This window comes from Dipodomys spectabilis, unplaced genomic scaffold (assembly GCF_019054845.1).
Source record: "Dipodomys spectabilis isolate Male_0828 unplaced genomic scaffold, ASM1905484v1 ptg000044l, whole genome shotgun sequence".
Taxonomy (NCBI): domain Eukaryota; kingdom Metazoa; phylum Chordata; class Mammalia; order Rodentia; family Heteromyidae; genus Dipodomys; species Dipodomys spectabilis.
In genome coordinates, this window is record NW_024870721.1 from 170384 (window position 1) to 242472 (window position 72089).

Consider the following 72089-nt stretch of genomic DNA (forward strand, 5'->3'; position numbering starts at 1 on the left):
CGACTCCGACCAGCTGCCTCTCACAGTCGCCCAGAGGAGATGGCACACCCATGGCCGGCTTGCGTCCCTGAATTGGTCGCCACCCCTGGTCCTAAGATTCTGGGCCCATGTGCACCTGGAGCATCCGCCTACAGCTTCTCCCATTAGTACACATATGTGGTGGCTCTGAGGGCCCACAGCCTGGAAACACTCTGGCCAACCAACCACTGACCCGGACCTGCACCTCCTGACTCCCCTTTCCTGTCTCCTCCTCGAGTCCACCCTCCCCCACCCCACAGTCTGCCATGGCCTTCTCACAAACGTGCCCCAGGGGTCAGGAGTAGGGGTGTGTGTTGACCTGGGGATCCCACCCCCATCCCTAGTGGCCATGTCCCAGGAAACAGGGAGATGCAGGAATGGGTGAGGAGGGGTGCCACAAAGCACCTGGCCTGGAGCAGTGGGAGCCACACAGCCACACATCTACATCCTTCCTCTCTCTGGTGGGAACCTGGTGGCTTTAATCAGAGGTGGGGAATAGCATCTCCACACCTGCCTTTTGGAGTCTTTTTCTTTTTTCTGGGGGTGGTGGGTGTTGGATGCAGAAGATAGGCCCTCCTTGCTGTGTGAGCCCTTGTCTTCTGTGCTCGGTCACCCTTTCACCTGAAGAGGGTCCCAGAAGAGCACTAGGTATGTGAGGACACTTGGAGTCATACAGAAGATGAATATCTGAGAGGTATATACCCACTCCGACTCACATACACCCAGCCTGTCTGCCCTACCCCCCATCCCAGCTGTCAACAGTACTCACAGTGTGATCACATTTCCCAGCTCTCCCAGCATCTGCTGGTGCTCCCTTTCCATCTGGTCTCCTCGTCCCCCCAAGAATCCACCAAGTCACCCAGAAGCATCTAGGCTGGAAGTAGGGAGTCCATCCATGTATGTATCCTTTAAGACCCCATCCGTTTCCCCAACACTGTCCCAAACACAGGTCAGACAACCATCTGCGGCACCATGACCCTCTGCTTGTTTTCACCCCAGGCTCTGAGAAGCCACCTATCTCTGGACACCTTCACCAAGTGTCCTGGCCTAGGGTTTTTGTGAATGGGGAGTCAAGGCTGGTTGTTCCCAAGGGCAAGTGTCTGGCCATGGAGAAAGGGATAGGCAGGGTTGTTCTGCATTATTAGAGTGGTGCTCCCTTTGGTTGGATCCCCTCTTCTGACCAGGCATCCCCAGTGCTCAAGCTTGTACCTTGTCCAAAAGGAGGAACCAACAAACTCAGGAGAGTCACTGCTCTGAGTCTGTGTGTGTGTGTGTGTGTGCATGACAGAGAGAGAAGGAGCATGAGAGAGAGAGAGATGGGGGAGGTAGAGAGACAGTCAGACAGACAGTCAGACAGACAGACAGACAGACAGACAGATCATCTTTCTCCTTATACAGCCTGACTGTGCTCAGGTGAGTGATCCGTTGGCAAATTACAGGTGCTGCATGGACTAATCTTCTGTCACAGTTCTGGATTTGTGTGTGTGTGTGTGTGTGTGTGTGTGTGTGTTTCTGTGTGTGTGTTGGGAGAACAGGGAGATGAGAACAATGAAAATATATTTAAGGCACCATGTCTACAAAGAGCAAAATCCTTTTATTTGTGTATGTGTGTGTGTGTGTGTGTGTGTGTGTGTGTGTGTGTGTGTGTATGTGTGTGTTTCTGTGTGTGTGTTGGGAGAACAGGGAGATGAGTACAATGAAAATATATTTAAGGCACCATGTCCACAAAGAGCAAAAGCCTTTTATTTGTGTGTATGTGTGTGTGTGTGTGTTGTTCTTTTTTCATCAATGCCAAGTAAGAGTCTAGCGATAATTTGATTTCTCTTTCACCGTTTCATGGCTCCTTTGGGGAAGGTTTCAGTACACATTCTTTTCCACTTCTTTCTTCTCCCTTTCCTGTAGCCCACAGTAGCTGCTGGGCCTGTATGGGTCTTCCCTAAGAGGCCTGTGTGAACTACAAACCAGAGTGGACACCTGTTCTTCTGTCTTCAGCCAGAAGGCTCATGAGGCAACTGTGACCACAGCCGTACTCTTCCAGCCAGACAGTCTGCTCTAGTGTGTATAGTTGGAGCTAATTCAAGGGTTGGAAATGTGTCTGCCAAACGTAATTAGGGAACAGATTGGGGGGAGGGGAGAATAGGGCAGGGGCTGTGAGGCTAGGAGGGTATGGGAAGTGGTGAATGTTGTGAAATGTTAGATGGTTCACCACGACTGAGACTGAGAGGGAAACTTACCCAGGGCATTGACTGTGTCCATTGGCATCTGGGCAGGGTATTCTAGGCCCCCTCTGGTGGCATGGATTCCCTCCAGGGGCAATGTACTGGTGGACAGTCCTCCTTGGAGTCCTGCAGACTCCAGTCTGTGTCTGGCTTGGGCCATTTCCAGCTGGGCAGTGGTAAGCAAGTGTGCTCCCCCTGCTGGAGCCAGCTTGCTAACTGCCCTGGCAGTTAGCTTGGGCTCTCTGAATGCCACTTTCTTTTTTTTTATTGTGAAAATACTGTACAGAGGGGTTACAATTACATTGGCAAGATAGCGAGTACATTTCTTATCAAGCATTGTAGCCTCCTCCTTTGTTTACCCTTCCCATCCCTTCCCAGCCTCCCCCCACACCCCCACCTAATCCTCTCCCCCCACCAAAGTTGTAAAGTTCATTTTCAACATGACCACTTGTACTTCTCATTGTTGCAACGGGTCCACCTATATCCTTATTTAAACGACTTGTTTTTCCCCTTACCCTCCACAAATTATACCGACATCAAATATAGTGAAAGCAGGGATTATACTGTGAGGGAGGGACATACAAAGCAACAAAGAAATAATCTTATAAATGCTTTAGAAACAAATGCATGAATGAAAAAAAAAACATTTAAATACATATCTTAGGGTTCATTTTCCTAACATCACCTTATCTGACCTTTTCTGGTTGACTCATATATATACTAGATATTGCAAATAAGGGAAACCATGGCGATGTCCACTCTCCCCACTTCTCTTCAACCTAGTATTAGAATGCCTAGCTACAGCAATAAGACAAGATGCAGACATAAAGGGGATCCAAATAGGGAAATAAGAAATAAAACTCTCCCAGTTTGCAGATGACATGATCTTGTATTTGATGAATGCCACTTTCTATAACCTGCTGTAGGCTGTCTAGAAGAAAAAGCAGACCACTGAATTTAGAACCCTTGAAGTTTGATTGGGACAACTGAAATGCAATGTTTTCCAGGTTTTTTTCTTGAAGCTGGCAATTTCCACTAACGCCTGGGATGATGGGTCAAATTAGACAGACGATTTCAGCCTCCAAAAAATGACGTTCAAAGCAGCACAGGAAGAGTTCCCAAGCCAGATGGTCTCCTGTAATGAACGTCATGCCTTGACAGACGTTCTTCGGCAGTTGTTGATTCTCCTCCAGCTCTCTCTAGGGTGACCACCACAGCCAAAAATGTCGTGGGGTGCAGAGATTGTGACCTCACCATCCTTAGCCTGCCAGCTGTGAGCAGAGACGATTCCCAGCACCTGCACTGGACTCTGGGAGATTCAGAAACCAGGGATACCTCGAGGAGATTTTCTCTGCCACATGAAACTTGGGGGCCGGATGTGGTAATCCTGACTGGCCCCAGGGGGAGGAGAGGAGGCCCCTTGGGTCAGGCATTCAGCTAACAGCAACCTCATTCACACCTACATGGGAAATTGAGTGCCACAGAGCTGGTCAGCTGCTGGACAGAGATCTTTGAGAAGATAGGCATCCCAGAGGCCCTGGAATGTAGTGAGTACATACATGGTGGCTTACATCTTCAGAGCCAAACAGTTAAGTGTGGTGGAACCAGGAGGGGGTAAGAGGGAGGAGGGAGAACTGTTGGAGAGCTACATCAGGCTTTGTCCCCACTCCCCCACAGAGGATTCTTACCTGGATCCGATGGGACTGTTCTGTAGTATTGTAATAGACAGATGCTCATTTATTTATCCAACAAACCATTACAGTGTGCACCAGGCTCTGGGGGGTCACAGACAATAAAAAGTTCCAGAACTGGTTCCACAGACCTTGAAGAAACCTTGGATTGATCTGGATGCCAGCGCTTCAAGCCTGTCATCCTATTTAGGAGGCTGAGATGAGAGGATTGAGGCTTTTGGCCCGGGCAGGAAAGCCTGTAAGACTCTTGTCTTCAATTAATGACCAAAAACAAAACGTCAGAAGTGGATGTGTGGCTCAAGCCGTACACTGCTAGCCTTGAATAAAAAGGCTTAGGGACAGCACATATGCTCCCAGTACAAGGCCCAGGACTAACACAAAGAAAGTAGAGAGAGACAGGAGGGAAGGACAAGGAGAAAAAGAGGAAAGAAAGGAAGAAGGGAGAACATGCAAGCCTTGGTTTGGAGTCGCTGGGTCAAGGGAGCTAACTATTCACAATCTCTGTGGGGACAGTTTCATAACTGTAGGACCAAGCCACTGACCCCTCAGCACCTTCATGCCATCCAGGATCTGTGTGGTCACCGACTACAGAGGGAACCAGCCTCGGGTAGAACCTAGGGCTCAGAGTGGGTCACCAGGTTTCAATTATGCCCAGCCTCATCGAGTTTATTTTCTGGTCAGATAAAAAGAAAGTTTCCAAGGGCTAGGGTGGTGAGAGTTTCAACGTGGGGGTGGGGGCAAGGGATAAGCAGGAATTTCAAGAGGGAGGATGGACCCAGGTCAGGTGTGTCAGAAAATTGGAGCCATGACCTCACCTGACAACATAGACTACCAGCATTTGATCCAGACACGCTTCTATTAAATGTCCTTGCATCTTGGTCTCATCATTGACAACCTGGCTGTCGTTCACTGCAGGATGCCTCTGCAATACATCCTTGGGGACTAGGACTGTCCAGGTCTCAAACTGATGATACCACCCCCGGTGTTCATTCCTCCACCAAAGACTGAGGTAAGCATGCCACTGCCACAGGACAGCTTGGGAATGAGGGCAGGAAATGGATCTCTTGACTGGCTCAGTCTTTAGATGGCAGATCTGGGATTCAGAGAGGGCAGGCTGAAGGTGGGGCAGAGCTGGGTAGAGGCTGGTGGGAAAACCAGAGGCACTGGGCACTGAGCAGGGCGGTTTCTTTGATCATACTCACAACATAGGAACATTTCTGGCATAGAGCAGCCCTTTTCGCCTCCCCAAGAGAGACCTAGATCTCCCCAGTCTCCATCCCTTGACCAGGAATCCATTTAGTTCCCATATCATGTGGTTGGATAACTAGACCTTACCTCACTGCCAAGTGTTCAGGCAGGACAGTGAGAGATCCTGAGTCTTTGATAAGGTCAGGGGATCTTCAGTATGAGATTGTACTTGAATGTCCCAACTTGGTGCATGGTCAGTCCCATCTAAGTTTGCCATGATGTAGGACATAGAATCTAGAGAATCAGAGCTGGATGGGGTCTGTTCTGGGAGTCCTGAGTATTATGTGTTAACTTTGAGCTCCCATATGACAACCTGCTTCCCTTTCTTGGTTGGGTCTATGCTAGAAAAAGCTTGAAACTAGGGCATGGATCTTATCTTTTATGCTCCAAGATAGCACTCTACCATTTGAATCACAGCTCCACTTCCAGCGTTTTGCGGTGTTTAATTGGAGATAAAGAGTTCTCACGGGCTTTGCTGCTAAGTGGCATCCAACTTCAGTCCTCAGATTTCAGTCTCCTGAGGGGAGAGGATGACTGGAATGGAAAAGTTTGTTTGGCTGGGAGCCAGTAGCTAATGGCTTTTATCCTAGGTACTCAGGAGGTGAGATCTGAGGATCATGGGTCAAAGCCAGCCTGGTTATGAAAGACCTTGAGACTCTTATCTCCGAGGAATTGCCAGAAAACCAGAAGCAATTCTGTGGCTCAAGCAATTGAGTGCTTGATTAAGCTAAAGAGCTCAGGGCAAGCACCAAAGCCCAGAGTTCAAGCCCCTTAACCAACAACAAAAAAAAAAAAGAGGTGATTAAGTTTTCCGCATAGCAGTGTGTATGGTAGGAAATGCCATACTGGTCTATGAGTCATTCCAGATATGTGAGAGGCTCAATGTTTTGTCTACCGTGGGTTTGATGTCGGTACTGCCACCTTCTCAGGGGTGGGATGTGATCCTAATTGAGGGAGTTCATGTTTCTGTTCTCAGGGACTGCTGAATCCTTGGGCTATCCGTGTGTGTGTGTGTGTGTGTGTGTGTGTGTGTGTGCCTGTGTCTTTATCTGTGTGTGTTTGGAGGTAGAAGAACTGGGCCTTGAACTCAAGGCCTAAATGCTGTCCCTGAGATATCTTGCTCAAACTAGAGCTCTGACACTTGAGCCACAGCTCCACCTGTGGTTATTTGGTGGTAGATAAGAGCCTCACAAACTTTCCTGAGTGGCTGGCTTCGAACAGTGATCCTCAGATTTCAACCTCCTGAATAACTAGGATGACAGACAGGAGCCACGCATGATGACACTGTGTGTGTGTGTGTGTGTGTGTGTGTGTGTGCGAGAGAGAGAGAGAGAGAGAGAGAGAGAGAGAGAGAGAGAGAGAGAATCTTTCTCCTTGTACAGTCTGACTGTCCTCAGGTGAGTGATGAGTTGGCAAATTGTAGGTGCTACATGGAAGAGTCATCTGTCACCATTCTGGAGGGGTGTGTGTGTGTGTGTGTGTGTGTGTGTGTGTGTGTGTGTGTGTGTGTGTTGGGAGAGCAGGGAGATGAGAACAATGAAAATATATATAAGTCACCATGTCTAAAAACAGAAAAAGCATTTTATTTCTCTCTGTGTGTGTGTGTGCATTTGTTGTTGTTTTTCTTCATCAATACCAAGTACAAGCCCAGCCACAATTTTTGTCTTCTCCTTCACAGTTCCATGGAAGATTTCAGTAGACATTACTTTCCTCCCCGTTCCACCTCTCTCTTCGCCCTTTCCTGTAGCCCACAGTAGCTGCTGAGCCTGAGTGGGCCTCCCCTAGAAGAACTGTGTGAACCCTGGACTTGAGTGGAAGCCTGTCCTTCTATCCCCTGCCAGAAGTTTGGTGAGGCAAATGAGATCACAGCCACATTCTTCCAGCCAGACACTCTGCTCTTGTGTGTTTAGTTGGAGGTAATTCAAGGGTTGCGAATGTGTTTGCCCAACATAATTAGGGAACGAGATGAGGGAAATGATAAGGCAGGGGCTGTGAGGCAATGAGGTTTTGGGGACTGGTGTATGGTGTGACATGGCAGATGGTTCACCATGACAGTGGATGAGGGGAACCATATCTATGGTATTAACGGTCTCTGTGGGCATCCTGGCACAGGGATGCAGGTCCTCACTGGTGGTGAGGATACCCTCCTGGGGTAGTGCCAGTGTCAGTTCTCCCTGGAGTCCTGCAGAATCCAATCTGTGTTCCCGCCTGGGCTGTTTCCAGCTGGGCAGTGGTAGGCAAGACCATTCCCTCTGCTGGAGCCCGCTCGGTATCAAGAGGTGGCAGTTACCTAGGGCTCGCTGAATGCCAGTTTCTGTAAACTGCTATAGGCTGTGTGGAAGGAAAAGGGGACCACTGACTTTGGAAACCTTTAAGTTTGATTAGGACAAATTAAATACCACATTTTCCAGGTTTTTTTTTAAATTTAAGCTGGCAATTTCCACTAATGCCTGGGATTATGGATCAAAGTAGATGGATGATTTCAGCCATCAAACAATGATGTTCAAAGCGGCACAGGCAGAGTTCCCAAGCCAGATTGTCTCCTGCTTTGAACGTTGTGCCTTGACTGCCTTTCCCTGGCAGCTGTTGCATCTCTCTAGGGTGACGACCCCACTCGAGGACATTGTGGGGAGCAGAGATTGTGACCCTGCCATCCCCAGCATGCCAGCAAAAACCAGAGATTATTCCCAGCACCTGTACTGGACTCTGGGAGATTCAGAGAACCCAGGCTGCCTCAAGAATCCTTCCTCTGCAACATGAAATTTAGGGGCCAGATGTGGTGGACGATCCCGGCTGGCCCCAGAGGGAGGACAGGAGTCCCCTTGAGCCAGGCATTCAGCTCACAGCAAACTCATTCACACCTCCATGGGGAATTGAGTGCCACAGAGCTGGTCAGCTACTGGACAGAGATCTTTGAGAAGATAGGCATCCCAGAGGCCCTGGAATGTAGCGAGTACATAGTGGCTCACACCCTCAGAGCCAAAACAGTTAAGTGTTGTGGCACCAGGAGTGGGTAAGAGGGAGGAGGGAGAACTGTTGGAGAGCTACATCAGGCTTTGTCCCCACTCCCCCACAGAGGATTCTTACCTGGATCAGATGGGAATTTTCTGTAGTATTGTCATAGAGAGATGGTCATTTATTTAACCAACAAACCAATACAGTGTGCACCAGGCTCTTGGGGGTCATAGACAACGAAAAGTTCCAGGACTGGTTCCACAGCCCATGAAGAAACCTTGGATTGATCTGGATGCCAGTGCTTCAAGCCTGTCATCCTAGTTACTTAGGAGGCTGAGATGAGAGGATTGAGGCTTTTGGCCCGGGCAGGAAAGCCTGTAAGACTCTTGCCTTCAATTAACGACCAAAAAAAAACCACCTGAAGTGGATGTGTGGCTCAAAACATAGACTGCTAGCCTTGAGTGAAAAGGCTTAGGGACAGCACCTAGGAGCCTAGTACAAGGCCCAGAACTGACACAAAGAAAGTAAAGTGAGAGAGGAGAGAAGGACAGAGGGAGAAAAAGAGGAAGGAAGTAACAAGGGAGAACATGCAAGCCTTGGTTTGGAGTCCCTGGATAAAGGGAGCCAATTATTTACAATCTCTGTGAGGACAGTTTCAGAGCCTAAAGCCAGTGTGTAGGACCAAGCCACTGAACCCTCAGAAACTTCATGCCATCCAGGAGCTGTGTGGTCACCGACTACAGAGGGAACCAGCCTCGAGTAGAACCTAGGGCTCAGAGTGGGTCACCAGGTTTCAATTATGCCCAGCCTCATCGAGTTTATTTTCTGATCAGATAAGAAGAAAGTTTCCAAGGTCTAGGGAGGTATTGGAGTGAGAGAGTTTCATGGGGGGGGGGGTCAAATTATAAGTAGGAATCTGAAGAGGGAGAATGATCCTAGGTCACGTGTGTCAAGATATTTGAGACATGACCTCGCCTGACAACATAGACTAACAGCCTTTGATCCAGCCACACTGCAAATATAAGTCCTGGTGCCTTGGATTCATAATTGACAACCTGGCTGAGGTTCACTGCACAAATCCTGTGCAGTACTTCCTTGGGGTCTAGGACTTTCCAGGGCTCAGTCTGACAATACCACTCCTGGTGTTCATTCCTTCTCCAAAGACTGAGGTAACCATGTCACTGCCAAAGGACAGCCTGGGAATGAGGGCAGGAAGTGTGTCTCTTGGCTGGCTCACTCTTTAGTATACATGGCAGATCTGGGATTCAGAGAGGGCAGGATGAAGGTGGGGCAGAGCTGGGTAGAGGCTGGTGGGAAAATCAGGGGCACTGTGGTCTGAGCAGGGTTGTTTCTTTGATAATACTCACAACATAGGAACATTTCTGGGATAGAGCAGCCCTTTTCACCTCCCCAAGAGGGACCTAGATCCCCCCAGTCTCAGTCCCTTGACCAGGAATCCATTTAGTTCCCATATCATGTGGTTGGATAACTAGACCTTACCTCACTGCCCAGTGTTCAGGCAGGACAGTGAGAGATCCTGAGTCTTTGATAAGGTCAGGGGATCTTCAGTATGAGATTGTACTTGAATGTCCCAACTTGGTGCATGTTCAGTCCCATCTAAGTCTGCCATGATGTAGGACATAGAATCTAGAGAATCAAAGCTGGATAGGGTCTGTTCTGGGAGTCCTGAATATTATGTGTTAGCTTTGAGCTCCCGTGTGCCCACTTGCTTCCGTTTTGTGGGTGGGTCTATGCTAGAAAACCGTTGAAACTAGGGCGTGGATCTTGTCTTTTATGCTCCAAGATACCACACTACCATTTGAATCACAGCTCCACTTCCAGCTTTTTGGAGTGTTTAATTGGAAATAAAGAATTCTCACGGGCTTTGCTGCTAAGGGGCATCCAACTGCAGTCTTCAGATTTCAGTCTCCTGAGGGGAGAGGATGACAGGAATGGAAAAGTTTGTTTGGCTGGGTGCCAGTAGCTCATGGCATTTATCCTAGGTACTCAGGAGGTGAGATCTGAGGATCACGGGTCAAAGCTAGCCTGGTCAGGAAAGACCCTGTGTCTCTTACCTAAAAGGAATTGCCAGAAAACCAGAAGCTGTGCTGTGGCTCAAGCAATTGAGTGCTTGCCTTAAGCTGAAAAGCTCAGCGACAGCACCCAGGCCCAGAGTTCAAGCCCCACAACATAATAAAGAAAGAAAGTAAGACATCTTTGCCTGCAAATGATGGTGGAGGTGTGGGGGTGTGGGGAGGGTGCTGTGTTTGGGAGACCAAGTGCTGGCCTCACTGTACAGATATTTGTAAGAACTCCCCAAATTTGCTCCAGTTTGAAGCCACAGCTTCAAGAGGACGTGTCCTGTGACAAGCAGGGAGTGGGTGAAGGGGTGCAGGTGTGAGATTGTTGTGTCTTAATTTTCTCCATTGAAGGATAGATTTGGATCCTGGGTATCAAAATCTGAAGTGAAGGTTTGCAAAAAGTTTGTGGCCTGACGACATGGGTTTCCTCTGTGTATATGAAGGTGGCTGAAGCAGGAAGCTACGCGTGGCTCACAACTCTCATCCTAGGTACTCAGAAGGCTGAGATGTGAGAACCTTGGTTACAAGTCAGCTTGGGCAGAATAGTTTGTGAGACTTGATGATAGACCACTAGAGAACAGGAAGTGTTGCTTTGGCTCAGGTGGGAGAGTGATCAACTTCACCTGAATTGCTGAGGGACAGCACATTGGCCCAGAGTTCAAACCCCTTGACCAACAACAAAAAAAGAGGTGACTAAGTTTTCCACATAGCAGTGTGTATGATAGGAAATGCCATGATGGTCTATGAGACATTCCAGATATGTGTGAGGCTCAATGGTTTGTCTACCGTGGGTCTGATGTCGGTACTGCCACCTTCCAGGGCATGGAATCTGATCCTAATTGAGGGAGTTCATGTTTCTGTTCTCAGGGACTGCTAAATCCTTGGGCTATCCTTTGTGTGTGTGTGTGTGTGTGTGTGTGTGTGTGTGTGTGTGTGTGTGTGACTGTCAGACTGTCTGTGTCTGTGTGTGTTTGGAGGTACAAGAACTGGGCCTTGAATTCAAGGCCTAGGTGCTGTCCCTGAGATATCTTGCTCAAAGCTAGAGCTCTAACACTTGAGCCATAGCTCCACCTGTGGCTATTTGGTGGTTCAGTGTAGATAGCAGCCTCACAAACTTTCCTGAGTGGCTGGCTTTGAACAGTGATCCTCAGACCTCAGCCTCCTGAATAACTAGGATGACAGGAGCCACCCATGATGGCTGTGTGTGTGTGTGTGTGTGTGTGTGTGTGTGTGTGTGTGTGTGTGTAGAAGTTGGTTGTTACAAGGAGTGCTGGACTCTTTGCTAACTTCTAACCGCTGTCTTGGGGGGTGCATGGACTTTGTGTCTGAGGTCTGGGGGCTTGGAAGGTTGAGACGTTTGAAGGGGACTCAGCACCTTTAAATTATAAGAGCAAGGGATCTTTGTATACCCGGAACTGTCTACTAACTTGGGCCTGGTTGGTGGCAGAGGGAGCACGGGAGGACCTGGGGGTGAGGCCCGTAGGGGTTGGCTCCCCAGGGGACAGAGAGTGTGGTCAGCTCTTATTAAGATTGTGAGCCCTGTTACTATGGACCTTATTGGCATGGGTCAGACTCTGGGTCATCTCATCATGACGTCTGATGGGCAAGGCCAACCCTACCTTAAATCTTGACCAGTGATCTTCAGATCTCAGCCTCCTGAGTAGGTAGGGTTATAGGCATGAGCCTCTGGCACCGGGCCTCAGATTCTTTTTGGTATATGAGGGTTTGAAATGAAGAACTTAGGCTTTCCAATCAGGTTTTCTTCCATGGGAGCCAAGCCTTTCTGTCTGGGGCATCTCTGAGGTAGAGACTCCATATATGCTCAGGCTTGGCTGGATCATGGTCCTCCTGTGACAGGCAGGTGTCACCATGCCTGGTCCTCTGTAGTTGGGATGGTAGATATGTAGCACCATGTTCAGTCATCAGTTTAGATTACTGTCCCAAACTCTTAGTCCACAGCAGCCGATTTTTGACCACAGTTGAAGCTCGGGGTTCGGCCTGGAACCATTGGTCCTCAGTCTCCTCACAGGACAGTTGTGAGGAAACAAGGGATCAATACAAGGGGAACTCTGAGGCAGAGCCAGGCATAGAGGCAACGATCATCAGATAAGTTTCTTGGCAATTCTGTGAGCATATAACAACAAGATACCTGGAAAGGACTCAGAAGGGGCCTGTTATTTATAATGCAACAGGTATGGGATTATGAAGCAAAACATGGCTCTCCTCATCCTTACCCTATCCCCATGAGGAAGGGGATCCTTCACTGTTCAGCTTTGCAGCTGGGGAAAACGAGGCACAGAAAAGCTGGGTGACCTACTCATGATCCCCAGGTGACAGGAAGCTTGGCCTGACTTCTCGGCCATGCTCCTTAGGACAATGGGTGCTATTCAGTCCATTTCTTGTGGTGGGAAGTCCACTTATTGTCAGTCATGGGGCTTGAACTCTGTTTACAAGCTGCTCAGATCAAGTTTAGGGCTCAACCAGTTGAGCCATAACACCACTTCTGGTTTTCTGGTGGTTCTTTGGAGATAATCGTCTTACAGACATTCCTGCCTGGGCCAGCTCTGAACCATGATCCTCATATCTCAATGTGTAGTTACCATTGTAGGCCTGTGCCACTGGCAGCCTGCTTAAGTGTAAGTCTCTCTCTCTCTCTCTCTCTCTCTCTCTCTCTCTCTCTCTCTCTCTCTCTCTCTCTCTCTCTCTGTCTCTATCTCAGTAACTTGTTGAATTTGTCGTGGAGGAGTTGGCTCAGTGTCCCCATGTGGCTGGGACCCAATGTGACCCTCTCATTCTGGAGGTAGGCTGTGTGTCAGGGTCATTCTCGCTTGGACTGTGGAACTAGCTCCCTTTGGTAAGCCCCTCTGTGCCTGGGGTAGACCATGATGGTTACTCATTGTCAGTCTGTCCAGTGAGTCCTTCCCCACTACCCTCTGCTAAGACAGGTAAAGGAAAGTGGATGAACAGACATCTCATTGTCCAACTGCACAGCACTATCCCAAGCCTCTGATCCTCACTGCCACCTATCTGGTCAGACCCTGATTAGAAGAAACTGAATTCACTCTATGTCTACTTCACGTTGCTGCAGTGTGTCATTTTGGGGAATAGAGTCAATGTGCAGAGGAAAGACCCCAGGTCCAGCACCTCTTGGGGGACATTTGTTCTGTGACAGCGCAAAGTCTTTGCTGTGGAAAAGGAGGAAGCCAGCATCAGACTGAGCCAGAACAATGCTCAAAGGTAGGTAGTCTGTTGAAGAATCAAACACATCCAGGTCTGCTTCCCACTCACAACAAGGAGGGTGCAATGCAGGTAGCCCAGCACTGGCCCTAGAGAGCTATCAATGGATGGTGGTGGTCAGGTGCCAGTGGCTCTCACCTGTCATCCTGGCTATTCGGGAGGCTGAGTTCTGATGGTCTTAACTCAGAGCCAGCCCAAGTGGTAGAGTCTGTGAGATTTTTTTTTTTTGGTCCAGTCATGGGTCCTGAACTCTGGGCCTAGGCACTGTCCCTCAGCTCTTCAGCTCAAGGCTAGCACTCTGCCACTTGAGCCACAGTGCCACTTCTGGCTTTTTTTCTTTTTCCTTATGTGGTGCTGAGGAATCGAACCCAGGACCTCAGGCATGCAAGGCAAGCACTCTGCCACTGAGCTACCTTCCCAGCAGCAAGTCTGAGATTCATATCTGCCATAAACAAACTCCCTCCCCCCCTGAAAAATGCCAGTTTTGCTGCTGTGGCTCAAGTGATATAGCCTCAACCTTGAGTAAAAGAAGCCCAGGGATGACACCGAGTCCCTGAATCCAAGACCTGGGACTCACAAAAAATAAAATAAATGAATAGTGGGCACTTGTTATCTTACTACTAAAAAGGATGGATGCATTCTTCTTTCTGGTACTTGTAGCCAAAGGTAAGGGGCTTCCCTCGATGTTTCTCTCAAGCTCTCCTTCTCTCTATTATCACCCTGTCTTCAGTTGCAGGATAGAATTCAGATCATCCCACTTGATGTAACCTTAAGTACCCTCCCCTCTCCACTTTTCTTGGGGTGGGGATCCTGGATGTACTCACCACTAGGTGAAAGAAGCACCAGAGAGTTGGAGGTAGGTATCCCTGAAACTCATACTCTCTCTCTCTCTCTCTCTCTCTCTCTCTCTCTCTCTCACACACACACACACACACACACACTCACTTAGGCCAACTCTGACTGGCGATTTCCAAAGATACTTTATCTCCTTGGATTAACTGACCTAGGAGAGGAACTTGATCCAATATAAGTGACTATTTTAAAAAGGGCTTGCTAGTTGACACGAGATAAACAGAAGCTCAAAGGAAAGGTTCTGGAGCCTGTCTGGCTCAGGCTCACACTTGACATCCTGGCTCCTTGGTAGGCAGAGATCTGAGGATCAAAGATCGAAGCCAGCCATAAGCTGGAAGGCTGATAAGACTCTTCTCTGCATGGAACCACCAAAAATCCAGATGTGGAGCAGTGGCTCAAATGGTAGAGTAGCAGCCTTGATTGAGCATGAAAACTCAGAAAGACAGCTCCCAGATCCTCAGTTCAAGCCCACGCAAGAAATGGCACCATTTGTTGCCCCCAGACTGCCTGGGCCTCAAGTGCCCTCTCACAGAGTGTGATACCGCACTGGTTCCTGGGTAGTGTATCAGAGCCTTCAGAAATTGGGTGGTGAAAGCTAGGCCTTCGCCTTTGTGCACTCTCAACCCACACCTGCTGGAAGGCAGAGCATGACAAGGCCAACAGCCTGCAGATTGGAGAAGATCCGCCTCTGCCAGGGTGATTGGAGCGGGCTTCTTAGAGGCAGCAGTTGAAAGGAGATCTTGCTTAACAAGGAGGATATGACAGGAAGCATAAAGAGAAGAGATCCCATAGATAAAGGACAACATAGCGGAGCGTGTTCTTTTCCAGTCAGGGCTGCTGGTTAGAAACTCAGTAAAGCTGGGCAAGACTGCCTGAGACAGGCCCCAGGGGTCACAGAAGAACAGCCATCCAATGTTGAGATTTTGTCTTAGCAGTAGTGGACTCACCTAGCACACAGGAAACCCTGGGTTCGAGTCCTAGGTCCCACATACACAGAAAAAGCCAGAAGTGTTACTGTGGCTTGTGTGGAAGAGTGCTCACATCAAGCAAAAGAAGCTCAGGGATAGCGCCTGGACACCAAGTTCAAGCCCCAGCATTGTCAATGTAAAACTGCACTCCAAGGGACCTGCGTGACAGGTGGATGGCTGTGCCCTGTAGCTCTTAGCAGATCCATCCACGCTTTGTGTCTCCTTCTTTGACAAAGAGGATCTGGACACTCCTTCTGCCTTAGGCACCCCTGGACCCAGTTATCAGCAACCTTCCAACGTCTTCCACTGGGACATGGAGCAGCTTGCCCCAGAAATTCTCAGGTACCAGTTGGATGTGGCGGGGGATACAGGGCAGGCCTAAGAAGTCCTAGTGGGTCTGATATGCTCCAGACAACCAGGCCATCCAGCGGAAGTGGATGGGAGCTTAGAAAGGGGTAGTGATGTGAAGGGGCCCTTTAATGCCCATGGCCCTCCCCAGATTCTGAGCCTCCCTTTGCTGTCCCTGAGGGAGGTAGAGGAGGGTCTAGGTGGTAGTCTCTAGAGGAAGACTAGTTGGAAATTGTAAAGAATGAGACACCATAGGCCATGCACTGATGGCTCACGCCTGTCATCCTGGCTACTCGGGAGGCTGAGATCCAGAGGGTCTTGTTTCCCAGCACAAGGAGGAAATTCCTTTGAGATTCTCATCTCCAATCTCCAACCAGAAGTGGTGCCATGGCTCAAGTGGTAGAGCACTGCCTTGAGCAAATTCATCATCAGAGACAGTACCCAAGCCCTGAGTTCAAGCCCCTCACCCAAAAAAACAAGAAAGAAAGACAACTCTTGATTGCCAGAAATGGTGAAGGAGTTGGGTTGCTATGGTTCGGACACCAGTTTCTGGCCTCAGTGTACAGCCATTTCTAAGAACTTCCCAAATTTGCCCGAGTGTAAAGTTACATCAGGCTGGGTGTTGTCTTGCCAAGAACTCCAGAGGTTGTTGCCTATCTTAGGCAGGGAGTGGGCGAATGGGAGTAGGGTTGGAGGGTACTGTCGATTATATTCTCTCCAACCAAGGAAGAATGGCTTTGGATACTGGTGTCAAAGTCTGAACGCGAAGGGTTGCATGTGCTTTATGGCCTGACAATTTGGATTTCCCCTGGTTGTAAGAAGGTGGCTGAAACTGGGCAATGCCTGTGTCTCACCACTGTCATCCTAGCTACTCAGGATGCTGAGATCTGAAGATCACTGTTCAAAGCCAGCTTGGGTAGGAAACTCTGTGAGACGTTAACTCAAGGGAAGCACCAGAAAACTGGAAGTGGTGCTGTGGCTCTAGTGGTAGAGCGCACACCTTCAGCTGAAGAGCTGAGGGATAGCAGGCAGGCCCAAAGTTCAAACCCCATGACTTACAACCAAAATGCTGTGGCTGAGTTTTCTTCATAGTGCTGTGTACAGTAGGAAATGCCATGCTGTTTTATGAGCCATTCCAGATGTGTGAGAGGCGCTGAGTTTTGTCAACATTTGGTCTGATGATGATAGTGTCATATTCTTGGAGTTTGGGATGTTCAGTTGCTCAGGGACTGCTGAGACCTTGGGCTACCCGTGTGTGTGTGTGTGTGTGTGTGTGTGTGTGTGTGTGTTTCTGTGTGTGTGTCTTTTTCCCTCATCATTCTCTGCCCACTTCCTGGTTGCTTGTCTGCCTCTTCCTGACCTTGGATGGTGCCCTTCCTCAATAGCAACCTTGTCTTTAGTCCCCTATCATGGTTTACAATGAGTCCCAAATTGCCAGAGACCTGCATATTCCAGCTTTTCCTTGGGACCCAAGTCTGGCTGTCCATATCTTTGTCCTCATCCAGGGGATTCTGGGTCCTCAGGGTAGGCTGGCATATGTTCTTTCCTGCCTCTGGGGTCCAGGGTGCCTCATGCTCTGTCCTGTTTTTTCTCAGCTGGGCCCCTGGCTGCATTTCCCACTCCCAGCATGCTGGTAGTGGTGTGGGGGAAGGGTGGTTGCAAGTGGCTCTGGCCAACTCGACCTTGATAGCTGACTAAAGGCTTCCCAAACAAGGATAACCTGGGGCTACATGAGAGGTGAGGCCAAGGTGGCTTGGATGTATTGTTCAATGTCTAGGAAATGTCAACATACCTTATCGTAGGCAAATCTATCTTCTGGCAACAGCTGGGCCTCTCAGGTCCTTCTAGACAATTCTGGATTCGCAGAATACAGAGGCATATACTTTAGATTCCAGGCCCAGGGAACTGGGGGATGAGAGACTGGTATAGTACCTCAATGTTCTGGGGCATTAGTTTTGACCTGGATGAGCTGAGCTACAACTGGGGGGCAGTCCTGAGTCATAGTCACAGTAAACTCTCAAGCCAGATCAAGTGGTTTCTCCCTAAGTCCTTCTTGGGCTGAGGGGTTTGGGCCATGTCATTAAGTTCCATGGAACCTGCCCCTTGATCTCAACATGGGGCTACAGGATCAAGGGAAGGACACTAGGGTTCCTCCTTGGTTGTCGGCCCATGATTGCAGACCTTCATCTGTCCCCCTTTCCCAAGCACTGGTGAGGAAAGCAGGGCACCGAGCCCTCGAACTCCTGGGATAGTGACTGCTACAAGCATCAGCCAGTTGGCTGTGGATTCCTGAGCCTACAAAATTTTCATGAGCCTAACTCAACACCTGCCCAAGGTCTGACTGACAAATTTGCACTCTTGTGATACTTGTGTGACTAGACATTATCTGGTATGACATCTTACAGCCCCTGCCCCTCCTGGCCCCAAACTGTGGTCTGAGACAGTGACTTACTGCTCTGATCCACATTGCACCCATGACAGATGCCATTCTGATGAACTTCATGCCCCACGGCTTGATACTTCTCTGAATCTGTGGCCTGCTCTGTAGGCAATGGCCTCCAAACAGGCTTCTATCAAGACTTGTAGGACACCTAGACATTAGGTGTCTGCAAAGAACTCTGCCTAGAGCTACAGAGTAAGGTCTAAGCAGGCCAGGTGTTGGTCATGGGGCTTGAACTCTGGGCCTGGGCTCTGTCCCCCAGCTCTTCACCTTACCACTTGAGCCACAGAGCAACTTCCGGTTTTCTGTAGGTTCCTTGGAGATCTGAGTCTCCCAGACTTTCCTGCCTTGGCTGGCTTTGAATAGTAATCCTCACATCTCAGCCTCCTGAGGAGCTAGGAGGACAGGCTGAGCCACCTGTGCCTCGATGATCTGGCCTTACACCACAGTGGACTAGGAGCTCCTGAAATCTTTTCTTTAATTTTCCTGTGCTAGTATTGGGGCTTGAACTCAGGGTCTGGGCTCTGGTCTCTAAACTTTTTCCTGCAAGGTTACCACTTTACCACTTGAGCCACAGCTCCATTTCTGGATTTTGGTAGTTAATTGGCAAGAAAAGTCTCATTAACTTTCCTCTCCTGAGCTGGCTTGACCCTCGATCTATATCTGAGTCTCCTGAGTAGCTAGGATTTACAGGGGTTGAGCCACTGGTGGCATTGGGCTAGAAGCTTTTCTAAAGCAAGAGTTTTTCTCTGCGTTTGCCCTGACTCCTCCATGCAAAGGAGGCCTGAGGGTCAGGAGTTGTGAAAACAGGTTTCAAGCCAGAGGAAATGGCTTTGGGTCCCTGGCGAAAAGAAAAGCTAATCTTCCCCCTGGGCACTATTCTGGGACCCCACCCTCTGCCCTGTGACTCAAGTCAACGCTGACCCAGCCTTGAATATCCTGCCAGACTTTTCTGAAGCCATAAAACCTTCATACCATTCACACCACCTGCACTACAGCACACCTCAGGACCTTTGCCCATGCTATACTTTCTTCCAGAGGCTCTCTGTCTTGTACCCACATATGCGAACTACTGTGGAATTTTGGCACTGGGTATAAAACTTCCTGGAGAAAGTCTTTCCTTCCCTTCTCCATCTTTATTTTTTTTTTAATATTGAGTTGCTAGAAATGGAATTTGTGTAGGCTGACTGGCAAATGCTCTATATTGGTGTGTGTGTGTGTGTGTGTGTATGTGTGTGTGTGTGTGTGTGTGTGTGTGTGTGTGTGTGTGTGTGTGTGTGCCAGTCCTGGGGTTTGAGTTCAGGGCCTGGATGTTATCCTATCCCTGAGGTTTTGTGCTCCAGGAAAGTACTCTACTACTTGATCCACAGCTCAACTTCTGTCTTTTGGGGTGTTTACTTGGAGAAAAGTGTCTCATATTGACTTTCCTGCTCACAATTGGGATCTTGAGATCTTATCCTCCTGAGTAGATTACAGGGGTGAGCCTCCAGCACCTGCCCTCTATCCTACCTCTTACCTATAACCTTGGCCCTCCTCTGAGTTCAAGAATAATATATCTCACCAGGCTCAATTTTTTTTTGCCAGACTTGGGCTTGAACTGAAAGCTCATACTTAGGAGATACTCTAAACATGTGAAGACTGAGACAAATGCTTCCATTTAATTATGTATCATATTTCAACACTTAATAAAATGTTAATTAAAATGAATCAATGCCCTAAATTATTGTGTATAATTTTATAATAGATGTGCAAAATATAATATTATGTGTATAATAATACTAAATACCATAAATAAATGAATCAAAGAAAAATAATATACAAAATCAATTATAAAATTCATAATATGAAATTAACATCCATATAAATGTATATATCATGTATTACACATGTATAGAAATATTTCTTCCATTGCAGGGCCATCATTCAGGCCCTGGGAACACTATCCTGGATTTATTTTCCTCAAGGACAATGAGCTTCGCATTCACCCATGGTGCAAAGAGTTACCTCGACAGTGAGCTCAAAACCTAGCAATGGCAGAAATACTGGCCCCAGTTCTAAGAGAGTGACTTATTTTTTTTAAATGTTACATAATCCTCCTTTAATAAATAAGGTGAAGATTTCAGTGTCATGGAGGCAAGAAAGACGGCCTTTGTTTTCAGCATTACTGATTCCAAAAGAAGAGGACTTGTCACAATTAGAACACAAGGCCAGCTATAGTATGGTCACGTCTATCAGAGCTCAATCACAAAGAAACAAATAGCATCAATAAATAGCTCTTTTTTTCTATTCTTATTGTAAAGATGATGTACAGAAGGGTTACGGTTGCGTATGTCAGGAAAGGAGTACTTTTTTTTTTATTATTGTGAAAATACCGTACAGAGGAGTAACAATTACATGGGCAAGATAATGAGTACATTTCTTATCAAGCATTGTAGCCTCCTCCTTTGTTTCCCTAATTTTTTTGATGGAAGCAGTTATGTTTATTCAGTTCCATACTGAATATTAAAAAAAGCAATATAGAGTTTTGTACAGCTATTCAAACATCCTTCCCTTACCTTCAAAGTGCTTCTCTGAGAACTACATTGTTTCTCTTTTTTTGTATATTTTTTATTGTAAAAATGTTCTACAGAGGGGTTACAGTTCCAGGAGCAAGGTAATGAGTACATTTCCTATTGAGCATTGTTTACTCCTCCTGTGTTTTTCCCCTACCATCCCTTTCCTCCCATCTCCACAACTACCTCCTCCTGCCGAGGTCAATGACTTAGTTTTTCATTTTTGGTTGGCATGGAGTTTGAACTCAAGTAATGGCAACTCTTCACTCACGTTGCTACAGATTTACCAAGACTCTGAGTTCAAATCCCAGGCTAGAAAAGAAAACTGGCAGAAATTCCAAACCAGGGAGCTTTATTTTTTAAATTTATTTAAATAATTTATATATATATATATGTGTATATATATATATATATATATATATATATATATATATAGTTTTTTTGGCCAAGTATGGGGCTTGAACACAGGTCGTGAGATTCTACTTCAGTTTGGATCTCCCTTTGCTGGGGTGCAGTCTCTGGTCTCATAGCCGATCCTGTGATCCTGGGCCCAGAGGGCTTTCAGGAAGAAAAACAATTTGGAAAGCACGAAAAGTGGTGAGCTGCAGAGAGTTGGGGGATTACGATTTTTTTCTTAGGACAGTGACCATCCTGGGTCTGAATGACAAAGCTGCAATGTGGACCTGACCTGCCATTGCTGGTGGCTGGTGGGCTATTATTGAAGCCATAGTCCAACCTGTCAACATAGGCCCTGGGTTCAAATTGCAGTCCTGACATCAATTGCAGGAGATCACAAGAGACTCATTCCTATGCATAGGAATATTGATTGAAAGAGTAATTTATACGTTTGTCTACGCTAAAATTGGATGCAATAATCCTAGAATGCTGATTGAGCTTAATTAATAGTTTATTAAGTATGTAAAGAATAATATTCCTTCAATTGCGGTATAATAAATACCTAAGAGTTGGAAGGAACATAGTAGGTGTCATTCCATCATAGATAGACGGGTATGGAACACTTTACTAATATATATTTTTATTTGTATACCTCTGTCTGCCTATCCATGTATTGCTGTTTTGGCCAGAGCCTGGGAACCACCTGACATCTTCATTGACTGGAGGCTGCCATGATCAAACTCACCCAATCATGAATTGGGCCTGCTGGGCACTAAGTTCAGATCCTGGCACTGCCAAGCATGATGGAGAACATATCTAACATCTGGATGTTTTGTGACAGGATGTAAACAATGTAATAAATGGTATAGGTGTCATCAGAGTCAATAAAATAAATTCTAAATAAATGAATGAAACAAGAAATTAAATAAATAACCGCACCAAACACAATATGGACTGAACATCTGTACAGATGTATCAATCCTATCTTTAAAATATACATAAGGAGGGCTGGGAAGGTGGCTCAATGGTAAAGCGCTTGCCTTGCATGCATAAGGCCCTGGGCTCGATTCCTCAGCACCACATAAGCAGAAAAAAAAAGCCGGCAGTGGAGCCGTGGCTCAAGTGGTAGAGCGCTAGCCTTGAGGTGAAGAGCTGAGGGACAGCGCCCAGGCCCAGAGTTCAGTCGCACGAGTGTACCAAAAAAAAAAAAAAAAAGTATATAAGGAATATCTTTTCCAGGCCTGAGGCTTGAATTCAGCCCCCCTATGCAAAGGAAATGGCGGGAGATCCTGAGATACTCATTTCTGGACCTGGGATGAGTCATGGAATGTAATCGATCTCAACCTTGAATGAGAAGTTTGTGCATGATGCAAGTAGGAAATGATAGGCAAGACTCATGGGGTATCGATTATTTGTAAAGAACAGTTGATGAAGCATGACAATAATCATCACAGTATGAAATGGAGGCATCAGGAAAGATCCAAGAATGGGTAGTCACACAGATTGGATTCCACCATAGTTTACCATCTCTCCTACTCTATACAAATGTGTACTTATTTGCATACTACCTTCACCTTATGAATGGATGACTATTGTGCACCCCGCTGTCCCCTCGGGGGTGGGGCTCAATCGCAGTTCCTTGGAACAGCCTAGCTCCTTCGTGGCTCAAAGGCTGGTGTGCTCATATGACCCCATTCCCCACTTGGTCCTGCTAGGTCCTGAGTTCAGATTCCCCGCCCTGCCAAAAGATTCATCTTGATGTCAGAAGTCAATTGTTGCACCTGTTTTCTTTCCTGTGCAAGTCCTGGATCTCAACTAGGTCAGAGAATGCATGGGCCACCCTGTGGCCATGGGAATAAGTTGTTATCCATGTCAGCCCAGTTATACCTGTCATCATTTACTCAAGAAAATACACAATACACCCATGAATAGCATACAAAATAAAGAGAATACACTTAATGCACGATGCAGTCCACACACGGATGTGAATATACATCCCATGTTTCAATGATCATTGAGGACTATTTTGGCCTCCCTCGGGCTCGATCTCAGTTCCTGGGAATGGCCCAGCTCCTTAGGGGCTCACAGTCTGGTGTGATCACGTGGACCCATTGGGCAGTTGGGCCTCCTAGGCCCAAAGTTCGAATCCCATCACTGCCAAAAATTCACCCTGATGTGAGAAGCCAGTCGTTGCACCTGTTTTCCTGTACTGGGAAAGTTCTGGGGCTCAGCTAGGAAGAGAATGTATATGCTACTCTATACTCAAGGGAATAGCTTGTCATCCAGTTCACAGTTATATTTGTTATCCTATACTCAAGGAAATACACAATACCTCAATGAATAAGACACAAAACAAAGAGAATGACTACACCAAACACAAGATGCCGCCCACCCATGTTTGGAAATATAGATCCTCTATTTAATTATGAATTTATGACTATATTGGCCCCCATGAGGGTTCCATCTCAGGTGCCAGGAATGGCCTAGTTCCTTAGTGGATCTTAGCCTGATGTGCTCACCATTACCCATTTCCCAATAGGGCCTGCTAGGCTTTGAGTTCAAATTCCTGCACTACCAAAGATTCATTCTGATGTGAGAAGCCTATGGTGGCACAGGTTTTCCTGTCCTGTGAATGTCCTGGGTCTCATTGAGGATGGAGAATGCTACATAGGCAACTCTTAGCCATGTGAATAGGTTGTCATTCATGTCAGCAGTTATGTCTGTCACCTCATACGCAATAATATACACAATACATCCTTGAAAAAGACACAAAATAGAAAGAATAACTACACTGAATGCAAGATGCATACCTCACCTGCAGGTAAAGAGAAATCCTATGTTTAAAAAAGGTGGGCTTGCTATTTTGTCCAGTGCTGGGGCTTCAAATCAGGTCCTGCACCAGGCCTGACATTCTACTCTTTAAAGATGGTGAGCTTCCCCTTCTCCCACAGTGCAACAGAGTTACCCAGACCTGAGCTAAAATCCCAGCACTGACAACTGATTCATCCTGATGTCAGAAGCCAGTTGTTGTACCTTTTATCCTCTCCTGGGTCTCAAATATGATGGAGAATGCATAGGCAACTCTGTAAACATGGGAACAGGTTGTCATCCATGTCAGTACAGTTATACCTGTCACCATGCTTATTAAAGTACACAATACCTGCATGAATTAGAGACAAAATAAGGAGAATAATTGCACTGAACACAAGATGCTGACCACACATGTATGTCAATATAGATCCTATGTTTTAATTATGAATTTCTGACTATAGTCGACCACCCTGGGGATCAATGTCAGATTCTGGGATTGGCCACACTCCTTAGTTGCTCACAGGTTCATACGATCACCTTGACTGATAGACCAATTGGTTTTTCTCTGCCCTGAGTTCAAATCCCAGCACTACCAACACGTGAATCATGGAGTAAGGAGCGTGTGAAACTTTTTTTTTCCTTTTCTCTGAGTATCTTGGGGGCCAGGCATCATGGAAAACATTTTTTCAAATCTAGATGTTCTCTGATAGGTTGTCATCAATATAATAAACACAATGGGTTTCATCATAGTAAAATCAATGATAAATAAATGAATAAAACAAAAGATACCAAGAACAACCACACCATACATATATGGACTGAACATCTATAGGTAAGTATAAATCCTATCTTTACAATATATATAAATAGCATGTTTTCCAGGGCTGGGTCTTGAATTCAGGACTAGTGAACAGGACTGACTTTTTTATCTTCATGTAAGATGATCTTCTCCTTTATCCACATTGCTGCAGATTTACCCAGATCCTGAGTTCAAATCCAAAGCCTGTAAGAATAAACTGTGTGAATTGCAAGCCAGGGAGCTAATTTTTTCTCAGCATGGGGCTTGATCTCAGGTCGTGGCAAGTCCACCTCAGCTTCGATCACCCTAGGTTGGGGTGAAGCCATTGGACATACAGGTGCTCCTGTGATCCAAGAACCCCAGGTCTTTCAAGGAAATCAATGCACAGAAAAAATGTGGCCTTTTATGTTTTCTTCCTTTGCAGTGACCCTTCTGGGTCTGAATGACACTGTTGCAAAGGGTACTTCACCTTGCTTTGCTGAAGGCTGACAGACTATCAGGGAAGCTATAGGCCCACGTGGCATCATAGGCCCTCGTTTCGAATCCCCTTTCTTGACACCAGCCAATGGCAGGAGATACTAAGAAACTGGTTCCCATCCAAAGGAATAACACTGGAATTTTCTCAATGTCGCAGTTGAATGAGTTCATGGTGCATGGTGATCCCATAAAATTAAACAGCATCATTTCAGAAGGCTGGTTGATTTTATTTAATTTTGATGAAGCATTAAAAGAATATTATTACTTAGAGGAACCCAATAATTTCAGGACACTGTGCTTTCATTAATATTTTAAGGATTTAAACAATAACATTACTTACATGGATGCATAATGAATACTCAGGAATTGGTAGGAATATAGTCTAAATAACTGAATTATGTATAGATATCTCTGGCACTCTATAAATATATATATTTATTAGCATACTGCCATCTGCATGTCAATCTGTTTTTATTTTGTTAACCCCTGGGGCTCGTTCTCAAGCCCTGGGAACATCCTGGCAGCTCAAATTGCCCCACGATGGCCTGTTGACACTCACCCATTCTGCTTGCTTCACAGGATTCTGGCCACACCCCGATTCTTTCATGTTTCTTTCTGACCAATGGGATACAAGAATGCTGGCCACGCCCACATTCCATGCTGCCAGGTAGCACTGGGATTCCATCTGTTAGTTTACCCCACTACCAGTAGTTGAGGAAGGTAGAGGTGACTGAGTGGTGAGGAAGAGACTCGAGGTGACTTTGGAGTATAGTAGGAAATTGATGCTCCCACCCCCACCCGGCCCCTTCCCTCCCTTCATGCGGTGCCAGGTTTCAAACCTCAGGCAATGGCGTGCTGCCAGCAGGCCTAAATCCCCGACCTGGTCTCTGCCCCTAGTCATCTGCTCTGGGCTCATGTGTCCACAATGCTGCTGCCATAGCTGCTGCCCCATTTGGAGCAGCTGCCAATAGATTCTCTCAGCAGCACAGGTGAGTGGCCACCCCAACACCAATGCAACCCGGGTCAAACATCCCCCCTGGGGGCACCATGACCCCCATGCTTGCTTCCTCTCCCCGGCTCTGATGAGCCACATTTCTGTCTTGAGCATTTCTGAGATAGAAACTAAATATATGCTCAGGCTGGGCTGGATCGCGGTCCTGCTGTGAAAGATATGCTCCACCAGGCCTGGTCCTCTCTAGTTGGGATGGTAGACATGTGGCACCATGCTCAGTCGTTGGTTTAGATGGATTATCCCAAACTCAGTCCACAGCAGAGGATTCTTGACCACACGTGAAGCTCTTGGTAGGGCCTCAACCATTGGACCTCAGTCTCCTCATAGGACAGTTGTGAAGAAAAAAGGTATTTATATAGAGAGATCTCTGAAGAATGGCTAAGCAGAGAGGGAGCAGCCTTCAGATAAGTTTTTGGCAATTCTGTGAGCATATGACCGGAAGATACCAGTAAGGGCTCAGGTGGGGCCTGTTATTAATCGTGCCACAGGTGTGGAATTATGAACTGAAACATGGCTCTCTTTCATTATTACCCTATCCCAATGTGGAAGGAGATCCTTCACTTTGTTCAGTTTTGCAGCTGGGGAAACTGAGGCACAGAGAAGCCAGGTGACCTACTTATGACCTCAAGTTCACAGGAAGCTCGGCCTGACTTCTCTACCATGCTCCCTAGGACAATGGGTGTTATTCAGTCCACTTCTTGTGGTGGGAAGTCCACTTCTTTTCAGTCGTGGGTCTTGAACTCTAGGATTGGGCACTGTTCTCGAGCTCCTCAGCTCAAGGCTAGCACTCTATCACTTGAGCCCACAGTGCCCCTTCCACTTTTCTGGTGGTTCTTTGGAGATAAGATTCTCACAGATGTTCCTGCCTGGGCTGTCTATGAACCATGATCCTCATATCTCAGCCTCCTGTTTAGTTAGGATTAGAGTTCTAAGCCACTGGCACCGGATTTAACTGTAATTCTGGTTCTCTCTCTCTCTCTCTCTCTCTCTCTCTCTCTCTCTCTCTCTCTTTCTCTCTCTCTCTCTCTCTCTGGGACTGGAACTGGTAGAATGGGTGCTGTAGGGGGTGGCCCAATGTCCCCAGGTGGCTGGAACACAAGATGGCCTACTCATTCTGGTTCTGGAAGTGGGCTGGGGGTCAGGAGTGGTCTCACTCGTCGTGTTGATACATCTCCATGAGGTAAGCCCTCTGTGCCCTTGCTACACTGTGAGGGTTATTCATTGTCCATCTAGCCTTACTGGATTTATTTTATTGTATTCTATTCTACATCATTTTCTAGCACCAGGCCAATATTATGGTACATAGTTATGGAATAAAAATATAATATCAACTTAAGAAAGTCAATTAGGGCTCTGGGAATGTGGCTTCGTGATACGGTGATTGCCTAGCATGCATGAAACCCTGAGTTCAATTCCTCAGTACCACTTAAACAGAAAAACACTGGAAGTGGTGCTGTGCCTCAAGTGGTAGAGTGATTGAATTGAGCAAAAATAATAAATAAATTCAGGAATTATTCCCTAGCGCTGAGTTTAAGCCCCTTGACTAGGAAAAAAAAATTAGTTAGTAAATACAAAATAAGGAACCCATACTTGGAATATATAATTGCTCCTGCCATACTGACACCTGAGAGTAGTATTCCCTAATTCATGTACGTTACTTATATTAGTATATTGTGTTGAAAAAAAAAAGTTTTGTTCATCAGGTCACAGCAATTAATGGCTTGAACGTGCTTAGATGTCAGGTGAAGATTAATTCTGGAAATTCAAAGATTCCAGGTTCGTGAATGGTCACTGCTAATCACAATGAGAAGGGTAGTCTAAATGAGATTTGGAAATATTTTTGGTCATTTATGGCACCAAAACAGCAGAGGCAAATTAACAGTTGTGACAGAAGAGAAGGTATAATTCCAGAGTTAATGAATAAATGACAGTAACTAAGATATCCCAGAATTTGTTTTAGAGAACCATTTTTGGTTATTGAACAAATAGTTATCAACTAGTCTTATTTCTCATTACCATTAGCATTCTAAATCTCTTAGGCTACTTCTTAATTTCTGTGTAAAAGATGTATCTCCTTCTGTGCTGTTCTTTCATACCTTACCTTCTTTGCTTTCTAAAAATTGTCTTTCTATATTTCTCTATAAACATTTCCTGATACTAAATACACCTACACAGATGGCAGAGGATGCTAATGTAAGGGTCCCATAGCTCATGAGTCGTTAATGATTAATGAAACAACATGGAAAGGAGGACATATTTATTGTTACCTCAAATTTCCTGAAAAGCTGCAATGCCATCATTCGATTCAAATTTCCATTATTTGTGTCCATTATATATTGTCCAATATATATTGTGTCCATATATATATTGTGTTCCATTATATAGTGTCATTCAGTGCACATAAACGCAAATATGTGTTGGGTGCTGGTGGATCACGCCTGGAATCCTAGCTATTCAGGAGACCAGAGGATTGTGGTTGAAAGCCATCCTGGTCAGGAATGTCCATGAGACCCTTATCTTCAATTAACTGCCAGAAACCCAGAAGTGGTGATATAGCTTAAGCGGTAGAGCTCTCGACTTGAGCTGAAGAGCTGAGGGAGTGCGCCCAGGATCAGAGTTCAAGTCCCACAACCAACAAAAAGTGCAAATATTACCTTAAGTTTCCCCAAAAGGAAAGACAAGATCAATAATCTTCCCAAGCAGAAAAAATAATTTCAAAATGATTCAGTGCACCTCCTTTTGCTGAGTTATTTAAGTTATGGCTTCTTTGCTAGACATATTCTCTTCCTTTATAAATTGTCAAATACTAGCTTTACAATAAACTTCATCTAATATTTTTTGTTTCAAAAGAGAAGTCCACACAGTTGATGTCACTTAGCTTTCTTACTATCTTAATTCAAACCAAACCAGGCAGGAGAGTGTGTCAAACTCTTATCACAAATTGAACACCAAAAAACCAGAAGTGGAGTTTTGGCTCAAGCAGTAGAGTACTAGCTTTGGGGGCAGGTGGGCAAGAAAGACAACTGTTCAGGGACAGGATCCAGCCTCTGGGTTCAAGACCCAGAACCAGCACAAACTAAACAAACAAACAAAAAGCCCAGATATTTCTTTGGGACCCTCCTTAAAGTTGTACTGATCAGAGAAGAGGCTTCTTTTGCTGATCATATTGACTGGATCCTGCTTTTTTGGAATCCTTAATGCTCTGAAGAACTCAGGACCAGACCAAAGGAATTGGTAACTGACTCCTGCATCAAGAGAATCATCTCAGGGGTGAAATATCCATCCATAAGACACTTTAAAACCTTCATGTCTTTGTTCCTTTGCAGGAGAACACTTTTAAAACAACGTTATTTCATTTTGTTCTATGCTGGCCTTCAAATGGTACATTATTTCCTTTTGTAATACTCTCAAAACTAGAAGTTTACAGAAAAATTTTATATGAGTAAAGAACACACTCGGAAAAGCCAGGGATAGAGTTTCCTTCAAGGCTTGGGATACTTTTCTTGTACAGTAAAAAGGAAAGCACAAGGTAATTTGAACTTTATTATTCCTCTATGTTCCACTGCTCTCCTGGGGTCAGTTTCCTCATCCAGTAACAGTTACTTCCAGTAACAATCGATGGTGCTGCTTGAGGTATAATGAATGTTTTCTGGCTTCACTGAAATAACACTAGGACACCTTTGGACCTGAGGTAACACGTGTTTCAGAGACAACTTATTAAAGAGAAAATATGAAATTTATATTGCTTATAAATACATTATACATGAGTACATTGAGTTCAAACTTTGTAAGTTCTCTGTAAATTAAGGCAAATTTTAAATGGGAAGAAGGTTCTCAGAACATTCATTTTGTGAGTGTACGTGCTGTTCATTATTTCCCAAGTTTACATGTGCTAACAGTAAGGGAAACAATAGCAATAATAGAAGAAAGAAGTTCTGAGTTTAAGTATAAGGGTTCAATACAATATAGAAGACTACAAATAAGACAACATTGAAACAATAAAGCCAAGTCCAGTATGTAGATTTATGGGAGTGATATACAGAAAGCAAGACTCCTACGTGGAACATGGAGTATGAGGCCATTCTCATTCTAAATCATGCTTGCTAATCATGCAACTTTGTAGAAAGTAGAATAGAAGAATAATCCTGTTTCCAAAGCAAGTCAGATATAAGAGCATGGATCGTGTGATGGCCTACAGCCTGGCTTTCACTCCTGTGCATATAGGCTGTTTGACCATCGACATTGGGGGTGGCATGATCCGTTTATGGAATATACTGCCCATAAAAACCAACTATGATGTAAACAATGTTTGACAAGGTGTTAAGTCCAAAGTTACAGTGGTAAGGATGATTACTATTTAGCTTTTTTTGGGGGGGGGGGTGTCCAATAGTAAGGCCTGAACTCTGGGCCTGGGCGCTGTCCCTCAGTCCTTCAGCTCAAGACTAGCCCTCTGCCACTTGAGCCACAGTGCCACTTCTGGCTTTTTTCTTTTTGCTTATGTGGTGCTGAGGAATTGAACCCAGGGCCTCAGGCATGCAAGGCAAGCGCTCTACCACTGAGCCACCTTTCCAGTCCTAGCTATTTTCTTTAAATAGTTAATTGCTTTTTAAAGTTTATCTGCTTATTTAATCTAGGAAATCAAAAGTTAATATTTGTGTTTTTTGGTGAAATTTGAAACTAGGCAAATAAAAGCACTCATTTTCCTCAAATTCAATATTTAAAATTATTAAAACTTTGTTCATATGTTTTAGTTGTCAGAAATTTGAGCCACACATGGTAGCTCATAGTTGTAATGCCAGCTATTAGGTCTTGACTGATACAGAGAGGATTATGATTTGAGGCTAGCCCAGGGAAACATTCACAATATTGGATCTCAATCAATATCTGAACACAATGCATTGTGCTTTATATTTCATCTACTCAGAAAAGGTGGAAAGAAGGATTGTAGACCATGCTGGCCTGGTCATAAACAGAAAACCATGCCATAAAAATGGATAAAGCAGGGCTGGGAAGGTGGCTCAGTGGTAGAGCGCTTGCCTTGCATGCATGAGGCCCTGTGTTCCATTCCTCAGCACCACATAAGCAGAATAAAAAAAAGCCGGAAGTGCAACTGTGGCTCAAGTGGTAGAGTGCTAGCCTTGAGCTGAAGAGCTGAGGGACAGTGGCCAGGCCTAGAGTTCAGCCCCCCCCCCCAAAAAAAATAAGTATAAAGCAGAGCTGGGGGCCGGGGGCTCATGCCTGTAATCTTAGCTGCTCAGGCCGTGAGATCTGAAGATCACAGTTCAAAGCCAGTCTAGGCAGGAAAATCTGTGAGACTATTATTTCCATTAAACCACCAGAAAATCAGAAGTGGCACTGTGGCTCAAACAGTAGAGCACTTGCCTTGAGCTGAAGAGTGCAAGGACAGTCTCCAGGCCCAGAGTTCAAGCCACATGACCAAAAAAAAAAAAGTGACTAAAGCAAAAAGAGCAGGCATGTGGCTCACCTTTTAGAGGACCTACCTTAAGTGCATGAAGCCCTTAATTTAACTGCTAGTATAGAAAGCATGAAAGGATGTGAAGAAAAGAAGTAAGGGAGGAATTATGATATAATCAAATACTAGAATAATAAGTATTAAATAAAGGGATTACAGGTATTTTATATGAAAAGATACTGATTATTTACTAAAAGGAAAATTATAAAATGTGGAATTCAGGCTGAAATACATGTACAACTTTTGTTTTTTTTTGTAAAATGATACTTACGTGCCCCTTTAGTTTAAAAGTAGTAAATGAGTTTAAAACAATATGAGTGGTTAGAAATGAATCATTATTTCTTATCACTTTTTCTGCTATATTCACCACTTACAAAATCGAAACAATGTTGGTCACTTTAATTATTAATTCATTAATTTAATCTTTCATCTTTAGTGTATAGTCTATTGTGCACATCATTTAAATGTTTGAATTATTTTTGTTTGTTTGCTTTTTATCCATCATGGATCTTAAACTCTGGCCCGGACACTGTCCAGTAGCTCTTCACCTCAAGGCTTGCACTCTACCACTTGAGCAACAGTGCCACTTCTGGCTTTTTCTGCTTATGTGGTACAGAGGAATTGAACCTAAAGGTTCCACATGCAAGGCAAACACTCTAGCACTGAGCCAACTTCCCAGACCTGATTTCTATTTGTCCTTCAGACATGGGACTTGAACACAGGGCATGGATATTGTCCCAGAACTCCTTTGCTCAATGCTAGTACTCTACCATACCAGTTTAAACCACTTAGTGGTTAATTGGAAATAGCAGTCTCATGGGAACTTTTCTGCCCAGGTTGTCTTTAAACCACCATATTCATTTCTCAGCCTCCTGAAAAGGTAGGATTACAGGCATGAGCCACCTGAACCCAGCTGCTCATTTTTTAAAAAAAAATGTTATATGTTTAGTTCCCCCTCAAATACATACAAAGTGAGACGCAAATTAACTTTAAATACACCACCAATTGAAGATGTTGAGATTACAAGTGATTGCAATTTTTTTTTTACATATTTTTATATGTGGGGCTTGAACTCAGGGCCTGGGGGCAGTCCTTGTTTTTTTGTGCTCAAGGCTATCACTCTACCAGTTTGAGCCAGTGCCCCTTCTGGTTTCTTGCTAACCAGTTTATGAGATAATAGTCTCACAGACTTTCTTACCCAGGTTGTCTTTAAACCTCAATTATCAGATCTCAGCTTCCTGTGGTGCTACGATTACAGGCATGAGCCACTGGCACCATCTTTTTAAAAAAGGGGCAACAATTCATAAGCCAGAAGCCTTGACTCATGCCTATAATACTACCTACTCCAGCGGCTGAGACCTGAGGATGATGATTTGAATCTAGTGGTGCAAAAACGTCCCTGTGAATCTTTTATCTCCCATAAACTGTTCAAGAAAATCCAGAAGTGAAGCTTTGTCTCAAGTGGTAGAGTGTACTCTTGAGCAAAAAAGAAGCTCAGGGATAGCACCTAGATCCTGTGATCACACTCCATTTCTTACACACACACACACACACACACACACACACACACACACACACGAAAAAGTAAATAGAAAATATGAAGAAATCAATGAAAAATTTGAATATTGTAAGGAATTTTGGGTTTAGAGGTATGACTCAGTTGGTAGGACAATAGCTATTGATTGAAACTATCAGGTACCAAGGACATAAAAAAGAATTATCTGCTCTGTATTTTCTTATTCTCGTATGTTCTCATTTGGGAACACTCTTCTTCAAAAAAAAAAAATGTTTTAGCGGCTATATAGAGCAGGGTTACCTTTCTGTATGTCAGGTAACTAGTACATTTCCTTCCTTTTACATAATCTCATCTGTTCCCACATTCTCTTCCATACCCTCCCTCCCATCTTGACCCTCGACTTGCATGGTTCACTTTCATCAATGTCCAGTAGAGCCAGAGGGCTCTGCTGCTGCATTTTTTCACCCACTTCCCACTAATTCTGTGCCCTTCCCCCAACTTCCCTGTATATTAGGTGAAGAATACAGACTCATTAGAAAATGAAAAGACAAATTAAGAAAAGTTCCTTTGTTTCCTTATCATTGCACTTCAATATATATATATATATAATATATATATATATATTATATATATATATATATATAGTATTATATAGAAAAGGTGCTTGGGTATTATAACTTTGTGATTTTCGCCAAATGTTTCCTCTTCTGTTCTTACTGTAAATGATGTCTAGAATCCTGTACAGTATATCATATCCCATGGTGTTTTAAACCTCTCTTCCATATATCAGGGGAACAGGTACCATTTGTCAATTTGATGTTGGCTAAACTTTCTTAACATGATTTATTCTAGTGTCATCCATTTCCCTGCAAATGACATTATTTTATCCTTTCTAATGGCTCTGTAAAATTTCATTGTATATAGATGGCATAATTATTGGTTCCATTCATTTATTGTGGGGCATCTGGGTTGTGTACATTTCTTGTCACTGTGAATTGAGCAGCAAGGAACATGGTTGTGCAAATGTCCTTGCCATTTTCTAATTTCTCCACTTCCCCACCAACATTTGTTGTCTAATTCAAGATATTTGGATAAGATGGTATCTCAGAATTACTTTGATTTATATTTTCTTTATGGCCAGGGATGATGAACCTTTCCTGATATGTTTCTTTGCCATTCTTACCTCTTCTTATGAGAAGTCTCTCCTTAGCTCCTCTGCCCATTTGGTGATTCGTTTATTAGTTTTGGGAGGGGTAGTTTCTTGAGATCCATGTATACATTGAAAATTAGCCCTTTGTTGATGTATTGCAGGTAAATATCTTTTCCCAATTTGTTGGCTGTGTTTTTAGTTTAGTGGCTATGTCTCTAGCCTGTGTAGGTTTTTTCCTTTGATGTAGTCCCATTTGTTGGGTTTCTTTCCTATCTGTTATGCCCCTGGGATTCTATTCAGGAATTTCCTGAGAGTACCTTTATGTATTTTTTTAATTATCATTTTGATGGTAAAACTTTATTTACTTTTATAAATACATCGCAAGACAAAATTTTTCAAAAATACTTTCCCCCCCAAAAAATTTAAAAAATAAAGGAAAGCTCGTAATAGGTAGGCAGACTGTCTTGAGACCTCTTTTTGTTCTGCGCGGCTGCTGTGTAGGGCAGGAAAATCGCGACTCACCCAACACTGCCATGGGTTTGGCCTTGGGGAGAGAAAAACCCAGCCTGGACTGAGTGTCCTCTCCTGATCACAGCCATAGTTACACCTTCTAGTAATTAACACTATCTAGGATTATCTAGTATGAATCCTATTATAGTTGGGCTGTGCTGTATACAATGTTAACCATTGAGAACATATCTCTCTCTCTCTGCATATATGTGTGAATTATAAAGTATGAGTTGGACTCCAAGTTCAACAAACACAAGGTATTCTCTACATGTTCCCAGTGCCCTATGAGGCTCTCTCAACAAGCTGTTCATCTTTCCTGTTTAGATAACATTAAACACCATTGTTTTGTTAGGTCAAGAATAAAGATGAAGGGTGAAAATAAACTTTTGCCTTTAAACAGTTTATTATCCTCAACCCCAAACTAGGAGTTAAATTAGAAAACATTTTGTTGTTGTTGTTGTTGTTGTCTCCAGAGTGATTACTCCATTACTGGTGAGGCCTGTGAGGTGTGGGGTACACCCCCAGCCTCCCCCATGCCCTGCTGGACCACAGCCAAGGCCACCCTGGGCCTTCCACTGGGCTCCATCCTTGAAAAGCTGCCTAATGGAGGGAGGTCAGGAAGATCTGCATTTACAAGTTTCCCAGAATGTGCTAGAACTTTTTTGGGTCAGTTTTATAGAACTTTCTTGGTCAGTTATATTCCACCTCAATCTCTCCAGTATTTTCCAAGCAGATCAAGTCACTTGCAGATAATGAAGAAGCTTTGTGGCCCAGGGGTCCATGGCTTGGAATCAAAGATAGTATCAGGAGGCCCAGGGGTCTCGTGTATGGTAGAGATGTCCAGGTGATTTGAGTTTCTGACCTTCCTGTTCTCCATGAGGCCTGAGCAGTGCGGAGGACAACGAGGAGGTGTCTTCTACAATAGCCACTGAAGTGAGGGAGGCAGAAGTTCAGCTGTTCCAATGGGCAGATGTGGAGAGGTTTCTAGAAGGGGATCAAGTCCACTGCTTTGGGCAGGAGTATCAGTACAGAAAGCAACAGAGAAATTAATTTTCTTTTCTGACTACTGAAAAGTGGAAAGATGCTCAAGTTTACCATTTAAAGGAACAATAGACATTTCTAAAATCTCTGTCTAAACTTTGGTTTTCTTTAAAAAACACACAAAAAACCAGGTCATCACAAAAAGTAATGTAAATGGAGGCTGTAGGCAGGTACTGTTCTGTCCGTGGCAGTCTTTTGTGTAAAGTAAGGCGTATTGGAGCTCCAATTTAAATGATGCAGTGGGGTTTACTGACTATGCATGCCGAAGCAGTGCAAGTCGTCCGTGCCCTTGCTGTCGAAGCCTGGGAGGGGCTGACCATACTTGTCCACGCACCAACAGAAGCCCCGCTTTCTGCCTTTGGAGGGGCGACACTGCTTCTTCTTATAAAATCCTTTCTTGTCGCAGTTGGGGATGTGCACACCCCTGGGACTCAGCACATTGGGGAACTTCAGGTGATTCAGGGTGTCTTGCATCTCTCTAAGGAAGGGACCGTATTCTATCTCCAGTTTGGACTCCGAGGAGAAGGTCTGGGTGTCCGTGCTCTGGGACTCATAGTCGACTTTGTAATGCTGGCTGTCCTTTGTGTGACCTTTCTTGATGGTGTCCAGCTTCGCGTGAATGGAATGGAACTTGGATTCAGGCACCCTATGTGTGCTGGGAGGGGCATGGCTCTCCAAGCTCCCCGTGCCTAGGTCCTCCTCTGACTCACTAGCATTTCCTGAGGCAGAGGGCGCCAGCAGCAGGTAGGCGCTCACCCGGCCAGGACGCTGGCATTGGCGCAGAACCCGCGGCCATCCAGCAGCGCCTGCAGTGGGCGTGGCTCGGTTGGTGGCAGCTGGCAGCTGAGCCCCTAGCTGCAGAGTTCTGTGTAGACACCTCACGGCTGGCCCTCCCGCAGAGCACATGTCAGGCAGCTGCCACAGCCTGGCTCGCGCACCAGCTCGGCACACGCAGGCACTGCAGGCAGAGGCTCGCACTGGGCCAGCGCGATCCCATCACAGTGCTCGCATTGCAAGATGGGACCCTCGTCACCGGTGGCCTGAGGAGCAGGGCCAGGGTGGTGAGTAGAGCTGCCCTGAGCGCCGGGCGCCGCCGGAAGCATGACGCCCATTGCAGGAGCCAACTGGAGTAAGCAGTTACTGGGTCAAGGCACGCAGTGTGAGATTGTAGGATCTGGAGCGCAACTACCGGTGCTCGGCGTGCAGCTGCCCAGCTTCCACCTCAGTACCTATAAGTTCTAATGTCACCCTTTTTCTGTCTTATAGTAGTTTGGCTGATTTTAATGTAGTTAATCCATTTTGAGTTGATGTTAGTGCAAGCAGAGATCCACTTCCAGTTTTCTGCCTATTGATGTCCAGTTTTCCCAACACCAATAGTTGAAGAGGCTATGATGTGTGTGTATGTGGTGTGTGTGTGTGTGTGTGTCTGTGTCTGTGTCTGTGTTTCTGTGTGTCTGTGTGTCTGTGTCTGTGTCTGTGTGTGTCGGTCGTGGGGCTTGAACTCTCGGCCTCGGAGCTACCCCTCAGCATTTCATCTCCAGGCTAGTACTTGAACAACAGTTCCACTTCCCATTTTCTTGTGGTTTATTGGAGCTAAGAGTCTCATCGACTTCCCTGGCCCTGCTGGCTTTCAACAACCATTCTCAGATCTCAGCCTTCTGATTAGCTAGATTAAAGGCACGAGCCACAGTCACCCAGCAAGGCTATGTTTTTTCCACATTACATCTTTCACTCTTTTGTCGAATATCAGATGATTGTAAGTATGTAGTTTTATTTCTGGGTCTTTTCATCTTTTTTAATACGTTTTTTTTTTTTGTAAAAATAATGTACAAAGGGATTGCAGTTACATAAGGTAGGTAATGAGTTCATTTCCTCTCAAGCATTGATACTACCTCCTTTGTTTTTCCCCTACCATCCCTACCCTTCCACCTCCATAACTACTCCTTTCCATCCCTCCTTCCCACTCCCTGCCTAAATTGTAAAGTTCGTTTTTGAACATAGTGTCTTGATCTCATTGTTAAAATGGGTCAAACTGTATCCCTTGTTAAGCATTTGGTTTTTTCCCTTCACCTCCCAAAGCTAGAGAAATGTACATACAAGATACAGGGCACCAACATCAAAGAAACAAAAAAAAACACATAAATTAGGTTACAAGATTGGGTGGAAGAATGATGACTGTTGACTTAATTTAATAAGTATTCTATAGTTTTTAATGGTAAGGTTTATTAACTCAAAGGGGGAGAAAAAACATTCAGAATAGTGGAATGTGGCTACTACTCATTTGATGTGTGTGGATAGATTATGATTAATAAAAATATATCTATTAATTCCCAGTGGTAGACTGCTATGTTAACTGGGAGGAGACTTTGGTAATGCCAGGGGTTTGAATACTGGTAATGAAGCAGAATATGAGGGGAGAGCATTTGCTAAAGATGTAACTTCCTAGGCTCATACTAAATACATTGAAGTAGAATGCTAAGTACTGATCGACTGAGCACCAAATTTTATTTGTTGACTTTTTGTTTTGTGAAGTCCAGGGATTTGAACCTAGAGCCTGGGTGCTGTCCTTTAATTTTTTCTCAATGCTAGTGCTCTACCAGTTGAACCACAGCTTCAAGTCCATAATTTTGGTGGTTAATTGGAGATGAGTCTTTCCAAATTTCCTCTTTGGGCTTGCTTCAAACGTGATCCTCAGGTATCAGCCTCCCGAGTAGCTCGCATTCCAGTTGTGAGCCACCAGAACCTGGCTAGAATCACATTTTAAAAGTGTTCTCTAGGTGAATCAGATGTGTCTAGGTACTATGTGAGCATTTTGGTTCCAGTGGGTTATGTCAGATTTAGAATAACATCAGAATTTTTCTTCTTGTAACTCGCAGCATCCAATATCTATATAATTTATTCAGATCTTCATGTCTGATTTTTTTTCTTCATTGTACCTTTTTATTCTTACTTCACAAGCAAGCACATCAGTGATGTTTTCCTTTTCTGAAGCAAGTTACATCCTTTCCCATCAATGAGGGATGTACTTGCTGCTCTTACTGCCTGGAATACCTGCTTCTAGTTAATTGCATGGATGATGGCTCTCAGGTTAACTATCTCCTCCTCAGGAATATCTCCTCACATAACCGCTGTGAAGTTGTTGCCACAAAACTACCAATGTCATGTCTCTGATTTATAAAAATTATCATTATGATTTCTGGTTTTCTTTTCAGCATGAAATTGATGAGGAGAGAGCCACATTCACTTGTTTCTCCAACACCTATAATAGTGCCTGGTCCTTAGTGCTCAGGAGCCTTGCATAGGGATCAGCCTTCTCCAGCTCAATTTATCTTAGCTTCTGGTCAAGACAGCACTTGAAGCTGATGTCTGGTGGCTAGCAGTCATTCCCTCTCATTCTTTGTGCCTTTCTGTGTTGCTGAGTCCACCTCAGAGCAAGATCAGTGCCTGACACCTATTTGCTGCTATGGAAAGATGGTTATGACATCATACAAGTTATGGGCATTGTTTTGTGAAACTGTGTGCAGAGACGCATCTCCACACAAGTTCTCCAAGGCAAGTGTCTCCCATGCCCAGGAGTCCATTCCACAACACAGCATCCTAACTATCACCTACTCCCTAATGCACTCAGTGTATGTTCCCATTTCCATTAAAAAAAGAAAATTCAAGATATGCCTTTGATGATTTGTCATTGAATTACTGAAACAAAGTATATAATTTTGGGGCTAGGAAGGTGGCTTAGTGGTAGAGTGCTTGCCTTGCATGCATGAGGCTCTGAGTTCGATTCCTCAGAACCACATAAGCAAAACGAAAATAAGCTGGAAGTGGCCCTGTGGCTCAAGTGGTAGAGCGCTAGCCTTGAGCTGAAGAGCTGATGGATAGCACCCAAGCCCAGAGTTCAAGCTGACAACCGGACCCCCAAAAAAGTATATAATTTTATGTATTTGTAAGTCTTTGTCCATCTCTCTTGAGCCCTTGGCATATTTCTATGTGTTTGCAGCTTGGGAAGGGAAATAAGGTTTAATTCAGGATAGTCAAAAACATTTTGGGAGGGAATGCCAACTTTCCATCTGATGTTCTACAGATGGCCATCTTGTCACAGGAACTGAGTAGACTGTCATAGCATAAGAGGCTTGTCCTGATTTCTACTGACTTTCCTCTGGGGTCACAGAGTGTGATCCTACTGCATACGTGTCGCTTGGCTACACTCGAGGGACCAGGTTTCTCTGAAAATCTAGTGGCATGGGGGTAAGAGAAACTAAAACTCAGAACCCAGCTTCCCACATCACTAGGATTACAGGCCTGAGTCTCATATACTAACTCATAACTGCCTTTTTATACATCGTGTAGCCTGTTTCATTATATTCACCTCATAGACAGATATACAAATATATGTTTATATTTATCCATCTATTTATAATCAGTGTTATATCTAGAAACACAAAAATATATATTCATATAATTATAATCAAAGTTATATTACCACTTTCCCCAATAATATTTTACACTAATATTATGTGAAAAAATACTTAAGATTGAAAAAGTTAAAAGCCCTTGTAGTATGAAAAATCATATTTGATCTTATATATCATATAATATACTGTACAAAATGTAATGAATATAACATGTATTTCCATATAACTGATTTAATTGCTTCTTGATTTTGTGTTTGTCGATCTATATAAGCCTTCTTTCTTCTATTGATGATGGCTTATACTTTCCAATGTCGATATTTCTTATGTATTTTGTCAAATATATTCAGCCCTAAGTAGAATTTTTATGTTAATGGAGCCAAATTTTTCTTCAATATTTCCCAAAGCGCAATGAATATGTATATAGAATTGAACTCACTGTTGGAAGAAAGTCCCACATACCACTATAAGTATTGTAGCATTTGTCCCAATTGACAGAACAGCTTTCTAGGTCATCTGATCTGGTATGTCCTAGATCTTTTGTAGCCACCTTATCACCCCATGCAGGCATGGCCTGGCTTCCTTGCAACTCCCTGTGCATTTAACCATTCCCTTTATATCCAGTAGGCTCTCTTGATCATCCCACTGTCACTCTGTTTTCCCACACACAGAACACATGTGCATGGTGCTTTACATTGTAGGTTGAAAAAAAAACACATTTAAGGCTCATGAATTATATAATATAACATAAACACTGACATTTTAATAACGTTAGAAAAATAACTAGAATGATCATTTTACAACAATCAGGACCAAAAAGAAATATAACGATTTTCTAAAGAAGGGGGGAAGCAATCTCTAAATCTGGATTGTCTTCTAAGTTGGCTTCAGACACAAATTCTGCCTCAGAGTCCTCAAAAGGATCTACTTCCTCATTAAAGGCAGTATTTTCTTCCCGAGTCTAGGGAGGGACAGATCTTATTTCTCAATTGGAAATTGGATCCCCAGCAGAAGGACAGATTGGTCTGGATATTCTGTGAGGACAGATTCCCTTTCCTCAACTGAATCTAGACTTTGACCCTAAATTACTGGTTTTCTTGAACATAGACTGGGGTCATTTTCCATTAGCACATATTTACCCTGCACTCCAGGACCAAAACATTTTTTACTGCTTTGGATGTGATCTAGGTGAATTGTGAACATCAATGGAAGACATTCTGGATCATCTTCTTCCTTGGTGGTATGTGCAGGTACACCTATATCACATGTGGAGTTCAGAACCAGTGGGATGTCCACAGGACTCAAAACCTAGTTGGGCCTTTCTACACATTGAAAAAAGCCTCTATGTTCACATGCTTTTGGAGTCCAGTTTTGGCTTCCAATCTCCATCAGTCATCATAGGCGACATCACTGATGGGTTCTTTATCTGGAGTTCAGCAGGAAGTTCTCTACAGTGACACAAACATAAGAATGTAAATAGGTACAGGAGTCTTAGAGTAGACTCTAGAAGTTAAAGTGTGACTAAACCTCTATAAGGATTTAGTAGGAGAAGCTGTAGAACTTGAGTTTGGGCTGAACACTGATGAGAAGGTAGGGTGTTTCTAATGAGTGGTTATGTCCAAGTTCTTTTAAAAAGGGAACAGACATTACCCAGCATAGAACATCCATAAAAGAACATTTTGCTAAGCTGGGTAGTACAAAGGGCTCTTGGCAAAGCAGGCCCATCCCTTGAGACCTAGGTTCCATCCCTACTCAAAAGCTCTAAGGCATCTAAACAAGGACTATTTACTCTTTTCCTTGGTCTCACGGGTCATGCATTGCTCCAGCTGGTCCAGAAGAATATGTAAGCAGAACAGCAAGTCTGAAGAGGGCATGTTGAGCTTGTCATACTGTGTAAGTTTTTTCAGGATGTCAAGTTTCTTGTGCTCATAAAAATCATCAGGGTAGAAGTCCATCCAAATAGTTAAGATGGAACAATTGATGCTGTGGGCAGATTGGTGACAAGGAAAATGAGAGTCTGCCCTCTACATCCTGAGCCTTCTACCATAGACCCTTTGTGGCAGGACTAGAATGCTGGGAAGTGGGAAGAGACTCCTGGAAGCAGAATTCTCCTCACAACCCACTTCTAGAAATTTCTAATGCAACCCTCCAAAATTCTCCCTGTGATGGGCAGAGAAAGTTGTTTCCCCACTGTGTCTGAGTTGCTACACACAACCCTCCCTGTCATCGAGGGATTGTGATCCATGCTGGCCTGGTCATAAACAGAAAACCCTGTCATAAAAATGGCTACAGCAGCGCTGAGCACAGGTGGCTCATGCCTGTAATCTTAGCTACTCAGGAGGCTGAGATCTGAAGATCCCAGTTCAAAGCAACTCTAGGCAGGAAAGTGTGTGAGACTCCTATCTCAATAATCCACTAGAAAACTAGAAGTGGCACTGTGGCTGAAACAGTAGAGCACTCGCCTTGAGCTGAAGAGTGCAGGGACAGTGTACAGGTGCAGAGTTCAAACCACATGACCAACAAAAACAAAAGTGACTAAAGCGAAAAGAGCAGGTGTATGGCTCACTTTGTAGAGCACCTACCTAAAATTCATGAAGCCCTGAGTTTAATTGCTAAGATTGAAAGGAGGAAAGAATATGAAGGAATGGAAGGAAGAAAAGAAGGAAGGGAGGAATTTTGATATAACCAAATACTGGAAAGATGTGAAGTATTAAAGGTATCACAAGTATTTTATATGAAAAGATAGATTGTTCACTAAAAGGCAAATTATAAAATGTGGAATTCAGGCTAAAATACATGTACAGTTTTGTTTTTCTGTAAAGTGATACTTACGTGCCTCTTTAGTTTAAAAGTAGTAAATGAGTTTGAAAAATGGAGTTGTTAGAAATGAATCATTATATCTTATCACTTTTTCTGCTACATTCACCACCTACAAAATTGGAACAATGTTCATCATTTTAATTATTAATGTATTAATTTTATCTTTCATCTTTAGTGTATAGTCTATTGTGCACATCGTTTGTTTGAACTCTTTTTTTTGTTTGTTTTTTGTCCATGATGGGTCCTGAACTCTGGGCCTGGGCACTGTCCCTCAGCTCTTCACCTCAAGGATATCACTTTACCACTTGAACCACAGTGCCACTTCTGGCTTTTCTGCTTATGTGGTACTGAGAAATCGAACCCAAAGGCTCATACATGCAAGGCAAGCACCCTACCACTTAGCCACCTTCCCAGCCCTGAAATCTTTATTTTTTCCTTCAGACATAGGCTTGAATACAGGGCATGGGTGCTGTCGCAGTGCTTCTTTGCTCAAGTTTAGCACTCTGCCATACAAGATTAAACCATAGTGCCATTTCTTGTTTTTAGTGGTTAATTGGAAATAGCAGTCTCATGGGAACTTTTCTGCCCAAGACTGGCTTTGAACCAACATCCTCATTTCTCAGCCTCCTGAGAAGGTAGGATTACAGGCGTGAGCCACCTGTACCCTTGTGCTCATTTATTTTCTTTTAAATGTTATATAAGTTTAGTTCCCCCACCCAAATACGTGCAAACTGAGATGCAAATTGGCTTTAAATAAACCACTAGTTGAGGATGCTGAAATTACAAATGATGGCAAATTGTTTTTAACATTTTTTAATATGAGAAGCTTGAACTGAGGGCCTGATTGAAATCCCTATTCTCTTGTGCTCAAGGCTATCACTCTACTAGTTTGGCCCACAGGGCCCTTTTAGTTTCTTGGTAACCAGTTAGAGATAATAGTCTCACAGACCTTCTTACCCAGGCTGTTATTAATCCTCGATTATCAGATCTCAGCCACCTGAGTTGTTATGATTACAGGCATGAGAAACTGTCACCAGTTTTTTAAAAAGCAACAACAGATTACTTTAGGGGAGGATGGAGGAGGAGAAGCTAGAGGCTAAACAAGCTCTCACATAGAAAATAGTTGTAGTGTTCCACTGAAGAGTCCTAGGTCAGAGAATGACCAAGTGTGCCATCACAGTACAGTTTGGCCAGAGAGGGAAAATCCAGGCAAGGAGACAGATCTGAGCACTTGCCATTAGCTGCAGCTGTGGTGGTGGCGGCAACGGCAGCAGCCTAGCCGCCAAAAGAACAACACAGAGTCTGGGACAATGGTGCCAGACACAGCAGGTGACCGGATTCTACTTAAAACCAGAAAGAACTGATAAGTAGCAGATATCTTCATCCTGCTTATCACAGACCAGAGACAACCCAGGAACCAAGACTCCAGCGTGAGTAGAATCCTGACATACTCACTCCTTCTTAGGGAACAGAGGAGGGAAGGCCACCCTTACCATCCTCACCCCCGGAGACCTCCATATTTGATATTGAAAAGGCCCAGCTGAGCAGCAAGCTCCAACTCAGGCCTTGGAAAAAAAACAAAAGAGTCATTTAGGAGGTCTCAGGCACCTGACCTGACCTGCCAGGCTCAGCTCCTCCCTGGGAAAAGTCACCCAGCCCAGGCAGACAAAGCTCTGCCCCGAGGGGAGTGACTTTCTTCACTGGGTAAACAGAGCCAGAGGCTGCCCCTCCCTACAGCAGCCTAGACAATCAAGTGAAATTCAGTAAACATAAACCCTGAGAATGGCTCTAGGCTGGGCTCTGTGAGTGTCTCAGAAGTTACCCCTCAGGGAAAAGCTGCAATTTGCTGAAAGGCCTCAATTCTACCCAGAACATAGCCTCATCACAGCATCTTCAAATTAGAGGAAACAGCCATCTCCCTCTTTTGTGAAACTCAAAGCAGATCTCCCTCTCATTGAACTATACTGGGAGGAGGATCACAAAATCCTGATCATTTTTCTGCCTGCTCCAACAAATTGACTTAAGAAACCAATCAAGCCACAGGCAAACCAAACACCACAAGCAGACTAAAGACTCCACCAAGAGACTGGTTACAGACACAGGGAGATACAGGATCTTCACATCTACTTCCCCTCCACCCCCGCAAAAAAAAAGAACTCTTTTTGGTACCTTTTTTAATTTCTAGTTTTTTAAAAAAATTGTTTTCTATTAATTTTTTTCTCCCCTCCTAATTTTTATTTTAGGTGTATGTGTGTGTGAGTGTGTTTTGTTTAAATCTCTACTGACCTTTTGGTCCTTTTATCTTTTTTTTTCTTTTTCATTCTTTTCATTTTTCTTCTGTTTCCTTGTTTTTGTGTGTGACTTATTTGCTGTTCTGCTCATCTTCAGATATATGCCCATTGTCAAATATTAGACCTTACCCCCATTGTATACACATTAATCAAGAATTTTATTACTCAAAGCAAAACTTCTTAGCCTTAAATTCTGTAATAGCAGTATTATCTCTTTAGGCCTATATAATTTTTGAGATTTTTTATTTTTTAGTTTTTCATGTCTCCTTTCTATCCCTCCCCTCCTCTCATCGTATCTTTTTCTTCTCTCAATATCACCTTAAACTTAGATAATTTTTAAGATTCATTTATTAAACTTAAATATTTGTTTTTCCCATTTTTTCTTGTTCTTTTTTCTCTCTCCTACTATTCTGTCCAATTCATTTCCCTCTTTGAGATTAGAACTTGGTTAAATTCACTCTCCTTTTACCTCTCTACATTCTTCTAATCCTATTTTTCCTCACATTTGTCCCTAAATATAATAATTTCTGGTTTGCCAAATTCGTCCTTGCTGTTGTTAGCCCATTAATCCATAGTTGTTTGATGTTGAATAGATTGTATCTGTTGAAGTAGATTATATCTGTGTCCTTTTGCCTGTGCAACTGCAGGACTTTGGTTGATGCATGCCTTCAAAAAGTATTCTAGCAGAAAACTTTCATATCAAATGGTCAGAACAAGCCAGAAAAACACAAGAAAAATGAAAGTCCTGGTATCTCAACTCCCACTCATGATAACCAGTATTCCAGAGGAGAGTTCCCCAAAAGCTCAATAAATATTACTTGGAAACATGGTGAATGAACAGATAGAAAACCTGCAAGGGACTCAGTGTGAACATGATAGGGAGAGAGAGGAAGCAAACCAAAGATCAATGCAGTAATCTCATGAGCATGAGGAAGCTACTCAAAGATTGATACAGAAATGCATGAATAGGTTGAGAACACTCAAAGAGAAATAAAGGAATTGTGTGAGCAGGCTGAGAACCATCATAGAATTATAGGAATTGCATGAGCAGGCTGAAAACAGACAAAGAGAATGTCAGGAATTGCGTGAACAAGCTGAGAACAGTCAAAGAGAACTACAGGAATTGCATGAAAATGAGGAAGCTAATCAAAGAGTAACACTGGAATTGCAAGGGAGGGACGAGAATAAACAAAGTTCAATAGAGGCATTCATGGAATCCATAAACAGACAGTTGAAAGAATTCAGGGAGACCACAAAGGGAATGCTGAATGGAACCCAACAGAAGGAATGGGAGTATAAGGAAACCATAACCAAACAACTAAGTGATTTGAGAATAAGAACTGAACACCAAATTAAGGAAGTAAAGAAGTCCATTCAAGATCTAAAACAAAGCTCCAACAAAGAATTTGAAGTAATCAAAACCAAACAATTAGAAGGAAAATGAATAAAAAACAAAGAAGAAAGTCTTGACAGTAGGTTAGACCATGCAGAAGATCGAATCTCGGTAAATGAAGACAGCCTAGATATTATACAGAAACAATGTACAACTATCCATGACATATCCAGAAATATGATAGATATATTCAGCAATTGGAAGACACCATCAGAAGGCCTAATCTGAGAATAATGGGTGTAGAGTAGCACCTAGAAACAGAAGATAATGGTCTAGGAAATTTGTTTAACAGGATCCTAGCAGAGAAATTCCCAAACATGCAAAAGGATAGGCCTATTCAGATACAGGAAACGTTTAGAGCCCCAAATAGAACAGACGAGAGCAGGACATCCCACCGTCACATTATAATATGCACAAGATCAATTCAGACCAAGGAAAAGATCCTTAAAGCTGTCAATGAGAAAAGATCACTCATCTATGAAGGGAAAACAATTAGAATAACTTCATTTTTTTCATCAGAGTAAATTAAAGCAAGAAGAGCCTGGAATGATGCATGCCATGACCTAAAGACAAAGTATGAACCAAGAATACTGTAAACAGCTAAATTCTCCTTCATAACCGAAGGTGAAATAAAAATCTTCCATAGAAAAGAAAAACTGAAAAAAAAAATATCTCCACCAAACCGGTCCTACAAAAGATACTTAAAGATGTCCTACACAGACAGAACGGACAAGATCACAATAAAGACAAAGAAATGGCACCCAAACTGAGAATCCAAAAACCATAGGAAGAACCAAGTTGAGGCAGCCCCCAAGAAGGCGGATAAAATGGCAGAAACTACCAAACACTTCTCAGTCCTTTCTCTCAATATTAACGGATTTAACTCTCCAATTAAGCGACATACACTGTCTAGTTGGATTAAAAAGCAACATCTTTCTATCTGCTGCCTTCAGGAATCACACCTGGCTCATAAAAACAAATACACTTTGAACATGAAAGTCTGGAACAAAATCTACCAAGCAAATGGCCAGCATAAACAGACAGGAATTGCAATCATAACATCAGATAAAATAGACTTCAAATTAAAATTAGTGAGAAGAGATAAAGAAGTTCACTACATACGAATTAAGAGATATTTCTTTCAGGAGGATATTGCAATAATAAATACTATTCGCCAAACAATGGATCACCGAAATTTATCCAACAGATACTACTTTCCCCAAAATCTCAAATAGATCCAAAGATAAGAATTGTTGGGGACTTTAAAAGACCACTATCCACAATACATAGATCAACTCGAAAAAACTCAACAGAGAAACTGCGGATCAAAAGAACTGCTTAGATCAGCTAGATTTAACAGAAAACTACTGAATATTTCACCCAGCAGCATCAGAATACATTTTTTCTCACCATTACATGGAACATTTTCCAAATTAGACCACTTTTTTATTGTGAAAATACTGTACAGAGGGGTTACAATTACATGGGCAAGACAATGAATACATTTCTGATAAAGCATTGTAGCCTCCTCCTTTGTTTCCCCTTCCCCTCCCATTCTCCCCCTGTCCCACCACCCAACCCTCATCCCCCCCACCAAAGTTGTAAAGTTCGTTTTTGACATAATGACTTGTATGTCTCGTTGCAATGGGTCCACCTATTTAAACGATTTGTTTTTTCCCTTCCCCTCCACAAATGATAACATCAAATACAGTGAAAGCAGGGGTTATACAGTGGTGGAGGCACATGTAAAGCAACAAAGAAATCATCTTATAAATGTGTTAGAAACAATTGCATGAAAGAAAAAAATCATTTGAATAAATATCATAGGGTTCATTTCCCTAACATCAACTTATCTGACCTTTTCTGCTTGACTCAGACTTAAACAAGTTATTACAAATAGGGGAAGCCATGGGACCTAAGTGTCTTTGGGCTTGGCTTACTTCTCTTAATATAATTTTTCCCAAGTCTTTCCATTTCCTAACAAATGGGGCTGTCATTCTTTCTGATGGAAGCATAGAATTCCATTGTGTATATATACCACATTTTCTTGATCCATTCATCTACTGAGGGGCATCTGGGTTGGTTCCATATCTTAGCTATGGTAAATAAGGCTGCAATAAACATAGCTGTGTTTGTAACTTTCTTGTAGTTTTGTTTGTGAACATTTGGTTAAATGCCCCATAGTGGGATTTCTGGGTTATAGGGGAGCTCTATGTGGAGTCTTTTGAGGAACCTCCATACTACTTCCCAAAGTGGTTGTACAAGTTTATACTCCCACCAACAATGCATTAAGGTTCCCTTCTGTCCACATGCCATCCAGCATCTGTTGTTATTAGAGTTCTTGATTCTAGTCATTCTAACTGCGGTGAGGTGGTAGCTCAATGCTGTTTTAATTTGCATTTCTTTTATTGCTAGGGAGGTTGAGCATTTCTTCATGTGTCTATTGGCCATCCTTCGTTCCTATTCGGAGCAGTTTCTCTTTATGTCTTTAGCCCAATTATTTATTGGGCAGTTTTTTCTTTGAAGGTTTGTTGTTGGGGGGTTTAATTTTTTGAGTTGCAGGTATATTTTAGATATGAGACCCTTGTCTCTTATATGGCTAGTGAAGACCTTCTCCCAATCCGTGGGCTTTCTACTGATCTTGCTAGTTATGTCCTTTGCCATGCAGAAGCTATGCAATTTCATGCAATCCCATTTGTTCAACCCTTCTTAGATTTGTTGTGCTTCTGGGTCACTATTAAGAAAATTTCGGCCTGTGTCTTTAGATCTATGTGGGATTTGAGGGAAAGTAGTGTTTCTTGGATAAATTTGGGTGCTCCGTTGTTTGGCGAATAGATATTTAGAATTGTAATATCCTCCTGAAGGAGAGATCCCTTAATGAGTATGTGGCGACCTTCTTTATGTTTTCTCAATAATTTTAATTTGAAGTCTATTTTATCTGGTATTAGGATTGCAACTCCCGCCTGGTTATGGGGGCCATTTGCTTGGTAGATTTTGTTTCAACCTTTCACATTGAAAATGTGTTTGTTTTTACGGGCAAGATGTGACTCCTGAAAGAAGCAGATAGAAGGATGTTGCTTTTTAATCCAAGAAGAGAGTCTATGTCGTTTAATTGGAGAGTTAAGTCCGTTAATGTTGAGAGATAGGACTGAGGTATTTGAGAGTTGCTGCCATTTTATCCACCTTCTTGGGGGCTGTGGAAACTTGGTTCTTCCTATGGTTCTTGGATTCTCAGTTTGGGTATGTTTGCTTGGCCTTTATTGTGATCTAGTTGGTTGGAAGGAGAGTTTATCTGGGTACAGTATTCTTGGTTGATAGGTGTTTGTCTTTAGGGCATGGCATACATCATTCTAGGCTCTTCTGGCATTAATTGTTTCTGCTGAGGAATCTGAGGTGATTCTAATTGGTTTCCCTTTATCGGTGATTGAGCTTTTCTCCTTGACAGCTTTAAGGAACTTTTCTTTGGTCTGAATTGATCATGTGTATATTGTAATGTGACGGTGGCATGTCCTAACCTGGTCCCGTCTATTTGGTGTTCTAAAAGCTTCTTGTATCTGAATAGACCTATCTTTGTGCATGTTTAGAAAGTTCTCTGCTAGGATCCTGCTAAACAGATTTCCTAGACCATTAACTTCTGTCTCTACACCCATTAGCCTCAGATTAGGCCTTCTGATGTTGTCTTCCAAGTGTTGAATAGCTCTTTCATATTTCTTGGATTTGTCTTGGATGGTTGTATGTTCTTTCTTTATAATAACTAGGCTGACTTCAATCCCTGAAATTCGATCTTCAGTATTGTCTAACCTACTATCAAGTCTTTCTACTTTGTTTTTTATTTTTCCTTCTAGTTGGTCGGCTTTGATGGCTTCAGATTCTTTGTTGGAGCTTTGTTTTAGATCTTGTATGGACTTCTTTACTTCCTTAATTTGGTGTCAGCATTTATTCTCAAATCACTTAGTTGATTAGTTATGGTTTCCTTGGACTCCTATTCCTTCTGTTAGGTTCCATTCAGCATTCCCTTTTGTGGCCTCCCTGACTTGTTTGAGCTCTCTATTTATGGATACCTTGAATGCCTTCAGTGATGTTTCTGTATTCTCATCCCCTCTCTCAATTCCTCTATTACTCTTTGATTAGCTTCTTCATATTCACACAGTTCCTGTAGTTCTCTTTCAGTGTTTTCAGCCTGCTCATGACATTCATGACTTTCTCTTTGACTGATCCCAGCCTGCTCACTCAATTCCTTTATTTCTCTTTAAGTGTTCTCAAGCTACTCTCGCAATTCCTGTATCAATCTTTGAGTACCTTCCTCACACTCATGATATCCTTTGTTTTGCCTCCTCTCTCTCCCTATCACGCTTATAGAGAGTCCTTTGCAGATTTTCAATCTTTTAATCTACCATGTTTACTAGTAGTATTTGTAGAGCTTTTTGGGAACTCTTCAATGGATTATTCATTATCTTTTTTGTCCCCTGATTATTATTAGTGGGAGTCAAGATACCTGGACTTGCCATTTTTCTTGTGTTTTTCCAGATTGCTCTGCCCATTTGGGATGAAAATAAACCAGTTTTGTGCTAGCACACTATTTTAAGGCAAGCATCAACCAAAGTCTGTAGTTGCACAGTCAAAAGTCTGCAGATACAATATAATTCAATAGATATATCTATTCAACATCAAACAACTAAGTATTAATGGGCTACGAACAGCAAAGAAGAAGTTGGCAAACAGAAATTATTAAGTTTAGGGAGAGATGTGGGTAAAAATAGGCATAGAGGGATGTGGAAAGGCAGTGGGAGAGTTAATTCAAACAAATCCTAATATCAAAGCGGGAAATAGCTTGGATAGAATGATAGTAGAGAGAGAAAAAAAGAAGAAAGAGAAAGAAAAAAGACAAGAAAAAACAGAAAAACAAACATTAAAAATTTAGAAGTGCAACACTTAAAAATTATGCAAATTTTAAGACATACTATTCAGAGAAGAACGCAGATAGAATAAGAGAACAGGAGGGATAGAATGGAGATATGGAAAACTTAAACATAAAAATGCTAAAAATATTATATAGGTATTAAGAGGTAGTACTGCTATTACGGAAGTTAAGCCTAAGCAGTTTTAAACTGAGTAATAAATTTCTGGATTAAGTGTGTACACAATGGGGCTAAAGTCAAATAATTAACTACAGGTATATATGAGGATGAGAACAGCAATTTATCATGCAAAGAATGAAAGAGAATAAAACGTGAAAAGAAAGAGTGGGAAAGAAAAAAAGGATCAAATGGTCACTAGAACTAAACAAAAAAATTTATTTTAAAAGATAAAAAGAGAGAGTTCCGGGAAGATGGCAGAGGAGATTCTGGAGGCACAACAAGCTCTCGCATAGAAAGCAGTTTTACAGTTCCAGTGAACAGTCCTAATCCAGAGAATCACACCAAGTGTGCCAGAGAGGGAAAATCCAGACAGGGAGACAGATCTGAGCTCTTGCCAGCAGCCGCAGCCACTGCAACAGCAGCAGTGGCGCTGGTGACTGTACCCACCATACCTGAATCACAGAGAGTCTGGTACAAAGGAGCCAGATGCAGTGGGCGAGCGGATTCTTCTCAACACCAGCAAGAACCAACAATGAGCGGACATCTTCACCATGCAGTTCACAGACCAGAGACAACCCAGGAACCAAGACTTGGCGTGAGTAGAAGCCTGACATCCTCACTCCTTCTCAGGGAGCAGAGGAGGGAAGGCCACCCCTCCCCTCCCCAGTACTGGAGATCTCCATCTTGGATACCAACAAAGCTCAGTGGAGCTGCTAGCTCCAACTCAGGCCTTGGAAGAAAACTAGAGTCATTTAGCAGGTCACAAGAACCTAAACAGACCTGCCAGACTCAGCTCCTACCAGGGAAAATTCACCAAGCTCCGGTGCCAGCGGTAGGAGTGGCTTTCTTCACTGGGTAATCAGAGCCAGAGGCTGTTCCTCCCTTTAGCAGCCTTGATAATCAATTGAAATTCAGTAAACATAAATCCTGAGAATGTCTCCAGGCAGGGCTCTGTGAGTTTCTCACTAACTAGCCCCCGGGAAAAGCTACTATTTGCTGAAAAGCCTCAAATCTACCCAGAAACTAGCCTCATCACAGCATCTCCAAATTTGAGGAAAAAGCCACCTCCCTCTTTTGTGATACTAAAAGCAGATCTCCCTCCCATTGGAATAAACTGGGAGGAAGATTGCAAAATCCTGGGCAAAGTAGAGCATTTTTCTGCCTGTTCAAACAAACTGACTTAAGAAACCAGCCAAGCCACAGGACCACAAGCAGACAGAGTCTCCAACAAGAGACTGGTTACAGAAACATGGGAGATACAGGATTTTTCCCAACCCTCCCAAAAAATTCAAAGAAATTTTTCTTTTCTTCTTCTTTTTTTTATACCTTTTATAATTTTTTTTTTCTTTTCTAAAACTTTTTTTTTAATTTTTACGTTTTTTGAAAAAAACTGTTTTCTAGTAACTTTTTTTTCTTCATAATTTTTATTTTAGGAGTACATGTGTGTGTGCCGTTTACTTTTTTCTTTCTTTTTATAAAAAAAATTCTTTTTGTTTTTGTTTAGTTCAACTGAACTTTTTATCTTTTTTCTTTCTCTCTTATGCTTTTCACATTTTCTTCTCTTTTGTTCTTCTTTATGAGACTTAATTGTTGTACTGCACATCCTCAGATAAACCCATAGTTGACTATTAGACCCTATCCCCCATTCTGTACACACTTAATCCACAAATTTATTACTCAATTCAAAACCTCTGAGACTTAAATACCTTAATAGCAGTACTACCAATTTATACCTATATAATATTTTAAGTATTTTTATTATTAAGATTTTCACATCTCCTTTATATCCCTCCCCTTCTCTCATTATATTCATGTTCTTCTCTGAATAGTTTGTTTTCGATTCTGCATAATAATTTTTACTTTTCTCTTTTTTCTGGTCTCTATTTTTTCCCTTTCTTTTTCTTCTTTTTTTCTCTGTCTCTACTTTCATACTATCCAACCTATTTCCTCCTTTGAGATTAGGACTTAGTTTACTCTCCCTGTCCCTTCCCACATCACTTTATTCCTATTTTTTACCCACATCTCTCCCTAACCCTAATAATTTCTGGTTTTCCAAATTCTTCTTTGTGGTTCATAGCCCATTAATACATAGTTGTATGATGTTGAATAGATGTATCTGTTGAACTAGATTGTATCTGCAGACTATGGACTGTGCAAATTCAGACTTTGGTTGATGTTTGCCTTAAGTTAGTGCTCCAGCACAAAACTGGTGTTATTTTCATCCCAAATGGGCAGAGTAAGCCTGAAAAAACACAAGAAAAATGGCAAGTCCAGCTATCTCAACTCCCACTCATGATAATCAGGGGGCAGAACAGATAATGAATAATCCAGAGGAGAATTCCCAAAAAGCTGTACAAACACTGCTGGCAAACATGATAAATGAAAAGATTGAAAACCTACAAAGGACTCTGTATGAGCGTGATAGGGAGAGAGAGGAGGCAATCCAAAGGTTTACACAGGAATATCATGAGCGTGAGGAAGCTACTCAAAAACTGATACAGGATTTGCTTGAGCAGCTTGAGAATACTCCAAGAGAAAGGCAGGAATGGCGTGCACATGCTGAGAACACTCAAAGAGAACTACAGGAATGGCATGAACGGAAGGAAGCTAAGCAAAAAGTAATACAGGAATTGAGAGAGCAGGATGAGAACACACAAAGATCGCTAAAGGCATTCATGGAATCCATTAACAAAGAGCTGATGGAAGTCAAGGAGACCACAAAGGGAATGCTGAATGGAACCCAACAACAGGAATGGAAGTCCAAAGAAACCATAATAAATCAGCTAAGTGATTTGAGAACAAACACTTAACACCAACTTAAGGAAGTAAAGAAGTTCATACAAGATTTAAAACAAAGCTTCAACAAAGAATTTGAAGCCATCAAAGCTGACCAATTAGAAGGAAAAGAAATAAAAACCAAAGTAGAAAGTCTTGACAGCAGGTTCGACCATGTAGAAGGTCGAATCTTTGGGATTGAAAACAGCCTAGATATTATAGAGCAAGAACATACAACCATCCAAGACAAGTCCAAGAAATATGAAATATGAAATATCCAACACTTGGAAGACACCATCAGAAGGCCTAATCTAAGGATAATGGGTGTAGAGGAGCACCTAGAAACAGAAGTTAATGGTCTAGGAAATTTGTTTAACAGGACCCTGTCAGAGAATTTCCCAAACATGTAAAAAGATAGGCCTATTCAGATACAAGAAGCTGTTAGAACTCCAAATAGACCAGACCAGAATAGGACATCCCACCGTCACATTATAATCCACACAGGATCAATTTAGACCAAGGAACAGATCCTTAAAGCTGTCAAGGAGAAAAGATAAATCACCTGTAAATGGAAACCAATTAGAATCACCTCAGATTTCTAAGCAGATTCAATCAAAGCAAGAAGAACCTGGAATGATGCATGCCATGCCTTAGAAACAAACAACTATCAAGCAAGAATACTGTACCCAGCTAAACTCTCCTTCATAACTGAAGGCCAAATAAATACCTTCCATAGCAAAGAAAAATTGAAACAGTACATCTCTACCAAACCAGTCCTACAAAAGATTCTTAAAGATGTCCTACACGTAGAAAACCAACAAGACAACAATAGAGGCCGAGAAATTGCACCCAAACCGAGAATCCAAGAACCATAGGAAGAACCCAGTTGCCGTAGCCCCCAAGAAGGAGATAAAATGCCAGGAACTCCCAAATACCACTCAGTCCTATCTCTTAACATTAACGGACTTAACTCTCCAATTAAGCGACATAGACTGTCTAGCTTGATTCAAAAGCACGATCCTTCTTTGTGCTACCTTCAGGAATTTTGCCCATGAAAACAAACACATTTTCAATGTGAAAGGTTAGAACAAAATCTCCCAAGCAAATGGCCTCCATATACAAGCTGGAGTTGCAATCCTAATATCAGACAAAATAGACTTCAAATTAAAATTAGTTAGAAGAGATAAAGAAGGTCGCTACATACTTATTAATGGATCTCTCCTTCAGGAGGATATTACAATTCTAAATATTTATTTGCCAAGCAACAGAGCACCCTAATTTATCCAAGAAACACTACTTTCCCTTAAATCCCACATAGATCCAAAGACATTAATTGTAGGAGATTTTAACACACCATTCTCCCCACTAGATAGATCAACTCGGCAAAAACTCAACAGAGAAACCGCAGATCTAAACAGCTGCATACATCAACTAGATTTAAAAGACATCTATCGAATATTTCACGCAGCACCATCAGAATACACGTTTTTCTCAGGAGCACATGGAACGTTTTCTAAAATAGACCACATTTTAGGCCACAAAGCAAACTTGTCCAAATTCAGAAACATTGAAGTTATACCTTGCATTCTCTCTGACCACAAGGGAATAAAATTAGAACTCAACAGCAAAAGCCACCAAAGAAAGTCCGGTAACATATGGAGGTTGAACAACACTCTGCTGAATTACGAGTGGGTCATGGAAGAGATTAGAAAGGAAATTCAAATATTCATGCTATTCAACAAAAATAAGCACACAAATAACCAGCTCCTCTGAGACACAGCAAAGGCAGTATTCAGAGGCAAGTTTATAGCTCTGAGTTCCTACATCAACATATTGGAGATATGTGAAACCAACAATTTAACGAGACATCTGAACCTCCTTGAAAAAGACCAGCAAATAAACCCCAATCCAGTAGACGGAAAGAAATAATTAATATTAAATCAGAATTAAAAGAATTAGAATCCAAAAAAAAACTATAGATAGAATCAACAAAACAAAGAGCTAGTTCTTCGAAAAAATTAACAAAATTTCCAGACCTTTAGCAAATCTTATCAGAAAAAGAAGAGAACACACCCAAATAAATAAACTCATAGATGAGAATGGAAACATCACCAAGGAAACAACCAAGATTCAGAACATTTTAAGGGAATACTTCTCAAAACTTTATGCTAATAAGTTTGAGAACTTGACAGAAATGGACCTTTTCCTAGCAAATATTGACATGCCAAAACTAAACCAAGATGAGTTAAACCATTTTAACAGGCCCATATCAAGCATTGAAATAGAAACAGCAATAAGAGACTTTCTAGCTAAGAAAATTCCAGGACCAGATGGTTTTACAGCGGAATTCTACAAGGCCTTCAAAGCAGAGCTCACAGCAATACTCCTCCAAATCTTCAATGAAATCCAAAGAGAAAGTTCACTACTGAACACATTCTATGAAGCTATCATAACCATCATCCCAAAACCAGGCAGGGACTCATCAAAGAAATAGAACTATACACACATTTTCTTTGATGAACACTGATGCAAAACTTCTCAACAAAATTTTGGCCAATCGACTTCAACAATTCATCCAAAAAATCATACACCACGATCAAACAGGATTCATTTCAGGGATGTAAAGCTGGTTCAATATACGAAAATCAATTAATATTATCTATCACATCAACAGGAGCAAGAATAAGAACCACATGATTATCTCAATAGATGCAGAACAAGCATTTGACAAGATTCAACACGCCTTTATGATGAAGGTTTTGGAAAAATTAGGAATCCGTGGGACATTCCTCAATACAGTAAAGGCTGTATATGACAAACCTACAGCCAGCATTATACTTAATGGTGAAAAATTAAAGCCATTCCCTCTTAACTCAGGAGCAAGACAAGGATGTCCACTCTCTCCACTTATCTTCAATCTAGTATTAGAATGCCTAGCTACAGCAATTAGACAAGATGCAAACATAAAGGGGATGCAAATAGGGAAAGAAGAAATGAAACTCTCCCTCTTTGCAGTTGACTTGATCTTGTATTTAAAGAATCCCATAGCCTCTACTCTCAAATTACTCAAGCTGATTCAAAACTTTGGCAAAGTAGCAGGGTATGAAATACCAAATAAGTGAAGGATCTCTATGATGAAAACTTTAAAAACTTGAAAAAGGAAATCCAAACAGAACTTAGAAAATGGCAAAACTCCCATGCTTCTGGATTGGAAAGATTAACATCGTGAAAATGGCAATACTTCCCAAGGCTATCTACAAATTCAATGCAATACCTATCAAAATTCAAACCTCATTCTTCAAGGAAATAGAAGAGGCAATCCAAAACAATGAAAGACCCCGAATAGCAAAAACGCTCCTCAACAGAAAGAACGCTGCTGGAGGAATATCAATACCAAATTTCAAACTCTACTCTAAAGCTATAGTAATCAAAACAGCTTGGCACTGGCAAAACAACAGACCTCAGGACCAATGGGATAGAATTGAAAACCCAGTAATAAACCTACAGACTTATAGCCATCTAATCTTCGATAAGGGAGCTCAAAAAATAGAATGGAAGAAAGACAGCCTCTTCAGTAAATGCTGCAGGCAAAATTGGTTAACTACTTGTAGAAAACCAAAGCTAGATCCTTATCTATCACCTTCCACCAGAATCAACTCCAAATGGATCAAAGACCTTGGAGTCAAAGCAGACATTCTGAAAACATTACAGGATGGAAAAGGGGAAACCCTAGGTCTCCTTGGAGCAGGCCGAAATTTTAATAGAGACCCGGAAATAAAACAAAGCAAATAAAGTTTGGACAAATGGGATTGCATGAAGTTGCAGAGCTTCCTCATGGCAAAGGACATAGCTAGCAAGATCAATAGAAAGCCCACGGATTGGGAAGATCTTCGCTATCCATACAACCGACAAGTGTCTCTTATGTAAACCATACTTGCAATTCAAAAAATTAAATCCCCCAATAACAAATCCTCAAAGAAACAACTGCCCAATAAATAAGTGAGCTAAAGACTTAAAGAGAAACTTCTCTGAAGAAGAAAGAAGCATGGCCAATAAACACATGTAGAATGCTCAACCTCCCTAGCCATAAAAGAAATGCAAATCAAAACAACATTGAGATACCACCTCAACCCAGTTAGAATGGCAAAAATTAAGAACTCTAATAACAACAGATGTTGGAGGGAATGTGGACAGTAGGGAACCTTACTTCATTGTTGGTGGGAGTGTAAACTTGTTCAACCACTTTGGAAAGTAGTATGGAGGTTCCCCAAAAGACTCCAAATAGAGCTCCCCTATGATCCAGCAATCCCACTTTTGGGCATTTACCCAAAAGTTTACAAACAAGACCACTCTAGAGCTACCAGCACAACTATGTTTATTACAGCATTATTTACCATAGCTAAGATATGGAACCAACCCAGATGCCCCTCAGTACATGAATGGATCAAGAAAATGTGGCATACACAATGGAATTCTATGCCTCCATCGGAAAGAATGACATTGCCCCATTTGTTAGGAAATGGAAAGACTTGGAAAAAATTATATTCAGTGAAGTATGCCAAGCCCAAAGAAACATAGGTCCCATGGTTTCCCTTATTTTCAATATCTAGTACATGTATGAGTCAAGCAGAAAAGGTCATATAAGGTGAAGTTAGGAAAATGAACCCTAAAATATGTATTTAAATGTTTTTTTTCTTTCATGCATTTGTTTGTATTGCATTTATAAGATTATTTCTTTGTTGCTTTGTATGTCCCTCCCCCACAGTATAACCCCTGCTTTCACTGTATTTGATGTCGGTATAATTTGTGGAAGGGAAGGGGAAAAATAAGTCATTTAAATAAGGACACATGTGGACCCATTGCATCAATGAGATGTACAAGTTGTCATGTCGAAAACGAACTTTACAACTTTGTTGCAGGTGATGGGGGGAGGATTGGGCGGGAGGGCGGTGGGAGGCTGGGAAGGGATGTGAAGGGTAAAGCAAGGAGTAGGCTACAAAGCTTGATAGGAATTGTACTCATTATCTTGCCCATGTAATTGTAACCCCTCTGTACAGTATGTTCACAATAAAAAAAAGAAAAAAGAACAAAATAAAATAATTTAAAAAAGAAAACAACACACACACATATAACCCCAAAATAAAAATTATAAGAGGAAGAAAAAAAAGTTAATAGAAAACAAAAATTTTGAAAGTTTAAAATTAAAAAAAAAGTTTCAGAAAAAATTTTTTTATAAAAGTACAAAAAAAGAGAATTTGATATTGGGGGAATGGGACAATCCTGTATCTTCCTTGTGTTCATAACCAGTCTCTTGTTGGATTATCTGGTCGTCTTGTGGTGTTTGATTTTCCTGTGGTTTGTATGGTTTCATTAGTCAATTTGTTTGAGCAAGCAGAAAAATGCTCTGCTTTACCAAGGATTTTGTGATCCTCCTCCCAGGCTAGTTCAATGGGACAGAGATCTACTTTGAGTTTCACAAAAGAGGAAGATGGCTGTTTCCTCTAATTTGGAGGTGCTGTGATAAGGCTAGGTTCTGGGTAAAGTTGAGGCCTTTCAGCAAACAGCAGCTTTTTCCTGAGGAGTTAGCTTCTGAGAAACTCACAGAGCCCAGCCTGGAGCCATTCTCAGGGTTTATGTTTACTGAATTTCTTGTCAAGGCTGCTGTAGGGAGGGGCTGCCTCTGGCTCTGTTTACCCAGTGAATAAAGCCACTCCTGGGGCTGGCTGCTCAAGCTGGGTGACTTTTCCCAGGGAGGAGCTAAGCCTGGCAGGTCAGCTTAGGTTCCTGTGACCTGCTAAATGACTCTTGTTTTCTTCCAAGGCCTGCCTGAGTTGGAACTAGCTACACAGCCAAGCTTTGTCAGTATCCAAGATGGAGATCTCCGGTAATGCGTGGGAAGGGTTGGCCTTCCCTCCTCTGCTCCCTGAGAAGGAGTGAGGATGTCAGGCTTCTACTCATGCCAGAGTCTTGGTTCCTGGCTCATCTCTGGTCTGCGAACTTCAGGATGAAGATGTGTGCTCCTTGTCAGTTCTTGCTGGTGTTGAGTAGAAACCGCTCACTTGCCCCGTCTGGCGCTAAAGTCCCGGACTCTCTGTGTTGCAGGTATGGTGGCTATGGCTGCTGCTGCTGCCGCCACATCCGTGGCCACTGGAAAGTGCTCATATCTGTCTCCTTGCCTGGATTTTCCCCCTCTGGCCTAACTCTCTGTCCTTTGATGGCACACTTGGTGTGATTCTCTGGCTTAGGACTGTTTATTGGAACACTAAAATTGCTTTCTATGAGAGAGCTTGTTTAGCCCCCAGCTTCTCAACCATCTTCATCAGAAAATAACATTTAAAATCAAGCCCATGCAGGAAAGTACATGGGACATTTTTTCTGTGTGTGCCAGTCATGGGGGTTGAATTTGTTCTACTTTATTCAAGGCTGGTGTTCTATTACTCAGCTAGTCGGTGGGATGACTACCAGCTAATTGGAGGTAAAGAGTCTCATGGAATTCTCTGTGCAGGCTGACTTCAAACTGGTAATCAGATTTCAGCTTCCTGAGACATTCTGTGCTTTGCATGAGACACATCTCCAATGAACCACCAAAAAGAAGAAAAAAAAAACACCTGGGGTTGAGATGTGGCTCCAATAGCAGAAATGAGACAATGATTTCTGGGACAGCACCCACACCTTGAGATCAAGCTCCAGGACCAGCACGAACAAGAATAAAATAAATAAATGAAAAGAAAGGTGGAAGAAGAAAAGGGAGAGCCGATTTCAGAGGTTAAAATGAGCAAAATTGAGTTAGTTTACACTTGTTACTGTACTTACTCAAGGGTCTCACATCTGAGGATCACTACTCAAGGCCAGCCAAGGCAGGGGAGTCTATGAACTCTACTCTAATTAGCCAACTACAGTTTTTTTTTAAAGCTCTGAATTGTGCTGTGGCTCACATATTAGAGGGCTAGTATTAAAAATGCACTGGGAGAGGACTGGGAAGGTGACTCAGTGGGAGAGTGCTTGCCTTGCATGCATGAGACCCTGGGCTCAATGCCTCACCAACACATAAGCAGGAAAAACTAGAAGTGGAGCAGTAGCACAAGTGGTACGGTTCTAGCCTCAAGCTGAAGAGCTGAGGGATAGCGCCCAGGCCCAGAGTTCAGGCTCCATGACAGGCAAAAAAAAAAAAAAAAGGAACTGGGACAATATCTAGGCTCTGATTTATAGCTCCAAGCAGCATACATATGTAAATAAAAAGTAGAAATTAAAAAATGTATAAGAAAATCCAATTAAATTTTCAAAATGAGTCATGAGTTTTTGGTTTTTGTGTGTAATCCTCTTTTTTTGGTCGGTTGTAAGGCTTGAACTCTGGGCCTGAGCGCTGGTCCCTCAGCTCTTCATTTCAAGGCTAGTGGTCTACCACTTGAGCTACAGTGCCACTTCTTTTTGTGTGTAATCCTACATACTAAGATAGATTAAATCTGAGGGCTCTGGTCTCTCATCTTCAAATCACCAGCAAAACAAAAAAACAAGAAAACAGTAGTGAGTCTGCAGTGGAGTTGTAAAGAACCAGGCTTGAGTAAGAAAGCTATGAAACAGTGCCCTTGCTCAGAGATCCAGCCTCAGGATCACAAAAATGTCAATAAGAAGAGAATCTGGGGCTGGTGATTCATGCCTGTAATTCTCCAGGAGGCAGAAATATGTGTATCCAGTGTAAAGGCCAATTCTAGCAGGAAAATCCAGAAGACAGTTGCTTGTGGGCCATCCTGGGGCTAGAACTGTAGTACTCCCAGATTTTTAGCAGTTAATTGGAGGTAAGGATATGAGACTTTCCTGGTCAGCCTGGCTTTGAACCATGATGGTAAGATTTCAGCCTCCTGAAACAGGCCAGGCCTTGCATGAGTTCTGGCTCCAGCACTAGCACACTCACAAAAAATGAAATGAATACATGCAAAGAAGACTAGAAGAGAAATAAGAACCAATAACTGAGGCTGCAATGAGCCAATCAGCCCATCACTGGTGGTTCATAACTGTAATTCTGTTTACTCAAGAGGCTAAAATGTGTGGATAATATTTATTTATTTATTTATTTTTATTTTTGGGTCCGGTTGTGGGGCCTGAACTCTGGGCCTGGAGGCTGTCCCTCAGCTCTTCAGCTCAAGGCTAGCACTCTACTGCTTGAGCCACAGCGCCACTTCTGGCTTTTTTCTTTCTGCTTATATGGTGCTGAGGAATCAAACCCAGGGCCTCAGGCATGCAAGGCAAGCACTCTACCACTGAGCCACCTTCCCAGCCCATTTGGATAATATTTAAAGGCCAAACCGAGTAGGAAAGTACTTAAGACTTGCGTGTGTGTATGTATGTCTGTGTGTGAGTCCTGTTGCTTGAACTTTTACTGTTTTGCTCAAAGCTCTACTAATCTCAGCTTTTTAGTGGTTATAATTGGAGATATCATGTACTTTCCTGCCCAGGGTCGCACCAACTTTGATCTCATATTTCAGCCTCATAAATCTGGTCTGGCTCTACATTATATTCATTGCTAATGAAATACCAAAACAGAAAAAAAATCCTGGAGTTTAGCTGTGGTTCAATTGTCAGAACTGGGAAAATTTCTGGGACAGCGCCCAGACCCTGAGTTCAAGCTGGAGAACAAAGAGAAGAAATTAAACGAGGATAAAATTACAAAAGGAAGAGTCAGTGACAGAGGTTGAAATGAATCAAACATTGGTTTCTCACACATGTTGTACAAGGTACTCAGGAGAATTAAATCTAAGATTCACGGTTCATGGTCAGCCCAGGCAGGAGAGTCCATGAGACACATGTATCTAATTTGCCACCAAAAATAAGCTACAATTTGTACTTTGGCTCCTTCGGTTGAGTGCTAGTCTCAAATAGAAACTTTGGGACAAAACCTAGGCCCTGAGTTGAAGTCCTAGACATACATTTCAAAACAAACAAACAAACAAATACCCCCATGACTTAAAAAATGATGGGAAAAAGAAAACTAAGGTTTAAGTTGGTTCATGTGTGTATTCCTATCCATTCTATGTTCAAAGCCAGACTGGGCAGGAAAGTACATGGAACTGTTAACCCCAACTACCCAGCCAAAAGCTGGAAGTGCAGATATGACTGTAGATGTAAAGCACTGTATTTGGTGCAAAAGGTAATTTAAAAAACTGCTGACCCAGAGTTCAATTCTTAGTGCAAAAAATTGTAGGAGAAGTGAAGAAAGGCCAATTGTAAATTTAAATATAAGCCTGGTGTTTGTTGATCATGGCTGTAGTTGATCCCTGGCTACAAAAATCTTGGGATCAAGTTTCAAAGCCAACCAAAAAGCAAAGTCCAAGAGACTTTGTGTGTGTATGTGTTTGTATGTGTGAATGTTTGTGTGTGTGTGTGTGTGTGTGTTTCTATGTGTGATGTGTGTGTTTCTGTAGTATCCTTTACCTAGTGCCCTAGCATTCCCAGCTTTTGGGTGGTGAATTGGAGATAAGAGTGTCATGGACTTTCCTGTCCAGGCTGGTTTGAAACATGGTCCTCAGATTTCAGCTACTTTATTTAGCTGGAATTTGAGCTGTGGCTTAAGTGGCAAACTGGGCAAATATTTTCTGGAACTCCACGCGGACCCTGAGTTCAAGCCCCAGGACATGCACAGAAGAAAGAAAGAAGAGTAGAAGTAACCAAGGAAGAGCGAGTGACAAAGGCTAAAATCAATCAAGCATCAGTGGCTCATACATGTTTTACTAGCTATTCAAGAGCTTGAAATCTGAGGATGATGGTTCATGGCCAGCCTTGGCAGGAGAGTCCATGACTCTTGTCTCTAATTAATCAAACCCCCCAAAAATGCCAAAAAGTTATGATGTTTCTCATGTAATAGAGGATATCATTGAATAAAAACATTTAGGACAGAATATGAGCCCCAATTTGTAGACCCAGGAACAGCACATACATACAAAAAATAAAAAGTAAACAAAAGAAGGAAGTGGCAAGCACATATTAAAGTTTTAAAATGACACAAGGGTTGTTGGTCCTGTGGATAATCCTAACTACACAAGAGCCTGACATCTGAGGATTGTGGTCATCCTGGGTAGGAACGTGCTTGAGATACTTATCCAAGCTTCCAAGCACAAAGCCCTGAGCTGGAGCTGAGGTGGTAAACAACAGCCTTCAGTTAAAAAGCTAAGAAACAGTCCCCAGAGCCAGAGGTCAAGCTGCAGGGCCATAAAAATTACAAATAACAAACAATTACAAATAACAAACAATCAATAGGAGAGCGGAAGAAGAGAGACTGAAATCTGAGGATCCACAATTCAAAATTAATGCATGCAAGAAAATCCATGAGACATTCTGGTATGTGTGCATCTGGGTGCCATCTTGCAGCTTGTGTGTGCCTCCTTGAACTAGTGCTGATTTGTTCAAGGACAGAGCTCTACCACTCCAATATTTTCAGTGGTTAATTAGAGGTCATGGTCTCATGGATTTTCCTTCTCAGCCTGGCTTGATTCATGGTAGGCTTTCCTCAGACTCTTATCTCCAATTGATTGTCAAAAAGAAAAAAAATGCCTGGGAATTGAGTTATTGCTCAAGTGGCAGAATTGGGCAATCAGTTTCTGGGACAGCAACCAGGACCTGAGTTCAAGCCCCATGACAATCACAGAAGGATTAAAGAAAGAGAGGCTAGTGGGCTGGGAAGATGGCTCAGTGGTAGAGCGCTTGCCTTGCATGCATGAGGCCCTGGGTTCGATTCCTCAGCACCACATATGCAAAAAGAAAAAAAAGCCGGGAGTGGCGCTGTTGCTCAAGTGGTAGAGCGCTAGCCTTGAGCTGAAGATCTGAGGGACAGCGCCCAGGCCCAGAGTTCAGGCCCCACAACCGGACCAAAACAAAAAAAAAGAAAGAAAGAGAGGCTAGAAGTACAGAAGGAAGATCTAATGACAAAGGTTTAAATAAATCAAGCATTGGTAGCTCAGGATGAAATCTGAGGATCACCATTGAAGGCCAGCCCAGGTAGGAGAATTCATGAGACCCGTATGTCTCATTTGTCACCAAAAATATGACACTAGCTGTGCTCTGGTTCATGTGGTATACAAAAACAAAGAAAAAAGAGCACAAAATATTAAAGATGAGAGAAAGAGAAAATTATCATTTCAAAATGAGCCATGGGTTGTTGATTTATTTGTGTATCCTCAGCTACTGAAGAAGTTGAAATATGAGGATCACAACTCAAAGCCAGCCTGGGTAGGAAAGTCATTGAAATTCTTATCTTCAACTACCCAGCAAAAGCTGGAAATTAAGGTGTGATAGTAGTTGGAAAGTACTGAAATCTGGCGAAAATCTGGGAAACGGATTCCTGGTCTATAATTCAGCCCAAAGTCGTCCAAAAACAAAACTGAAAGAAGAGAAGAAATGACAATTTGAGATTTAAAAATAAGCCTGGCGCTGGTGGTTCATGCTTATAATTTTAGCTTTCAGGAGGCTGAAGTTTGAAGATAGTATTGAAAGGCCAGTCCAAACAGGAAAGGACATGGGGCTTTTTTCTTTGTGCCAACCTAGGGTTTGAATTTGTGTAGGAGCTCTACCACTCCCAGCATCTTAGTAGTTGATGAAAAGAATCACATGGACTTTCCTGTTCAGGCTGGCTTCAAACTGGGATACTCAGATTTCAGCCTCCTGAGTCTTGCTGGGCTTTATATGAGACTCATTTCCAAAAGGAAGAAAAATAAAAACTGGCGATTGATCTGTGGCTCCAATGGCAGAAATGAGAAAATAATTTCTGAAACAGCACCCAGATCTTGATATTAGCTTCAGGGCCAACACATATACAAAGAATAAAATAACTGTGGAGGAGGGTGGGAGAAGAAAGAGCCAATTTCAGAGTTTAAAATGAGCCAAGCATAGGTGGCAAACACCTGTGATGGTAGCTACTCAGGAGGCTCAAATCTGAGGCTCACAGTTGAAAGCCAGCCCAGATAGGAGAATTCATATACTCAACTCTAAGTAGCTACTTAAAACCAAACAACATCAAAAAATAGCCACAAGTTGTGCGGTGGCTCATGTCTTAATTTGCTAGTCTTGAGTAAACCCCTCGGGGATAGCACCTGGGCTGATTTGTAGACCCAGGACCAGCATACACAAGGAAATAAAAATACAAATAAAAAGGTGTAAGAATGGCAGGAATTATGGCTTAGTGATAGAGTGCTTGCCTAGCATGTTTGAATTCCTGGGTCTGTTTCCTCAGTACCTCATGAACAGAAAAGGCTGGAAGTGGCACTGTGGCTCAAGTAATAGAGTCCTTACCTTCAGTAAAAGAAGCTCAGGAACAGTGCCCAAGCCCTGATTTCAAGCCTCAAGGCTAGGGAAAAAATGTGTGAGAACATCCAATTAAAGTTTCAAAATTATCCATGAATTTTTGGTTGGTGTGTTTAATCCTAGTGATTCAGATGGCTGAAATCTAAAGGTTGTTGTTCATAGCCAAACTGGGCAGGAAAGTGCCTAAGTCTCCAACTAATCAGCAACAAAATCCAGAAATGAGGATGTGCTTGTAGTTGGAAAGCACCAGCTCTGAGGAAAAATCTATGAAACAGTGCCCTGGCTCAGAGATCCAGCCTCAGGATCACAATAAGAGAATTAAATGATTGAAGTAGAGAACCTTGGACTGTTGGCTCATTTCTGTAATTCTAGAAAAGCAGAAGGTTGAAATATAAAATCCAGTGTAAAGGCAAACCCAGTCAAGAAATTCCAGGAAACCATGGGACCTATGTTTCTTTGGGCCTGGCTTACTTCACTGAATATAATTTTTTCCAAGTCTTTCCATTTCCTAACAAATGGGGCAATGTCATTCTTTCTGATGGAGGTATAGAATTCCATTGTGTACTGAGTCAAGCAGAAAAGGTCAGATAAGGTGATGTTAGGGAAATGAACCCTTAAATATGTATTCAAATGTTTTTTTTTTCTTTCATGCGATTGTTTCTAACACATTTATAAGATTATTTCTTTGTTGCTTTATATGTCCCTCCCCCACAGTATAACCCCTGCTTTCACTGTATTTGATGTTGGTATAATTTGTGAAGGGGAAGGGGAAAAACAAATCGTTTAAACAGGGATATACTTGGACCCATTGCAACAATGAGATGTACAAGTCGTTATGTTGAAAACGAACTTTACAACTTTGGTGCGGGGGGGGGGGGAGGGGGAGAGGGGACGATTGGGTGGGGGGGGTAGGGGGAGGATGGGAAGTGATGGGAAGAGGAAACAAAGGAGGAGGCTACAATTCTTGATAAGAAATATACTCTTTACCTTGCCCATGTAATTGTAACCCCTCTCTACAGTATTTTCACAATAAAAGGGGGAAAAAAAGAAATTCCAGGAGACTGTTTTGTGTGTGGTAGCCACACTGGAGATAGGATTTTTTTTTGATTGAATGGAAATAAGAGTTTCATGGACTTTCTTGCTCAGGCTGCTTTCAAACTATGATGGGCAAATTTCAGCCTCGTGTATCAGGCCAGGCCTTGCATGAGTTCAAGCTCCAGGACCAACAAACACAAAAATAAATAAATGAAAAGAAGGGTAGAAGAAGAGAAGAAAGAGGCAATACCAGAGGTTTCAATGAACCAATCATTGGTGGCTTATATCTGTGATTCTAGCTACTCAGGCTGAAATTTGAGGATACTGTTTAAAGCTCAGCTCAGTTATATGAGTTCATAAGATCTCTCTCTCTCTCTCTGTATCTCTTTGTCTCTCTATCTCTCTCTGTCTCTCTCTCTGTGCCAATCCTTGTGTTTGAACTTGCACTGTTCTCTTCAATGACCTACTTACTTTCAGATTTTTAGTGATTAATTGGAGAAAAGAGTGTTAAGGACTTTCCTCAATTTTCAGCTTCCCGAATCTGACCTACCTCTCTATGAGTCTCTTTTCTCCAGTTAACTTCCTCCCAAAAGCCAAATGTTATGGTTAGTCCCACATATGTACTGAGACAGAATCTGAGCTTCAATTTCTACTCCTAGGACAAGCAAAAATGAAGAAAATAAGAAAAGGTGGAAGCAAGCACATATTAAACATTTTAAATGACCCAAATGTTGCTGGGTATGTGTAATCCTTACTATACAAGAGCCTGACTTCTGAGGATTGCAATGTCAAATCAGCCTGGGCAGGAATGTGCTTGAGACTCATCTTCATCTACACAGCACAAAACCTTGAGCTGTGGCTGAGGTTGTAAAAGCATCAGCCTTGAGTGTAAAAAGTAATATGTAGGCCCTAGGGTTAGAGATCAAACCACAGGACCAATAAAATTTTCAACGAAGAAAAGATGAAGAGAGGCTGAAATCTGAGGATCATAGTTCAAAGCTAGCCCATGCAAGAAAGTCCATGGGGCTTTCTCTGTGTGTGCATCAGTGTGCTGTCCTATGGCTTGAACTTGTGCTGTTTTGTTCAAGGATAGAGCTCCACCACTCCCAACTTTTCATTGATTAATGGGAGCTAAGATTCTCATGGACTTTCCTGCCTTGGTTGGTTTTTAGCCATGATCCTCAGATTTCAGAAAACTGATCAATGCTGGGCTTTGCATAAGACTCTTATCTCCTATTAGCTACCAAGAATTAAAAAAAAAAACCTGGAGTTGAGCTGTGACTCAAGTGGCAAACTGGGCAATCACTTTCTAGGACAGCACTCAGGGCCTTATTTCAAGCACCAAGACAAAACAAGTGTAGCCAAAAGTTATATTTTGGTTCATGTTGTAAGCCACTAGTCTTGAAGAAAAAGCTCTGGTATTGTATCCAGGTCCTGATTTGTAGCCCCAGGACTAGCACATAAACAAAAATAACAAGCAAGGAAAATTTTAAAAACAAAAATTGGAAAAAATGACATATTAACGTTTTTAAATGAACAATCCATTTGTGTATAATCATGTGTATAATCAGAGCACTTCAGGAAGCTGAAATCTGAGAATCATGGTTTGAAGCCAGACTATCCAGAAAAGTACATTAAAATCTTATGTTCAATCAGCCAGCAAAAAGTTAGGAGTGGAGCTATGTTTGAGTTGTGAAACATAATCCTTGAGTCAAAAAATTAATAAACATAAGGGCGCTGAGACTCTAGCCTTTAATCCTAGATATTCAGGGGTTTGATATATGAAAATCATGGTTCAAAACCAACCTGCGAAGGAAAGGTAATGAGTACTTATCTCCAATTAACCACCAGAAAACCTGAAGTGGCTCTGTGGCTGAAATGGTAGAGCATTCACCTTAAGCTGAAGAGCTCAAAGACAGCATTCAGGCCGAGGGTTCAACTCCACCCTCTTTAAAAATAGGTATGAAACAGCAATGAGGCCTAGAGATCAGGTCTACTGACCGCAATTAAAAAGCATTGGGGTTGAAGTCAAAAAAGAGCTGAGTAAATATATTAAAATGTCAGAGGCTGGTTGCTCATGCCTGTAGATTGTAGCTACCCTGGGCACAGATCAAAGCTAGCACTACCAAGAAAGTCCATGAGATTTGTGTATGTAATTACCAGTACTAGAGGTTGAACTTGCCCTGTTTTACTCAAGTCTAGAGTACTACAATCCCCAGCTTTTTGGTGATTAATTGGAGATAAGAATCTCAGACTTCATCTGGGAAGTTGGCTTAGTGGTAGGGTGCTAGCCTTGAATACATGAGGACCTAGGTTTGATTCCTCAGAACCACATAAGCAGGAAAAGCCGAAAATGTTGCTGCAGCTCAGTTGATAGAGCACTAACCTTAAGCTGGAATGCTGATGGACAGCGCCAAAGCCTAGTTTTCAGGCCCATAACCAATGGCAAAATAATAATAAAAACCCTCAGGCTTTGCTGCTCAGACTGGCTTCCAACCAAGATCCTCAGATTTCAGCCTCCTTAGTAGTACTGGGGTTCTCATGAGACTCTTCAAAAAGAAAGAAGCTGGAAGTTGAGCTGTGGCTCAATTGACAGAACTGAGCAAAATCTGAGACAGTGGTCAGTCCCTAAATGGAGAAAAAAAACAAAAAAAATGTCAAAAATAAATAATAAATTGTAATACAGAAAAAATCATATTTAATATGACACAAAGGAAAACTGTTTTTTTTTTAAGTGCAGCAAACAAAAATGTACTACAAAGTTTCAAAATGACATACTGAGAGTAAGGGGAAAAGGAAAAATTTTAAAATTCATGTAAATATTAAATCCAAACTGACATGACCAACACCTAATATGATCAGAAACTTGTCTCTCACTTGTAATTACTTACAAACAATTGTCCCTCCAGTTTCAGCACTAGCATGGGGATTTAGGAAGGACCTCCCTATGCAGCCTTGACTGAATAGGCATCTTCCTGCTTTAGCCTCTTGAGTTAGAAATACAGGCTTTGCCCTTATTTTAATACACAAATTACACTTTAAAAGTCAACATCAATATTCAAATAATGGATTTTATGTGTAAAAGCGTGAATAAACATCCACCAGAGAAGCTCTGAGCAATACAATCATACAAGTAGAAGAGCACCTACTACTTAAGGAAGGTAACAGAGGGAAGATTTAGCATTTTTTTGGAAGTTCAGGGGTTTGAACACAGGGCCTCATGCTTGCTGGATATAAAATTCAGTGACATTAATTATACTCACACTACTTTTTTTGTTGTTGTTGTTGTTTTTGGGTCCGGTTGTGGGGCCTGAACTCTGGGCCTGAGCGCTGTCCCTCAGCTCTTCAGCTCAAGGCTAGCACTCTACCACATGAGCCACAGCGCCACTTCCGGCTTTTATCTTTTTGTTTATGTGGTGCTGAGGAATCGAACCCAGGGCCTCAGGCATGCAAGGCAAGTGCTCTACCACTGAGCCATCTTCCCAGCCCATATCCACACTACTTTTTAGCCATTACCTCTGCTTGTGAACTTTCTTTTCAATACTGATGGAATCCACACAATGACCTGTACCAGCAACTTTTGTTTTGTTTTTGGTCGGTCATGGGGCTTGACCTCTGGGTTGGGCACTGTCTCTGTGCTCTTCAGCTCAAGGCAAGTTCTCTACCGCTTGAGCTACAGCGCCATTTCCGGTTTTCTAGTGTTTTATTGGAGATAATAGTCTCACATACTTTCCTGCCTGGGCTGGCTTTCAACTGTGATCCTCAGATCTCAGCCTCCTGAGAAGTTAGGATTACAGGTGTGAACCACCGTCCCCCAGCCCCAGAAACATTTAATCTTCCCTTTTTCCCTTATGAAATTTTTTAGTCAATATATTTCACATAAATAATTTTGTGTCCATCCATGACAGGCATATATTAATTGCAGCCTTTTGTGGATGAGTCATAATTTAGGCACACCTCACATTTTATAAACCACTTCATCTGGGCCCACATTCAGCAGCTTGTTCTGAGAAGAATGGTAGCTATTTTGCTAGCCACCTCTATCCTCTGCCGTTTCCTACACAAATTAGTCTTTGGTATAAGTTCGAGTCTGCTCAGTGGGTAGAGCTTTGAACCCTGATCCTCAGATCTCCGTCTCCTGAATAGCTAGAATTACAGGTGTGAGACACCTGCACCAGGCCATCATTTCTTCCAAGAACATTT

At 42.6% G+C, this 72089-nt stretch overlaps 1 pseudogene; it reads right to left on the bottom strand.

Moving 5' to 3' along the window:
* Window positions 1-36040: 36040 nt before the first annotated feature.
* On the bottom strand, window positions 36041-44541 carry LOC122106961 (annotated as a pseudogene).
* Window positions 44542-72089: the final 27548 nt, after the last annotated feature.